The sequence below is a fragment of the Trichosurus vulpecula genome, chromosome 4, assembly GCF_011100635.1.
Source record: "Trichosurus vulpecula isolate mTriVul1 chromosome 4, mTriVul1.pri, whole genome shotgun sequence".
NCBI lineage: Eukaryota > Metazoa > Chordata > Mammalia > Diprotodontia > Phalangeridae > Trichosurus > Trichosurus vulpecula.
In genome coordinates, this window is record NC_050576.1 from 425,236,497 (window position 1) to 425,308,585 (window position 72,089).

At 40.1% G+C, this 72,089-nt stretch overlaps 1 pseudogene; it reads right to left on the reverse strand.

The window, feature by feature from the left end:
* Positions 1–5,156: 5,156 nt before the first annotated feature.
* LOC118847370 lies at positions 5,157–58,672 on the reverse strand (annotated as a pseudogene).
* Positions 58,673–72,089: the final 13,417 nt, after the last annotated feature.

A 72,089-nucleotide genomic window follows, 5' to 3' on the forward strand; every position in this document is an offset into this window, starting at 1 on the left:
AACCTTATGAATATAAGTAGACACACCCTGCATAAAAATAGAGCCTCATTAAAACAACATGGGAGGTATGATGGGGGAGGGGAGGGGGTGGGGCATGATTATCCATATTAAGGGAAAATTTACAATGGGCATATCCGGAAGATTGTAACCCAGAAGGGAGCAGATCAATCTGTTCTCTGAAGGGAGGAGCTGTGCTGGACTAACAGTGTAAAGCTTATCTTGCTTCTGTATCTTGTGCTTCCTCTTCCCACAGAAGAGCAAGTCCCACTTCTGGCCAGGAACATAAGCCTTTGGATTCCTCAATAATAAATTGTCCTTGATACCTCAATCTCAGTGCCAAATGTGTATCTAACAACCTGGTTCCCAAACATGGGGCTAACTCACAGATCTCGGATGGAAGAAGGTAAGCTACCTCAGGAAGAGCACTCCCATTGATTTTGACGATTTTAACCCGACCCCTTCCAAACCTGCAATTTCGAACCACAGGTATCAAGGTGTCCATATTGGTCAGGAGGACTCTAAAGGATTCAGATACCTGTCACTAGGTCAGGCAAGTTGATATAGTGAATAAAAGATCATGAACAGCCTTCTGTTGGTCAGGGAGTCCCATTATTCTGGGAGCCTGCATGGTACAGTTATCAACTGACACAACAACAGGCTCAGATATGGGAGACTGAGAGTCTAGGCCCAAGGAGTGGAGGAATCCCCAGGAAGACATCTCTTCTGAAAGTCCCCTCGGGAAGATGTTAAAATATTGGGAGGAGACTCCCAGGACCAAGGGAAAGGAAGAAGAAAAGGAAAATGATTAAATATTATTGGCAGGAAAAAACTAAGGAGCCTATTTGGCACCCTCAGTGTTTTGGCCAAAATTCGGATCTGATGAATATTGGGTTTGTCAATTAAAAGAGGGAAAGAATTATGCCAACTGCTGGGGTATTGGAACTCAAACAGCAGCAGGAATTTTTCTGAGACACATAAAGGTGGGAAAATTGGTGGTGAAGTACAGCCTTTGTTGATCTGCGGTGGTTATCTCTGGGAGTCAATTGGTCTGGGTTAGCTGAGTCTCAGTTAAGAGATTTGACTTAGACAAGGAAGGGAAAAACTCAAAGGGAAAGGTGCCTAAGGGGGAAAGGGACTTGAGGAGTCCCTTCCAGAAATACCCCAAAGTAGACCACTTGGGAAGGAGGCTAGTGAATTGGGGTAGTCTATATGCCCCAGGAAAAGACAAGAAAAAGCTGATTTGTGCAGGAGATTTCTGACAATCTTCTGTGACCTCACTCTTGGATGTCTGTATCTATGTTTGTGTTTTTGTGTGTCTATGTGTGAATGAGTGAGAGTGTGTAAGCTGAAACCCCATAAGGATGTATCTTGCCAGCAAGGAGCAGCAAGGAGCTCCCAGCAGCAGTTTGAGGAGCAGTTGGTAATCCTGCCCCCTGCCCCACCCCACCTTCCCCTCCCTCATCCACTGGCACTCCAGAGGAGATAGGCTGGAGCAGCAGCAGCAGAAAAGGGTGGCCTTGGGGAGTGGGAGAGTCAAGGAGGATGTGTTTGGTAGTCTAGTTAAAGTCTGCCATTGTGAGGAAAAATACTGACAAATTACTGTTAGTGAAAGCCCAGTTGTGGGGTGTTTGAGATTGATTTATGTCAAAAATGAGAAGGAAAACAGGCTTCAGATGTGTCAGACTCAAATTCTCAGGGCTCAGATGCTTATCATGCCCTCCACTCAAGAGGCAGAGTTATCTGATGAGCCAGAGGAAAACTTTGGATGTGTTGTAGTGAAGGGAAAAGGTGCATGGCAAAAGTTCTTTTTGAATTTCCCTGCGCTAAAGAAGCCTGGAGTACAGGAAAGGGTTACAGTCCCTATAGAGATAAGGAAGAAAGGAGGGAGGATTTTTTTTTTCCCTTGATCAAAGGAAGGCAGGCTAAATGAGCATTTAACCCTTTTCCTGCCTCACCTAAAAGAGAAAAGTTTTGTGTAATGGTGTAGTATGAGGGCAGAGTTTATAATTTCAAAGAGGATCATATATATGTCTGAAGGGTTCAGAACTGCCGGATATAAGGAATTCTCAAAGTAGGAGGCAGAAGAATCAAAGCATATATTGAGGCTCCATAGTAACAAACCCATGAACCAGCATCCCCATTTTGATATTTTGATCAAAAGCTTCCAGGCCCAATAAGTCCGCCTCACAAGAGTAACCAGGAGGCCACAGAGAAGTATGATGGTATAAAGCAAAACCATATACATGCTTCCCCTCTATGGTAAAAAGATTACCCACTGGTCTCAAGTCCTTGTTCAGCACTCCTCAATCCACATGTAGGTCAGCTCTGCTACCGGCAGCTCCTGCTTCAGTTTCAGCTGTAGCTGTAGCTGTAGCTGTAGCTGTCTCTGGCTCTAATGGAAGCTGTTTTTAACCATCTAGCTAGCAGCTTCTTCGGGGGTGTAAGGTACGCTGGGGAAAGCACAGGTTCTTTCAATCTGCTTAAGCAAGGTGAAGGGGTTGACCAGGAAAGCACAGGTTCTTTCAATCTGCTTAATCAAGGGAAGCAAGGTGAAGGGGCCAACAAGCTTACTCCAATCCAACATACAGACAGCATTCAGTTAGTTCAGGAGAAAAAGCCAAACTATTCAAGGGCACTTGTTGACTAAGTGCTAAGGAGCCCATTTTTGGTTACCAACACAAATGGGACCCAACTAGAAGGAAATTGAATGCGTTCTGGTTGTATTTAGAAATGTGAAAAGTGAAAATGTGGCACTCCTAATTTAATGCTTAAGATAAACTAGAGTTTATTTTTCCTATTCAGCACTAAAATCTATGGGAAAAAGGCAGGAAGAGACTGTGATGGAAGTGGAAGATTAGTAAATGAAAATCTTAAGCAGGCAGCTTAGAGTGAAAGCCTGATAGCCTGATTTAAAAATCAATATATCAAGTTAGAAAGAGAGAGAAGGAATCGTGTTCACCTACCTTTTGGGCTAGGTCTGTAGGTGGGTTTTATTAAATCTAATATGAATATTGGCCCTGCACATCATTTGAAACTGACCGGATTATAATATGTGATCCCAAGCTGTTTGTAAATTTTCACAAGGAGAAGAATGTGAATGTAAATGGGGAACTGAAAGATTAAGGGCATATATGAATTTGTGGATAATAGTCTTTTTTTAAGGGCCAATAATGTATATTTATATAATTTTAAAGGTACATATTGTTATTTGGTATTAAGAAATCTATTAACTGCATGGCCCCAAGAAAGTTCTATTTCAGTGTTCAGTGAGGGGATGAAGGTGGAATTCACTTCCAGGGATAATATGGGAATCACCTTGGTAATTAGACAAAAGCCTTGTTTGGGATCTAATTTTCTGAGTGAGAGTCTCATATTTAGGAAATTAATGCTTATATAGGTTTATATAACGTTTGCTGTCAATCAGTAGACTTTTATTAAGCACCTACCAAGTGCCAGCAGGGCAGGTAGGTGGCAAAGTGGATAGCATACCAGGCTTGGAGTCAGGAAGACTGAACTTGCTGAGTTCAAATCTGTCCTGGGACACTTACTAGCTACGTGACCTTGAGCAGATCACTTAAACCTGTTAACCTTAGCTCCTCATATGTAAAATAAGCTGGAGAAGGAAATGGCAAATGACTAGTATCTTTGCCAAGAAAACCCCAAATGGGGTCGCAAAAAGTCAGACAAAACAGAACCACAACCCTGTACCAGGCACAGCGCTAATCACTGGGCATACAAAGAAACACTCTCAGGGATCTCCCAATGTAATGAGAGGGTTGACAGGTGAAAATATTGGGAGTTGGATGTATAACTAAATCAGATTTCTTCCACTCTCAGAGAGTACAGACACGAGGGAGGGAGAGAGGGCTAGAATCTGGAACTCAAAACTTGTTCTGAAAAAAAAAATGTTTAAATTGTTTTAACATGCAATAGGGGGAAAAATAAAATATTTTTTAAAAAGAAAACACTTGGAGTTGGTAAGTGGGAGAAATAGTAAGGAAGCTAATGTCACTGGATCCTAGGGTACAGGGGAAGGGGTATAGACTACAGAGCAGGTGTACACCAGGGGAGTCTGTGCCTTCCACATTCCAGGTATAGAACAGCATTGAACCCCATTGATCAAGTTTGGTCACAGAGGTGCCAGCTTTCCTTTGGCAGTGAAGACATATCATCAAGGACTTCTGCACTCCCCCCTTGGCCCTAATGAATGTTACCAATTGTGAAAACTGGTCCAAATAAAAAGGTTGATCATGCTCCAGTCCCATTTACAAGTTACATGTTAATATGGGTTCAGAGTTCTCTCTAGGAAGTTGGATCACAGCTTCCTACCTGGGATATGAAGGCTTAATTAAAGGCCCAGGGTCACAGCAGAGGAACAAATTCACATGAGGAAGTAGAGTAAGGAAGGGAAGCGATTTTTGCCCAGGCAGATTGCAGGAGTTGGAGGAACTAAAGAATTCATTCTTTGGAGAGACCTAGGAGTATTCACTGGCAAAGGTTGGCTCTCACTCATAGATGACATTCCAGTGTTGTTCTCTTGGAAATGAAGTAACACATTCAATTGAATTGCTGTTGAATTTCCTCACTGAGATCTGGGGAATTGTTTTCCTCATATACTGGAATGTTACAGAGCTATTGTTTTTCTTGTTGTTCGTGTGGTTGCTGTGTATGTGTGTACAAATTCAGTTGTAAATAAGATTTACCTAAGTTAAACCACATTGTACTGGTTCAGAAAAATATTCCAGGCATTGTATTTTTATAAACTTTGGCACGTCTGCATTCTTTTCCACTTTCATTAAGGTGTGAAAAATGCACTATTCTCTTTTTCTCTTTTGATTTTTTTTTGTAAATAAGTTCAAAAACCAAATATTTTACCTTTTGTTCCTCCTCCAATTTTTAGGGCACTGGAGCAGTTTCATAGGATGAATTTCGCTCTTTTGAGGCGTCTATTTGGCTTGTTGCACAGCATCAAGCAACAAGCAACCTTAAATCAGATGACGTCATACAACCTGGGAGTGTACTTTGGTCCTAGTCTTCTTTGGCCACCATCTTCTGCCAATCCTGAGCTGGTGAATAAATTTGCCAGAAAGATACCTTGAGTTTCATTCTTCTTTGAGCATCTAATGACCCTCCCAGTGTTTTAAATATGAGCATCAATTTTTAAAGATTTTGGATGTATAGATATACAGTCCCATAAAAGTTGTAATGTATCCAGATAGAATTGAATCTGGAATATTTTTCATCCCAGCCTTCAACAGGAAGATTATGAAGAAGGTTGAATAGTAAAAGTACTGGGGTCTTTTCTCCCCTTCAAGCTCAGGGGGGTAGAATAGCCCATGAACTGTGGAGAGAAAAGACTCCAATGTTGCCTTTTGCCTTTCCTCAATGTGCTTGGTGCTGTAGATGCCAGGTTTAAAAACAAAGCCATTCTTGTCCTCAAGGAGCATAAATTCTGTAAGAGAAGACATGTATACATAAGTGTATGCAAAATACAGATGTGAGGTCATTTGGAGGAGGGGACAGAGCAACTGGCAGCTGGGGAATCAGGAAAGGTCTCATGCAGAATGTGGCCCTTGAGCTGAGCTTTCAAATGGTATTGTTAACAAACTCATTTGCCATTTCTAAATATTCCCTTATCTATCTTAGCTATGCATAACCTGAGACATAGTCCAAGGGCATACTAAGGAAGCATCATATAGATGTACATACATACATAAATACATATATACATACATATGTACAGTCCACAATGGGGGCCCAAAATAGATACAGTATCTACATATACATACATACAGAGAGAGGAAGAGAGCCCACAATAGGGGCCAAAGCCAGAGACAGATGGACAGACAGAGAGATATACATACATCCAGTTTTATACACATATATCCACATACATATATACATACATACATACAGAGAGAACCCATAATGGGGGCCAGAGCCAGAGATAGATGGGTATACACACATATACATATAAACACACATATATATCTACATACATACATACATACATACATAGACAGACAGCCCATCATGGCGGCCAGAGCCGGGGAGAGATAAAGGTACATAAATAGACCGATAGACAGATATATGCATATATACACACATATATCTACACACACACACACACACATCCCTCTGTGGCCAGGCAGGTAAGCAATATTTTCTCCAATTTTGTCACTCTCCTTCAACTAAACTACAGATGTTTTTCCTTCACAGGCTTGTGATAACCCATTGTCTCTGGTACTAAGGTGAATTAAAATTATTTTGTCTGCTATTTTACAAACTAATAAGAAATTAACTCATTCCTTTCTTCCTAAAGGTCCACTAATGTCATCTTAATTGTGTAAGTGGAGACACTAAGGCATTAAGATGAGATCTTAGGGAAAGTCTATAATTTCAAAGTTTGAAATCTAAGGATTGAAAATAAAAAGTAGTCTTGCATCTTCTTGTCTCTACTTCATAGCAAGCTACTGCTAAGAAACTTGTGAATTTCCTATGTCATCTTTTGTATTTTTGTAAGATTGGGAAGGCTTATATCAAACAAGGTACATAGACTATCAAAAATGCCATCTCCCTCGTGCTTTTTCTGTTATAGGCCCCTCTATTAGTAGAGTTCATTATTGAAAATTCCGGGAAGATATTTGGAGAAGAAGTCACTTCTTCCTTGGTGGACATTTCAGTCAGTTGTAACAGAGACAATGCCTCAGGTATCATGAATCATTGGATTGTTTTTCCCCTTCAAATATACCTTCTTTCTATCTTCCAGCTGCTCTACCATCATGGGGATTGTGAACTGCTGAAAGTGTGGTGGCTCTGAGACTTTAAAAGGGACCAAAGACTAGATTGAAGGGTGAGGGAAACCAGGATGGGATTAGGGGAAGCCTAATGGGGGGTGGGTGTGGGCTGGAGAGTAAGTGGGGCTAAGGGGAATGAAATTTTGGTAAGAATGAAAGTTTTTAAAGATAATAAGAAAGGATTCCAATAAGAAAGGATTCTCTAGACCTTCAGAACTGGGTATGAGTCTGAAATACCTTACAGAACTTCTCTCCCTGCATATCGCACATCAAAGCCTGTTTCACATGGCCCAGATGAAACAACTAGGAAAAACAAAACACCTTTTGGGCCTAAAAGACCATCTAGCTATTGAGCCAAGTAGCCACATACTTTCTCCTGCTGTTTGTCCACTGGTGCTGATTGGTTTGAAATGTGCTAGAAAAAAATCCAGTCATAAAAGAGACTGAAGAAAAACAAGGCATCAAAGGGACATCAGTAAAGGGCAGGGTCACAGAGAGAAGTGGGAGTGGGCAAGGAACAACAGAATAAAGGACAAGGGCAGCAGAACGTAAGACTTGAAAAAGCTGGGGTGGTAGAGGGGAGCCAAGATGGCAGCTGGAAAGCAGGGATTTGTGTGAGCTCCCTCTCAAGTCCCTCCAAAAACCTATAAAAATGGCTCTGAACAAATTCTAGAACTGCAGAACCCACAAAATAGCAGAGGGAAGCAGGGCTCCAGGCCAGGAGAGCCTACATGGTCGCTGAGTAAGGTCTATTGCACGGAACTCGGAGCAGAGTGGAGCAGAGCCCAGCATGAGCCGGACATGGAACTACCAGAAGGGAGACCGGAGGAACAGTCCCTAGTGTCCTGAATCAGTGAGCTTTGGCAGTTACCAGACTTCTCAACCCACAAACACCAAAAACAACAGAGAAGGTTAGAGGGAAAAGCTGTGGGGGACAGAGTGAAAGGAGTTCTCAGTTGGGCCACACCCTGGGGCAGCAGCGGGGTGGTGCAGCTACAGAACTACAGCTGCAGTTGCTTGCACACTAAAAGATGAGGTTTTATTCTCATATTGTTGTATTTGCCTCCTATCTTCCCACCTACCGCAGGAGTTTATTCTTCCTCTAAAAGATGCAATCTAACTATGAGAGTGTTGGGTTTGCCAAATATCCCATCACCTGCCACAGAAGTTCAATTAAACTTCAGCTAAGGCCTGGATCTACAGTCTCCTGAAGGACTCAGATGCTGCTGTAACCTCTACTCACTGTTTCTTGTACTGGCTGTAGCACTGGTCACACACCCAAGCTGGGTTCTCTTTGCTGCCCTCTGCAACCATTTTCTTAGTGGAGCAAGAGCTGCACACCAGCCTGCCACAGTGATGGCAGTGATGACGGCAGTTAAACTAAGAAATAGAGAGGAGGGGAAAGGAAAGGGGAGATGGGCAGATTAATAAATGTTTTTCTCAATAAATTAATAAATGGTTCTATCAATGGAGTCCCCTTCCCTCCCTTCTTTTCTCCAGTTTTTTAATATTATGTACTCAGAGGACATGGTAGTCTTGGTGCTAAAGCAAATACATGCAATCTGACATCCCTGCCCTAGAGGAGCCTCTGTTTCAGCTGAAGGGAGAAACTTCAAAGTTCGTTAAAGATTCTGCAATGTTGGGCTGATCATGAAAACTAGTTCTACCTTCTGGTAGGCACAACACAGTGGGAAAGAAGAGATACCCACACATCTTTTTAACAATGGCTTTCAATTAAACAATGAATCAGCACTTATTAAGTGCTACTACTATGTGCCAGGCACTGTGCCAACCAGATCAATAAAACCAATCAAATAACCTATATTTCTCAATAATAATAGTTTATTAAAGCACTTTTACCTATCTATCACCTTGTTTCATCCCTATGGGCAAAGGGTGAGGTAGATAAGTTTTATCATCCCCATTTTTACAGACAAGGAAGTGCTTGTTAGTGACACACTTGGGACTAGAACATAGGTTCCTTTGTTTTGCGCTGAGGCTGCCTCTCACTTAGTAAGAAATGAAGCAGGCAGCTGCTTACCATGGTGAAACGTTCACTTCTACACATCATACAGGTGATTTCCATCTCATCTGGTACCTACTCCCGCCTAGCTGGTGGTTTTCAGGCGGCACAAATTCCAAGGGATCACTCTGTGGGAAGCTTCTCTCCTTTAAGCTTGGAGATCATGCAAAGGAGACTCCAAAAGAGCAGATGAAAAGTAAGAATTAAAGTTAGAGCTTGAATAGAGCTAAGTGGGCCAGGCCATATCAATATGTCATTAGCCTAGAACTTCTAATTTGGCTGTGTTGGCTATCTTTTTTTTGAGACAAATGTCATGTATTATATGCTAAGAAATGTCATAGTCATTGCTTCGTGGCATGCAAGCAACATTTTTGGTCCTATTCAGAGCAAAGTTTTCTGGGTACTACAGAGGAAAAATAATCTAAGATTCTTAAGACCAGCTCAAAGACAAAAAGCTGGAAATCTACTAAGTACACTGTACCTCTGAATATTGTAACCTTGCTAAGTCGCAATGTGGTAAGGTTTTTGAGTGCTGCTTGACAAAAGCCAGGCCACAAAAGAGAGATCTGAGGTAAGAAGAGCAAGGCAGAGGTTCCTGTTTCTGTTTTCCACAATATACATATACAATTAGAATGACTCAGGAGTACTCTGACTGGAGGTCTAGGAAACCAAGTTAGGCTTGGAATTTCCTCTGGGCTACCATCTCTATGATACTCACCTCTTGATAAAATTGAGAAATCATCTTTGGACAGGGCTTGATTGGAAAATTTAACTCCTTCAGAGTTTTGAGGCATAAAAGATAGTCCATAAGGGGTTTTCTCTTATAAAGGGGATTAAATCCTATTATTTGGATTTGTAACCCAGATTAGGCAAAGGGCTGCGATTAGAGACACTGTTTTTATTCCTGGAAGGCTTTATGTTACAGTGACCAGGCAAAAGCTTGAGAAGAGACTACCAGCTTACTTTTAAGGAATAGGAGTTTAGAATATTTTCCTGATCTTATCTGTTATCTTTATAGAAAAAAAAATGATCGCTCTTGTTTTACAAATGAGAAACCTGAGATTAAACAACAAATTGTACCAGGTCTGAAAGTCAGTGAATGAGAGTCAAGAATTTAGGATTCCTGGTTATAATGGTATCAGAACATTAGAGTAAGTAATCTGCTCAAGGTCACATGGTTACCAAGTGGTAGAGCCAGGTCCAGATAACAGGAATTCACATTTACAAAAGAGTCCTTTACAAATTTCAAAATGTTTTTGGAGACCATCATTCATTCCATAGTTACTGAGTATGTAAAGCATGTTTATTTATCTTCACTTTTGACAGATGAAAAACTGAGGCTTAGAGGGCTTAAGTGATTTACCCGAGGCCACGTGCTGAGTAAGAACTGGGACTAGATAATAATAGCAGCTCATATTTATGTTGCTTCTTGAGGTTTACAAAGTACTTTCTCCATAAAAATCCTGTGAGGCAATAGAGGATTATCCCTATACTTCAGATGAGGAAACTGATGCTTGGAGAGATATTACAGTTCCACAGCTAAGAAGCATCAGAACTGGGGCTAAAACAAAAATCTTTTGATTCTCAACCCAGTGTTCAGATGTCTGTACGTGAAGAGAACTAGTACAGAAAAACAGAGGGGCAATGTTGTGATGAAAACACCCTGGGGCTCTCCACAAGTGTCTGCTGCCTTTATCAGCCATATACACTGAGATATTTATTGAGTACTTGAGCAGTGTATGAAACTCAAACAGAAATGGATCCCTGTGGCTGCGTATTGACTTAGAGAACCACAAACTGACATTTATATTTTACTATATTTTGCTTATTTTGTTGAACACATGCCCATTACATTTTAATCTGCTTGCACTAAGTGTGATACCTCTACACTTGAGGATGCTGTTTTGGGCACCACAGGGGCCCAAAGAAGGATAAAATATGGCCCCTCTCCTTAAGGTGTTGATGATGTAGTTGAGAAGTTGCTGGACAAAGCATAAACACACTTAAAAAGGTGACAATGTAAGGACACATGTAAGGGCTAAATGAGTGTTATAGGAACCTAAAGGAAAGAGAACTGTGGGCCAGGAAGGTTATTTAAAAATCTAGTGAAGAAACAACTGATGAATAGAAGTATGCATAGAATAATTATACACACACACACACACACACATATATATATACACCTATGTATGTCTAACAGTACCCATCTCTAGGGTGGGAGGGGGAGAGGGAAGAAAAAAGAGAAACAGAAAATTATCACATGATAATTTTCTTGTATATTTGAAAGTAACAGCAAGTCGTGCACAATAGATTTGTAGTTTCATATGCAATCGTATTTTTTTACTGAACTATGTTATGGAAATGTTTCTTTTATCCCATAAATTAAAAATAAATAAAAAGAACCATAAAAAAGAAAAAAAATAAAATGCTTGCGTTAATCTTAATATTTATGGCCATTAAAAAATCTAATGGAGGAGGACTGGACTTTAAGACCAACCTTGAAAAACAGGTAGGATTCAGGAATATACAATAGGTGGAGGGGGAAAAGGCATTCCAGACAGGGGTAATTAAAAACCCAGCGGCTGGAACAGAGGGTTTTTCCAGAGAATGGTGGGATTTAAGTTTGGAAAGGTAGGAGCAATGGACTGAAGGGACTTTAGAGATCATAGCCTAACCTCTTAGTTTTACAGATAAAGAAATTAAGTGATTGAAGCCAGAATATAGAAGACCTTAAAATGGTAACAAAGTTTAGAGTTGAACCAAAAGGCCGTGGGAAATCTTGGAAGATTTTTAAATAAGTAAATGACATGGGAATGACATAACAATGACATTTAAATAACATCTGAGGAAACTCATCAGATAATCTCTTCTATGTACACTCCAAGAAGGTGGCTGTTTATGGAGGCTCCCACCCTTCTGGATTCCTGGTAATGGATGGAGAAGAGTTCAGCTTCCTCTGCAAAGACATCTTTTTACCTTAGTTCAATAAATTTGGGAAACAGATGAAGATGAATTTAGTCTAATGCTTCCACTGAGCTTGAAAAATCTGGATAGTGAGAAATAGCTCCCAAAGCATTCACTCAATCCACAACGGCATCATAAATTACCATCTCTGGCATGCAAAGCTAGATCAAACCCAGAAAGAGGAGCTTGAAAGAATGATTTTCAGAAGGTCAGATGCAGAGGTTTTTTTAGAAAGAGGCAAAAAAGGGAATATGGAGATAGCGTTAGAGGAAAAAAACAAAAAAGTAGGGAAAATTTCAGAAATTTTTCTTACCAGGAAAAGAAGCAGCAGACAATTCAAGTGATATTGACCTAGATAAAATCTCAGGCTCTGACACCTGATTAAAATTGTCTTGGAGGTGAATTACAGAATCTAAGGAGGAAAAATTTTAAAAAATTCAGGTAAATTATGGATGACATGCTGTTAAAAGCATGGCTCAAAAAAAATGTATCGCTGTTCACTGTAATGGGAAAAATTAACTCAAAGCCAGTTCAGTTTGGGTGATGAACATTTCTCTGCTTTCTTGAGAATATAGAGAGAGTTAAAAGCCCCCATAACCCAAGAGCATATAGGTTCCTTCCTTCTGCTTTGGTACCTGAGTACAGAAAGAGCTGAACCTTTAGCTAGAGGACAAAAGTGAACACTGAGTTCTCCTAAACCAAGTGCCCAAAGGATGTGTCAAGACTTTGAAAGGATGCTTACACCTAGAGATTAAACCCAAATTGCTTCAAGTACTGGCTTCACTTTACTGCAGCACTCCAACAGGCCGCTTGTATTTCAATAATGAACTGTAATGTAGTGGAGTGATTCCAGAAGTGATAGAACTTAAGGAATGACTGCTCATATGCCAGAAGCAGACATGTCATTTCAGACACACTGGTACCCCAGCAAGCTCTTAATCCAGGGTTTTTCTTGCACAATAATTACCCTCCTATGACCTTTAGCAACTCAGGGAAACAAAGGGGAGGGGAATTAGAAGTGCAGCATGGTATATCGGTCCTCTGCCGTCCCAAGACCAGAGTGTGCTATTGACAATCACCTACCTGATCACTTTTCTTTCAATGAATATGGGAAATCAAGTGCTTTCCCTGCAGATCTGGAAAGTAGTGCATCAATGTCCTCCATGGTAAAGCCAATTTCTTTCCCAGTCAGCAGGTTGTGTAGGGTTTGCACAGCCACAGTAACCCAGTCCACTTTCATGTTCATCAGCAGCTGCTCCAACATGAGTAAGGGGCTGGAAGACAGGTTGAAGTAGCTGGCCTGGTGCATCTCAGGCAAAGTCAGCAGAACCTGTATGAGAGTTTCATCACAGGAAGGATGGTAATATGGGAACTTTAGGGTGATACTGAAGGCCTGTGGAGTGCAATCTAACCCATAAGAACAACCAATTGGTTTCTCTTGGGAGAAGAAAGCCCCAGTTCTGATCTAGACAAATGGAGGCATTAGGATGCATAAAGTCATACAGAAAGTTATGGCCTCTGAGATGGAAACAAGACAGTCTTTTTAGGCCTCTTCCAAGTCTGACACTTGGAGGTCTGTATTTGTTTGAATCATAATGTATTCCATAATTAAGATTTTCAGTATGCAGGGGAAACTATTATACATATAAAATGTCATTTTTGGGGCATTAATTGCATTGTGATGTCTACATTTGCATCACAGAAACTGCCTGCCAAAGTCTGAAACTCCTTCATCCAAGGCAATCAAGTAGTTTTTCCCAGTGGCCAGAGGCATCTAGAGAAGGAAGACAAGTCTAGATGGAGTGGCCTAGTAAGGGCCACAGGCAGTGAAGGGAGGGTTTACAAAGAAGATGAGTGTGCCAGGGCAGGGAGGACAATCCCAGGGTAAGTACCTGGGAGCAGAAGGCTTGATGCCTAAATGGCAGGATATCGCAAAGCCTATTTATGAGTTCTGGATAGGGCTGGCCCTGCTGGAAGTACTCCCTTTACAGGCCTGCAGTTTTTCTTATGTGTATAAACTTAATACAATGCTCTACTTACCTTGGACCCCACGTATAGAGCTTGGATCTCATAGTGTTGAGTAGCTGTCAGTTCCCTGTAGAAGTGAGTGGTGAGGTAGCTGGCTACAAAGTGAGAGGCAGTCAGGCTAGGATGCTGATCAAAGGAACTTTCTGTGACATCAAGGCGCATGGTGGAGTCAGAGATTCTCTGAAGGAGCTATAAGGAAGATGGGTAGAAGAGGAAGGTGAACCCTGGGGCCAACCACAACTATCTAGGCCAAGCCCTCCCAGGGAACTGAATGCTGGCCAGCTGTACCTTATAGATATAGAGAAAGCTAGCTGGGCAATGGCCTCTCAATGTGTCTATGTAACATGTTCTTAATTTCCACACGAAGCAATGATCTGCGACTGCTGATGTAGTACAGCTGCAACCCCCCTTCCCCCCAGTATTTGGTCTGGACTTGTGATTCCCTGCCCATGACAGTGGTGGTGGAGGTGGTGTTAAACTCCTGGTGTGGAAATTCCCTTCACTGAGGCAGATCAACAGCTCAGCTGTAACTTCTGATGATCTGAGAGTTGCCAAGGGGCACTGAGAGTGAAGTGATTTGCCCATGTTTGTTCAGCCAGAATTTATCTTAGGAAAGATTTGAACCCAGGTCTCTTTTGACTCAGCCATCTGTCCAGTGTGCCTTAGCAGAGTTCATTTTTTCTTTTTTTTACATTAATTAATTAATTTTTATTTTTAGTTTACAACATTCAGTTCCTTGAGTTTTTGAGTTTCAAATTTTCTTCTCCCTCTCCTCCCCCCTCCCACCGAAGACAGCATGAAGTCCAATATAGGCTCTACCTACACCTTCACATTAAACATATTTTCACAATAGTCAAGTTACAAAGAAGAACTACAACCAATGGAATGAACCACGAGAAAGAAGAAATAAAACAGAAACAAAAACAAAACAAAAAAGAGAGAGCAAATAGTTGGCTTCAATCTGCATTCAGACTCAGTAATTCTTTATCTGGATGTCAATCACTTTTTCCATCATGAGTCTTTTATTTTTTTGGAGGGGGGAAGGTTAGACAATTGGGGTTAAGTGGCTTGCCCAAGGTCACACAGATAGTGTGTCAAGTGTCTGAGACTGGATTTGAACTCAGCTCCTCCTGACTCCAGGGCCAGTGTTCTACTCACCTAGCTGCCCCTCCATCATGAGTCTTTTGGAGCTGTCTTAGAACCTTGCATTGCTGAGAAGAGCCAAGTCTATCAAAGTTAGTCATCACAGATACCGTGTATCTGTAATCACGTATGATGTTCTCCTGGTTCTGCTACCCTCACACGGAATCAGATCATGTAAGTCTTTCCAGGTTTTTATGAAGTCTGTCTGCTCCTCATTTCTTACAGCACAATAGTATTCCATTACATTCATACAACACAACTTGTTTAGCCATTCCCCAATTAATGGGCATCCCCTTGATTTCTAATTCTTTGCCACCACAAAAAAGCTGCTATAAATATTTTTGAACATATGGGTCCTTTTCCCACTTGTATGATTTCTTTGGGATACAGCCCTAGAAGTGGTATTGCTGGGTCAAAGGGTATGCACATTTTTATAGCCCTTGGGCAAAGTCTCAAATTGCTCTCCAGAATGGTTGGATCAGTTCACAGCTCCACCAACTATGTATTAGTGTTCCAATTTTTCCACATCCTCTCCAGCATTTATGATTTTCCTGTTTTGTCATGTTAGCCAATCTGACAAGTGAGATGTGGTACCTAAGAGTTGTTTTGATTTGCATTTCTCTAATCAATAGTAATTTAGAGCATTTTTTTCATATGACTATAGATATCTTTAATTTCTTCTTCGGAAAACTGCCTCTTCATATCCTTTGACCATTTATCAACTATGACTTGTTTTCTTAAAATTAAACTCAGTTGTCTATGCATTTTAGAAATGAGGCCTTTATCAGAAACACTGGTTGTAAAAATTTTTTCCTAATTTTCTGCTTCCCTCCTAATCTTGGTTGCATTGGCTTTGTTTGTACAAAAACTTTTCAATTTAATGTAATCAAAATTATTCATTTTGCATTTCATAATCCTCTCTATCTCTTGTTTGGCCATAAATTCTTCCTTTCTATATAAATCTGACAGGTAAATGATTCCTTGCTCTACCAGATGGCTTATAGTATCAGCCTTTATATCAAAATCATGAACCCATTTGGACTTTATTTTGGTATATGGTGTGTGATATTGGTCTACGCCCAGTTTCTGCCATACTATTTTCCAGCTGTCCTAGCAGTTTTTGTCAAATGGTTAGTTTTTATCCTAGAAGCTGGAATCTGGGTTTATCAAACAGTAGATCACTACAGTCACTGACTACTGTGTCTTGTATACCTAACCTATTCCACTGACCTACCACTCTATTTCTTAGCCAGTACCAAGTAGTTTTAATGACTACTGCTTTATAATACAGTTTAAGATCTGGTACAGATAGGCCACCTTCCCTAGCATTTCTTTTCATTAATTCCATTGATATTCTGGGACCTTTTGTTCTTCAGATGAATTTGGTTATTATTTTTCCTACCTCTACAAAATAATTTTTGGTAGTTTAATTGGTGTGGAACTAAACAAGTGTAATATTAATCAAGGTGGGACTTTTTTTTTACTGTTTTAGAATGCTAAATTAATTGTCTTTGATTGAGCCTTACTAAGTGCAAAGCCCCAGGCCCAAACCCCTAACTACTAGGTGCTAAGCCTATGTGGGTATGAAGCCCAAAGGGTCATAAGGGGAGTTGCTAAGACCAGAGTCAATAGTACTCGCCTAAGTGCTGGTCACTCAGATGATGTCTGATGATGTCTAAAGACTGTATAAAAAGAGAGAACAGAGCTTTTTGCTTGAGGCTCTGTTTTAACAATCCGGCTAGCAGCTTCTGTGGGGGTATAAGATCCACCCACAGCCAGCACCCAGAAAGCTGCCTGCATGCTGGGAAAGCACAGGTTCTTTTGATCTGCTTAACCAAGGAAAGCAAGGTGAAGGGGTTGACAAGCTTACTTTAATCCAGCATACAGACAGCATTCAGTTAGTTCAGGGGAGCATACAGACAACATTCACTTAGTTCAGGGGTAAAAAGCCAGCACCCTGAACTTCAGAACAAAATACAAACAAATTACAAACATCAACAGACAGACCCAATACAATTCATAGTTACCAACATCTAGGTTCAGCCCGGGAGCTCAGAACAAGGGCTAGCCCAGAGTCATGCTCGCCACCACTGCTGCTCCAACAGAAAAGGGATCTTCAAGCTGTCTTCTCTCCTCTTATAGAGTTTTTGACATCATCAAGCGTCGCCTGAATGACCAGAGCCGATTGGTTCTTGAGTTGGCCCCTCCCCTTAGGACCCTGGGAGGTTTACATCCACGTAGATTAGGTTAACACCCAATAGAGCATGGCTCTGGAGTGAACATCTCCCCTTAGCCAGCCCCATGAATCCTCACAAAGAGGCGGACTTAAACCCACGTGGTCTAGAAGCCTCTGCTGCCCCAGACATGCAAACTAGGCCCTCCCTGGAGTTAGCCCCACCTTGGGCCCCAAGGGCCCAGCACCTAGTAAGGCTTAATGAAATAAACTGAGTTACTCAAAGAAAACAAAGGCCATTTTGCTTACCGACACAGGCTCTCACTCCTAGAGGGGTGTTGGCGGGGGACTCTGGGCAGCCACTCTAAGAGCCTCCCGGCTGTCAACTCACACGTTGATAGTTTCTTGGTAAGTATGAATTGTATTTGGTCTCTTTATAATGTATGTTTGGAACTTGTTTGCATTGGCTCTGAAGTTCAGGGTGCTGGCTTTTTCCCCTGAACTAAGTGAATATTTGTATGTTGGACTGAAATAAGATTGTCAACCCCCTAGCATTACTTTCCTTAGTAAAGCAGATCAAAAGAACCTGTTGGGCTTGTGTTGGTCTTTCACTCCCACAACAGCTGCTAGTCAAATTGTTGTAACTACAAGTAAATTAATTTAGATAAAACTGTCATTTTTATTATATTAGCTTGGCCCAACCATGAGAAACTGATGTTTTTCCAATGATTTACATCTGACTTTCTTTGTGTGAAAAGTGTTTTGTAATTGTGTTCATATAGTTCCTGGGTTCTCCCAAATATTTTATAGTGTCTGCAGTAATTTTAAATGGAATTTTTCTTTCTATCTCTTGCTGTTGGGTTATTAGTGGAGTTTAAAGTGAAACTTGATGTCAGATTTGGCTTACTCTTTTTCAACCAAATGGGGATGAATTTACCTGGAGGGCTTTTTCATGATCTCCACTCTCTAGAAGGTAGAGGAGATGTTTTTGGTTCAAGCTGATTAAATGTTCTCTTGGAATAGGACAGAGGCAGCCCCACTCCTCCACAACTCGTATTCCTGGTGTGGAAAGAGGAAATGAAACACATGTGCTTTTAATCCAATAAAGCTTTATCACACACTTAACTCTTGCCTGGATTTTCCACCATACACTTGGCCTGGGTCTAGGGCACCTCTAAGAAGATTTAGTGAGTGGTAAAGGGGCAGTTATTATAGGACTAAAGCTGGAGAAATCAGGATTGGAGTTGTATGAGGCTAGCATGGTGGTGCCTGTCTGTTGTCCCCATAGCTGGTGGATTGCTTGAGCTCAGGAGTTTTGAGCTGCTGTCAGGATAAAGACAATTGGGTGCCTGTACTAAATCTGGCACTAATATGATGAGCCATAGGGAACAGAAGGCCACCAGGCTGCTGAAGGATAAGCAATCCAGCTCAGGTTGGGAAAAAAAGAGCAAGTTAAAGCTTTTTTTTTTAATTTCTTTTTTTTTTGGCAGGGCAATTGAGGTTAAGTGACTTGCCCAAGGTCACACAGCTAGTAAGTGAGTCAAGTGTCTGAGGCCGCATTTGAACTCAGGTCCTCCTGACTCCAGGGCCGGTGCTCTACTCACTGCGCCACCTAGCTGCCCCTAAGTTAAAGCTTTTGTACTACACAGCATGGTGGCCACTGTACTTCCATCCTGAGCAAGACAGGGAGACTCCCATATCCAAAAATAAAAAAACCCAATGAAATAAAAAAAAATTCATTAAAAAACAAAATATAAGGAATTGGATACATATCATCAAAATACTTTCCCATTTATTTAAAATCTCACCTTATCCTTGCAACTTTTATAGGACAGGAGGTACTATCAGTATCTCACAGAAGCAGAAACAGAGGCGAACAAAGGCTGAGACTTGGCCATAGCCTTTTAGACAGTGATAAAGCTAGGTTTAGAACTCAAACTTCCTGGTGCCTTTCCCAATACTCTCTCTAATCATGAGAACAGTGGCACTTAGTGCAAAGTTTGTCTCCAGCTAGTACACTAGATGGCTTCCCAGAAAGTTGAGAGAAAAGAAGGGGCTCTTTATTTGTGAGCAGCTAGGTGGCGCAGTGGATAGAGTGCTGGGCCTGAAGTCTGAAAGATTCACTCATCTAACTGAGTTCAAATCTGGCCTCACACACTTCCTAGCTCTGGGACCCTGGCCAAGTCACTTACCCCTGTTTGCCTCAGCTCCTCAGCTGTAAAACCCAATGGAAAAGGTGGTGGCAAATCATAATAGTATCTTTGATAAGAAAACCCCAAAGGAGATCTTGAACAGTCAGACTTACTAAAACAACTGAATAACAAGGAACACCTACTACAGCTTGAGAGTACCCTCAGGCTATTGCCTGGAGGAGAAGTCACCTGGTTACAGGCCAAACCAAGCAGATATGTGGGAAAAATGCCAGTTAGAGTTGTGAGACAACCTCTGACCCTCCCTTGCCATCTGAGCTCATTTAGACTCTATGAGCCTTAGTTTCCTCATCTGCAAAATCGGGATCACAGCCCCTCCTCACAGGGCTGCACTGAGGACAAAAGGAGACCATGCAACTTACAAACCCTGAAATTCACAGTCTAGCTACTCTCCTTAGCCATGATACCTTCTGAAGACCTGGATAAGATCAAGGCCGGGGAAGGAAGGCCCTTCAGTCAGACTCACTCTCCCTTTATTTACCATGAGAGAAGTTCACTGGTTGTCATCTCACCTCTCCTCCAAGGCAAACTGACAAAGCTCAAATAAAGGAGTAAAATGAATGGGTCCCTGGGTCCTGGGTCCTCACTATTACTAGGGTTTTTTTTTGGTAGTTGGTAGATGGATTGAAGCTAATGATCAAGGAAATCTCTTGCTTTATATGAGAGCTCCCCAGACCAAGGAAGATGGAGACCCACACTACTTAAACATACTGAAGAGGGACAGCTTTCTGAGGTTGGGAAGAGAGAGGGGATAGTTTGGGAAGACTGAACCTTTGCCTCTAGAATCAGGTCCATGACCACTGGTGGGCTGTCAGCAGAACACCTCTTCAATGTCTGCCAGTCAGACCACACTGGAGTGGACTGCAAATCCAGAATCTAAGGGAAGATAAGGAAAAACACTAAAAAACACATGGCAGGTTTTTGATCCGTAAGTAAGTTCCTTGACTCTTCTGGAAATGAGGTATCAAGAGATCCAGAAACATCTGCCAGCAAAAAGGAGGAGGAATCAGATAGCAAACAGATTGAAAAGTAAAAGCTTTGAGAGATCTGAGAGGACAGTAGATTCAGACTCCTATCTTCTCACCTTCCCTATTTTGGAAGAGGAAAAAGAAAGTAGAAGCTTGGGCACAGGGAGAATGGAGGAGAAAAAGAGGGTGTGTAATTCACTGGTTGTGAGAACTCCTAGAGGCCATGGCTCCATCTGAGAATTGTTATTATTTACAAGCCCCTTAGTTTCAGGGTTGAATTTAGGTCCTTGCTGGCAAGAAACTGGAGAGAAAGGAGAAAAGCCTTTCTGAACCGACATCTTGAGTTCTCCAAGCAGAATTCTGGACTCCATTTTCATTCCAATTAAGGATTTTCCTAAGAGCCCTGTAATTCCATAGATGGGATAAAATGCCATAATAACCTTTTTTTACATGTTACTTATATGTATTCTTTAAAAATCGGCTTTCAGGTGCTTCCCAATCTTGAATATAACATATATCCAAGAGCCACATTTTCTTAAAAATGTCATAATCCTTTCAAACTGGATTTTGAAATTAATCTAAAACAATTTTAATAAGCATATAATCTTCTCTGCGCATAATATAAATGTAACCTAAATGTTCTCTATGTTTGTTTGATGAATACTTAAGCATGAAATTGTAGTTATAAGCGATCCTTGTATAAATAAAACATACACAAAGTATGAAGAGCTTAACAGATAGCAAAGGCAAATCTGCCCCAAAGTCCTTACCATCCTCACTTAAATAGTCAACTCATAGATAGGATAAACAGTCTATTACCTTTTTGATTGATGGTGGTTTTACCTTCTGGTAAACTTGGAGCTCCTTCAGCTTTTTATGTAGCTCTGATAGTAATCCTTTTGGGACAGCTGGTTCAGAAATTCAAAAGGCCAAAATTTCTAGGCAAGGCTCCAGGGGCCCCCACTCCACAGACCAAAGGGCCATTTGGCTTCTCAGAATTGCATCCTTTACAGAAAACAGGTACTGCCAGCCACCTTTATCTAGGAGGAATACAGGAATCCTTGTTAATGAAGTCTAAATCTACACTAACATTCTTGGCTGCCCAATCATCCTGCTGACTCCTAGTGAACCTGCAGATCTTTTCCAGATGGACCATTTCTCCCCTCATCTTATGCTTATGAAATAAATATGACTTTTTTGAATCCAAGTATGAAACTACAATTATCTCTACTACATACCACCCTTTCAGATTCAGCCACATGCTCTGGCCCGGGATGGGAAACCTGCAACCTCAAGGCCACATGTAGCCTTTTAGATCCTTGGGTGTGGCCTTTTGAATGAGTCCAAGTTTTACAGAACAAATCCTTTTATTAAGGGGATTTGTTCTGGGAAGTTTGGATTCAGGCAAAGGGCTGCACTTGAGGGCCTAGAGGGCCACATGTGGCCTTGAGGCTGCAGGTTCCCCACCTCTGCTCTGGCCAGTCAAGATCTTTTTGGATTTTACTCTTTCATCCCACATATTTGCCATTCCTTCCAGCTTTGTGTCATCCACAAATGTGATATAAAAAACTATCTGTGGTCTCTGACTGGAAGGGATGGAAGGTGGAGTAAACAGCTCCCCAAACCTTCATTTAAAGAGAGGTCCCAGCCCAGTTCATCAGCTCTACACTCCCTGGACTAGACTCCACCAAGTCCCTTTGTCAGGTAGGTTCCCCCCCCCGACTTCTATTTTCAGCATCATTTTGTGTGATGTCTTCATTGTTAAACTGTAGGCTATGTGAGGACAGGGAATATTTTCAAAAATGTGTGTGTGTGTGCGCGCGCGCGCGCGTGTGTACACATACACACACACATTTGCGTCCCCAGCACTTAGCACAATGCTTGGAACATAGTAGGCACTTAATAAATGTTTACTGACTGACTGATAAAAACATTGAACAGTATAGGATCAACCACAGATTTCTGGGTTCCTCCACTGGAGACCTCTCCTTACTAGATGACATCAAAACATTAATACCTGCTGTTTTAACCTGGCCATTCAATCAGTTCAGAATTTATCAATTCATATTGTGACCTAGGCCACATCCCTCCATCTCAGCCACGAGAACAGTATGAGAGAGTTTATCAAATGCTTTGCTAAGATCTTGAGAGGTTAGAATAATCGAATGGATTTAGCGAGTGGAAGTTCGTAAAAGAGATAAATGTAATATGTACACTGTTTCAAATATCAAATCTGCAAATAGAGGATGGCAATTAAAAATACCCATTAAAAAAAGGCCTGAGTATTTTAGTGGCCTGCAAAGTCAATGAGGTAACGGGATGATGAAACAGATGAAATAACTAAAGTTATGTCTTAGACTGCATTAGAAGAAGAAGGCCACAGTCAGGTTGCATTTTGCTATCACTGGAGGAAATTGTGAGTTCAGTTCTGAGCATCACATTTTGGAAGGACACTGACAAGATGGACAGCATCCAGATGACAGTTATCAGGGTGTAGAGGAGAGAGGACCATGAGACCATGACATACGATGATCAGCTGTAGGAACTGAAGATGTTTAGCTTGAGGAGAAGACCTAGGGGGACATAATAGCTGTCCTTCAACTATCTGAGGAGTTATCATTCAGCAGAAGGCAAAAATTAAATGAGCTAGTATTTGTAAAAAGTTCCTGGCACACAATAGGTGCTATATAAAAGCTTATTATCTTCCCTTTTTTTCGAGACTCCTTCTTCTTGTCCCCACAGGGCAAAAACAGGAACAAAGGGCAGAAGGAAAAAAGTGATAAATGGGAGGTGAAATTTGCCTTAAACCTGGGCAGTCCAAAAGTGGAATGGGTTCCCATTGACTAGAGTTCTTCATGCAAAGGCAAAGAATGACTACTTGTTGGGGACAGTGTAAAATGCATAATGCCTGTGCGGGTAAGCACAGTTCAGGTTAGACGGTCGCTGCGATCTCTCTCAATGCTGGACTTCTGTGAGTCTTAGGCCTCTGTCCTAAACGCCCAATCTGCCACTCCTCTCTGATTCCCAGCTTTGTTTTTTCTCTACTTGAGCTCTTGTTCTTTCTTTTCTATCTGCAATCTTTAGGAGGTAGAGAAAAGTGTGGCTTACCTGGAAGCTCCGGTGTCTGGACAATCTGCTCTTGCTCCTGGCAGAGGGTGGCTTGGTTTGACACACAGTCCTCTGTCAGGCTTGGGAAGCACATCTGAAGGAGCTAACACTGTACTGAGAGTGACTGCCTATTTTTTCCTCTTCATTGTCTATGGAAAGCAAATGACAGTCAGGTGCAAGAGACAGCCTAATGACAAATTCCTAATGCATCAGTCCCAGAGAGAAAGGAGGAAAAGCAACTGACCATGTTTAGTTTGTCCTGCTGGCACAAAAGGGTAGTTGAGAAGTTTGCCAATTTGCTGAAGAACAACTGGAAAGCCTCTAATGCCATCAGAGCTCAGGAGAACATAGTCACAAGCTTTCGACCTGGAAGCAGATGAAGGGGAGGGAACATGGTGAGGTTAGGTGCTTCTAGAAATCAAAATTTCAATGCTATATCCCTGTTACATTTACTTTTTGATTTTCTCTCCTCCAGGGGAGATGAGGCTATCCATTATTTCCTCTTTCTTTGCTGTGGGACCTCAACTGCTGGTAGCTATAAAAACCCTCCCCATGTGGCCCACAATGACAACAATCCTGGCTTTGTGCCTACAGCCCGGCAATGACAGGCAGCAGTAGACCTGTAAACCTTGTGAATTCCTCTGAATTGTGGCCAACTAGTTACTGTGGTACTGCCATCAGCAGTAATCCTGAGGGGTTTGTTGGGTTTGAATATAAATCCTTATGCTGGTCTGTCTCATTTTTTCTGTATTCCTACCATCACACCTCACACACTTCTACGGATGTAACAGATGCTCAACAAATGACTGACAGATACAAGGCTATTGTTGCTAAAAACTGCTGCAGCCTAGACAGAGCTCACACAATTTTACTTCCCCTTTACAAAATAAAATACCAGTAGCCTAGAAGGGTGGCTGGTGGGGAGAAGTATCCATTTAATGTGGTAGTAATAGTGCTAAAATGAACAATTTTCAACAAAAAAAATGAAATGAAAACCAAACGGTATTTTAACCAAAAGGCCAGAAATGATTCTGTAGACAAGAAGGGATGGTTTTGCTTCTAGGGAGCAGCTGTTCACTTCACAACTCATTTCCATTCCCCTGACTCTACATCTCTGAGGGTGAACAACTTATTTTGAGGAGTCAGGCTTCTAATAACATGTGGAACATATTGATGAAATGGGTTTGGTTGGATTAGGGCTTAGTTTAGTTGTCTTCTATCCTCAAGTTCCTTAATCGTTCATTAGCCCACCTTGGAGCATCATTCCCTCTCAATTTCCTTTCCTTCTAACCTTCAAGTTCAAAGTCTTTTCATTAATAGAAATCTAATAAAATATAAGGCAATGTCTGACCACTATCTTTTCTCTTGGAAAAAAACATTTCTTTCACAAAATCTTTCCTAAGTTAGAGAGGATTCTACAAAGGTGATTAAGAACTCTACTTGTTTAGAATCACATAAATGAATGTGCTTATTTAGACATTAGGTTTTTCAAGGCCATTCGTAACTATATAATTATTTTGGACTACAGAGATTAGCAAGTAGTAAGAAGAGGACTGAGGGGCAATTCTTTTTCCCTCCTGCTTTCAGAGAATCCCACTTTTCTTGCTATACAACAGAGGAGAGGAAATTTACCTCACTAGAAGCCAAAGGGACAAAGTACGAAGCATCCTTACCTCGGCTCTCGAGGCTGCTGTGCAGACATTGCTCAGAAGCTGCTTGCAAGTTTTCCATAGTTGGCACTGGGTGCAGGCTAGGTCAAATGCAGCCATAGCTGGGGGGCTGAGGCCTTCCAGAATGTCCCTCAAGGGAGCAGTGGGTTCAATTTGCACGCTGCTTATCCAGAAGTCCTCCTGAAGGATGGGGATGGGGTCTCTAGAGATGCTAAGCAGTTTGTCAGTCACATCAGAAATAGAGTAAAATATCATACCTAGAAAAGGAGCAGTAAAATAAAAAATATAGGACACTGAAATGAGCATCATTAACCAATTACCATTTGGTAAGCACCTACTATGGGTGAGGCAACATGATAGGGATACAAAGACAAAAAAGGAACAGTCCTTGTCTTTAAATAGCTTACATTCTACTTCAGAGAAACAACATGTACAGATAGAAGAAACATACAGATATTAAGTATAAGGTAGTTTTCTTCTCTGAGGGAAAGGCACTAAGAGTTGGGAAGGGGGAGACAAAGAAGGTAGGAGATCGTGCTTGAGGTGAACCTAGAAAGGAGCTGGGGATTCTAAAACACAGAGGTGAGAAGGGAGAGCACTCCAGGCAGGAGGACATACTCCCACCATAACAAAACCCAGCTGTACAAAGGCAGGGAGACAACTGTAGAAATATTGTGTGGGAGGAACAGCAAGGAGGACATTGTGTGAAGGAGAGAACTGTGGACTAAGGCTGCTAAGGTATGTTAACGTCAGGTTGTGAAGTCAAGGGTAAGAGGTGCCTACTTTCCCAGAAAGCAAGTGACAGGGTCAGACCTGTGGCTTAGTGTGTTGGTAAGTAAAACGGGCTCTTAGCAATTAGTTCAACCAAGTGCCCTTGAATAGTTTGGCTTTTGTTCCCTTTGAGTAATTCATTGAGCCTTACTAGGTGCTAAGCCCCAGGCCCAAACCCCTATTAGGTGTAAAACCTTTGTGGGTGTGGATTGGTAACTAAGGTGGGGCCCAAGGTGGGGCTGACTCGGGTGAGGGCCTAGTTTACACAAGAGTTTGAGTGATAGGTTTGGGACATCAGAGGCTCTTAGATCACATGGGTTTAAGTCGCCTCTTTGTGATGATTTTAGGTCACGTGGTGGGTGAGTCGCATGTGTGACTCACCCCGACCCTGAAAAATATATAAAACCAGGGGTTGGCTTTTTTTTCTTTGGAGCTCTTACCCACAGCAGTGGTGGCGCAAGTGCCTCTGGGCCAGCCCTCCTTATGAGCTCCCGGGCTGAACCTAGATGTTGGTATCTATGAATCTGTATTTGGTCTGTCTGTCGATGTTTGTAATTTGTTTAGGGCTCTCACTTGTGCTGGTGTGCTGATGTGGAGACTCCTGGCAGCTGTAGCTAAGGGCCCTCCAGCTTGTAACCCGGATGTTGGGACTTTGTTAAACTCTGGTAACTATGTATTGGGATTTGAAGCAGACAAGGTCTGTCTGTTGATGTTTGTAATTTGTTTGTATTTGTTCCAAAGTTCTTTTTCCCCTGAACTAAGTGAATTGTATTTGTATACTGAATTAAAGAAAGCTTGTCAACCCCTTAGTTGCTTTCCTTACTAAAGCAGATCAAAAGAACCTATGCTTTTGCAATGTGTTGGCAGCTTTCTGGGTGCTGGTTGTTGGTGGATCTTACACCCCCACAGAAGCCGCTAGCCAGATTGTTGAAACACTTAGGGCTAAGGCTCTGGTGGCTGGGGGAGGGGGTGGCAGCCGGGGGTCGGGGGCAGACTTGAGGCAGGCCGACCAATGAGAAGGCTACTGCAACAGTTCAGGTCAGATGTATCAAACACCTTGCAGTCAGCAACACTCCTGAGTGCAGCCCAACCAAATGGAAAATATTTAACAAAATAAATTAAGGTAAAATAGGACACAGATGTTAATGTGTGACTTTCTAACCCGATGTGTGGACCTCACGTAGGGTTTAGCTGCCTCATTCTACCAATGGTCTAGGTGAGAGACCATAAGGGCCCGAGCTAGGGCGGTGGCCATACATATGAGTGGGAGAGATGTGATGATTACACTGTTGTCATTACTGTTATTAACAAAGTTATCATCAAACTGGCAGGGCATTCTTTGCAGGTTAGTAGATACAACACATCTAGTCCACTGGTGCGAAGAAAAAGCAAGGCACCATGGTTATAGTTAAGGGAGACCAAGAGAAATCCTTAAAAGAGGTCAAGAAGAGCCGTATTTCCATATGGGATCTAAAAAAGAAAATCAATCAATCAGCCAACGAACACATTAGGAGTGTACTATGTGCCAGGAACTGTGCTAAGCTCTGGGGGATACAAAGAAGAGCACAAACTGCCAAAACAGACCCTGCCCTTGAAGAGGGAGAGGCAGTATATAAATAAATAGACACACACATGATACACAGAGCAGGAAGGTGACTTCAGAGGTAATGGCCATGTTGGTAGGCAACAGAGAAAGGACCATTGGATCAGAAGAAATTAAAGATTATTGAGAGAGTGGGGAAGATGTTGTAGGCATCCTGTGCTGGAGAAGGCCAGAGGGATGTATATACAGGGGTTGGCTGATGAAAGGAGAAGGGTAACCCCTCCTTGTCAAGTCAAATAAAGATACTCTTGGAATCCGGGACTGTACTTCTACTAGACCGAACACAGCTATGTGTAAGTAGGTATATAAAAAAAGGAGGTGTGTGAAGAGATAGGGGAACAGGGAACCTGTTCAAGAAGCAATTAAAAGAGAGTCTTTTTTACATTGGAGCCCAGGTTGGAGGAGACAGCTCACTCTCAGTGGGTGGCACTAGCACTTGATAATACTCTCTTCTCTAACAGCTAAACAAAATGATGTTCTTCATAAAGCCTGAACAACTACATTGGGAAGGAAGCAAAACACTCAGGCATATACAGAAGTACTGGGACTTACACCAACAAAATGGAGGAGGATAAAAGGGTTTCTCTTTTAAGTTTAGATACAGGAAATAAGCTTAAGGGAGTGTCTAAAATGGTATGTATTTGAAATATATTATAGGGGAGATGGAAAAGATCTGAATTCCATAGTTTTCCTCTTCCCCAAGAAAGATATTATTCTTGGGCAGGAGTTCTTAATCTAGGGGGTCCATGAATTTGTTTAACATTTTAATAACTATAATTCAACATAATTGGTTTTTTTATAATGCTATGTATCTTATTTATGCATTTAAAAACATTCTTATCCTTTACAACATGACAAATGCGGAAATATGTTTACGTGATTGCGCATGTATAACCTGTATCATATTGCTTCTTGGGGAGGGGAGATGGGAGGGAGAAAAAAATTGGGAACTCAAAATTTTATAAACAGTGAATGATAAAAACTATCTTTATATATAATTGGAAAAAAATAAAATACTATTAAAAAAACCATTCTCCTGAGAAGAGGTTCATAAGCTTCATTAGACTGCCAAAGTGTTTCATGTTCTTGAGGGTTTTTTCTCACTACCAGTGGCATGCAACATTTGCTACTTCACCTCCCCTAAACAGAAAAAGGATATCCTCACCTGCCGCAGCAGCACTGCCAATGGCCTGCAGGGCTGATCAACCACTGCTGGTTCATAGAACAGTGGTACTGCCCCCACCTGAGATCGTGTTTTCAATCTTGTGCTCTACCTGGGCCAACTCTTGGATCATTTCTTGGTAGCGGTCCATAAACATGAGCTCACCATAGCTGGGAGAGGACTTTAGGTCAAACATGAACACCACCTGTCACAGGGGAATAAGAGGATGGATTATTTCTATGGCTGCACTCAGGAAATTCATAAATTTGTATGGAATTTAGATCAATTGTCATGACAATTTCCTGACAGATCAGGTCCTTGAGGTCTGGGCAGCCCTGGATGTAAGAGCAGATCAGAGAGTATTGATGCAGCTCAGTGTCATGGAGGACTCAGAAGAAATAGGCTTGAGTTCTGTCTGATCCTTACCACCTGTTTGACACTAACTTTGGGACCACAGGCAAGTCATTTAAGTTTGAATGAGCTTCAGTTTCTTTATCTGAAAAATGGAGATAAAAATATTTCCACTAATTCACATGGATGCCTTTTTATTAAGAAAAATGCTTTGTAAACTATAAAGTGCGACACAAAAGGGAGCTGTTATGATTGGCATGCAAAGGGAAGGAAGGGTAGCTGAAACATATTCAAGGGAAAAGGGACATGGGACTTCCAGTGGGTGGTGGGGAGGCTATTTGGATTAGGATTATTGTTAATGTCATTAGAGATGGGATACAAAAACAAGAATATAAAGGAGCATAAAGATGGCTCCCATCATCTGGGATTTTTCCCAGTGGTATTACTAATAGATGGATAGTTGGCATTGCTTTATAGCCCCTGAACAACTAAACTGTTGTCTAAACTGAAGGAAGTAAAATGCTCACCCACATGCTAAAGATAAGAAGACAACACTGTGTGTCACTATAGAAGCTACAACTCAACCTGTTTAAGCAAGAGGTTGACTTTGGAAAATAGGTAGACAAGAGTAATCCCTAGACTTTGCTAACATCCACATCCAGAGAAAGAACTATGGAGTCTAAATGCAAAGCAAAGCAGACTATTTTCTTTTCTGTTTTGTTTCTTTTCTATCTCATTGTTCCTCCCATTCATTCTAATTCTTCTATGCAACATGACTAATGTGAAAACATGTTTAATAGGCATGTATATGTAGAGCTATATCAGATTGCATGCTGTCTTGGGGAGAGGGGGGGAAAATTTAAAGCTTATGGAAGTGAATGGTGAAAACTAAAAATAAACTTAAAACACTTGTTGGATGGGATTATTTATCACAGTCAATCATATTTATAATGCCTAGCCTTTGCCATAAGTGTGTATGCAAGGCAACAATAAGTTTTGGCTGAATGAACCGAATCTGATGATCAATGATGCTAGCTCTCTGGTTTCCTTCTTATCCCATCTGAGCTGAATAAGGAGCAAGACACCGTGTGTAGGAGAGTTTTGTGCTTGAGGAGCAATTTGGGATAAATTGAGGAAAATGTGAAGATGAACATACTCTTGGTCCCAGCTTCTGTGAGAGAATGTTGAAAGAAAAGGAACAAGGTCAAGGAGGATGAATGAGGATAAAATTATAAGGAATTGAAGACAGACTCAGGAGAAGGGAAACATGAAGGAAGTTGCAAGGCTGAGTAAGAAAGACAGATGGAACAAACTAAATAATAAAACAAATTGGTAGAGTGGATTGGTTGGTGGGATAAGTTGGCGAAATGGGGAATTGGTGTAATGGAGAAGGGAAGAGTGTGGGGCTATGGAATAGTTGATACTAAAGAAAGGAAGGTTATTAAGAGGTAACAAAACACTATAAAGTCAAGTCCTTAGGGGTACACTATAAATACCCCAAAGTAGTGAAAGAACTCCACAAGTCTAAAAAAAATCACAATTGGGATGGGGAACAGAATAGAATTCTGCAGTGACTTGCACTAATTGTGCAAATGTTTGCATTTCTGTCACAGTCAATTGACTGATGTGCTCCAAGTATAGAATGGTCTTCCTTCTTGAAGAATAGATGAAAGGACCTGGGAAATGCCTCTCTATATTCAAGGCCATTAGGGTCATTTAAGTGTTCCTAAAAGAAGTGAAAGCAGAGCTTCAGTGGGGAAAAAATGGGGGATTTGAGGTAGAGGACAGGAGACTAGACCCTAGCTAAGAAGATGGAAGATGAATGAGTACTACAGATTACAGGAACAAAAGGAAAAAGGGAACTGTAGATTTACAGCTAAATAACAGATTTAAGGCTCTTCCTGAAGAGAAGGAAGTTCCAAAGAGGAAGCAGTTGCTTGTCCTCCAAGGAATCACAGGAGAACCACCAAAACCATCAGAGGAGAAATCCTCCAATTAGAGTCGGAGGAAGAAATGAAGAGCAGGACAGTGACTGATGATTCCCTGTGTAGGGACACTGCGGCAGTTATTTGCTCACATGCTAACAATAATAGAGAAGTCTCTTGTATTACAGTGGCATATATCTAATATTTATCAGAATGGAAGTCTGTAATGCAATTTAGTGTTTCACATAGGCACAAATAATATTGCCAGAAGGTGCCTAAAAAGTATTGTAAAAGATTATGAGGTTTTGAGTAAGAAACTAAAGATAATATAGGCATAGGTTGTTTTTTTTCTCACTGTTGATTACTGATGGCAAATGGTAAAAAAGAAAAAGCAATTTGGGAAGTAAACAGTTGACTAAAATAGTGGTGTCTGAGAATGGGATTTGTACCATGACTGTACCATGACTTAAATCCAATGATTAGATGGGGATGAACTAAACTTAATAAAAGCAGGTAAGAATGAATGGTTAGTTGGGCATATGCAAACTTAATCAAAAGGACTTTTAAAAAGGATGGGAAAGGGAAGAAACTGCCTAGTTTTAGGTGATTTTCTAACCATGGATAGCTAGAATGAAGAAAGAATAGCAGATGAGACACTCAGAAATCACAGGAGATAAAATCCAAGAAAGGAGCCAATAGTAAACTCAATAGCCTCAACAACCTATAAATACTCAAAATTTAAGCAAGAAGCAAGAAGAACTAGTTGTCCTCACATAAGGTAGCAAATTTGACCTGAAGCATCACTGAGATTGATGGAATAAAATCCAATATTGGAATATGGCCCAAGATGGGTGTATCTTATTTACAAGAAACAGGACAGGTAAAGGAGAAGAAGAATGGAGTAGAAAAGCAGTGCATATTAATAAGTTATTCTCATGTGAGGAAATCCAGGAATCGGAATAAATAAGAGTAGTGGAAAACATCTGGACAAAGTTCAATGGAAGAAGAAATACAAGCAATTTTGTATGCCACAGACCACCTAAACAGAAAGAAATAGATGAGTTCAGGAAACAGATCATAGACCTTGCATGGAGAAGTGATCTTTTTGGAACTCTCTCTCTGCCAAAAGGATAACAGCTCATGACATCCTGATTTGCATTAATAATTTTATCCTTAAAAAATTGGAACTAAGAGGAAATTCTATATCAGATCTAATTCTCACTAACTGGGAAGAGCTGGTTGCTGGGGTAGAAATGGCAGGATCTTTGGAGGAAGTAACCACTCCTTCTTAGAGGTTGTGATTGAAGAGAACAAAAGTTGAGTGTAGTTTGACAGGTACCCTAGGTCTCAGGAAGTGTAGGGGAAGGAAAAGTAGGACTCCATTCTGCAGGGGAAGTTAGCCCAAGAAGAATGAAAAATTCTGAAGACCAAGGGAAACGATCCCAATGAGGAAGAAAAACGGAATTGTCTGAAGAGTAAGCTGCAGCTGCACAAGGAACTGACCACCCAACTTATATTTTTTAAAAGATAGAAATTGAAGATGGAAGCACAGGCAGGCAAAAGAAGATGAATAAAAGAGTGGCACAGTCCTATAAAAATAGTGTCAGGAATACTAAAGTCGAGAATACGCTGAGGCTGATAAAGGGATCTATGGACACCTAAAAGGGAGTTCAGGAAGAGATAGGACTGCTGCTGGGGGTGGAGTGAGCATAACTGGTTGTCCAGAATGACCCGTGGACTGGAAATTACAGGCCAATAGCTGATAGAGAGCTGATATAGGGAGCCAATATCCAAAGTAAGTAAGTAAGATGATAAGAAGAGAACCCTCAGTCATCTTTGATAGATTTAAGTCACCTAGTCCAGATAAACTGCATCCTTCGATGCTTAAAGAATGGCTAAATGTGAGAGGCAAGCAAGCCACTGTCAGTAACAGCTGAAAAGCCATTGAAATTAGGAGAGGTAATTCAGATGTGGACAAAAAAGGGAAGAGAATAAAGTCTAAAAATATAGGCCAGTAAGTCTGAATTCTTGGGAAAATTCTAGAATGGGTCATTTTAAAAACCAGTCAGTGAACATATAGAAAAGTAGAGATTACAAAGAGAAAGCATGACTTCATCAAGCAATAAGTCATGCTAGGCCAGGGGTGGGGAACCTGAAGCCTCGAGTCCATACATGGCCTTCTAAATCCTAGTTCTTTTAACTGAGTCCAAGTTTTACAGAACAAATCCTTTTATTGTTCTGTGAAGCCTGGATTCAGTCAAAGAGTTGCATTTGAAGACCTAGAGGGCCATATGTGGCCCTAAGGTCACAGATTCCTACCCCTGTGCTAGATTAACCTTACTTTCTCCCTCCCCCCACAGGATTACTAAATTTGTGGGTGAGAGGAATGCCTAAACATAGTTTGCATAGATTTTTTTAACAAAACATTTGATAAGGTAGTTCAAACTATTCCTGTGGAGAAGATGGAGAAATGTGGACATAACTGCTTAAATGGACAAATTCATAGGGGTCATTCCATTAATGGTTTAATTTCATTATGGCAGGAAATCTCCAGGGCCAGAGTGCCCTAGGGATCTATGTTGCTTAACACTTTTTATCAATGACTTGGATAAAGGCACAGAGGGCATGCTCATCAAACTTAATGACACAAGGCTAGGAGATATTGTAGCTAACAAGCTGGATGACAGAATCAGTATACAAAAATATGGCATCCTTCTTAGGACTCACCAGCAGGGTCATAACTAAGCTTTAGTGGACACCCAAGGACAGCCACCCCAGATTGTTGCTCAGATGCTACTTGAAGAAGCTTCTGTGTGATAGCAGTCCTAGAGCAAGAGCATCGGATCGAATCTAATTAGATGAAATTTCATACTAGCGGAGGACTTATACTTGGGTTCAAAAAACCAACTTTAAAAGTACATATGGGAGAAGATGGTTAGAGAGCAGTTTGTCTCAAAGAGGTCTGAGGGTTTTTTTTGGACTGCAAACTCAATCAATACCAGTCAGCAGTGTGGGGTAGGCTGGGGCAGAGTCTGGATACCAGAGATGATAAAAAGGGGGATTCGTTGGGCATGGGTTGAACCAACAGTGCTAAATTCTGTGATTCTCTATGAATTATAGAGTAACCTGACTTGCCCATACCAGGATCTGCTCCAGAAGGTGTTCGTGGCCACTCAAGCAGTAAAAACAGGCCATCTTCCACGCCTGGGTTGTATTAGGATTGGAGAACAGAGTTAGCATTGCCTTCTCAGGATCCAGATGTTCAGGTGGAACTAGAAATCAACAACACAGCAGGAGTTACACTGAGGAAAAACCAGTATCTCAGCTCCTATGATCAACTCCATTTTTAAATAACTGATGCAAGAGTTTATAACTTCACAACTTTCAATAACTTTCCCATTTCTCTACTCTGAAAAAAACCCCTTCTTTCTTATTGCTAATAACTTATCATGTAGCTTTGGCAAAATAATACCCAAGACTCCCTTATCCCCATTACTACCTAGTTTTTCTTACCAGATTTCCTAGACTACATGGAGGGTGTGGACCCAAAAGAAGTTAACATACCAGAATTTAGCAAAGAGAAGGCTTTGATCCCTGGATACAGACAGGGTGGAGAAGAGAAAAAACTTACCTTTTCCCAACGTTTTAGAGGCCAATGGCTTTTCCTTCACCTGTTCTGCGTAGATATCGCCATATACAGCAACCAGGCTCCAGCTACGTCTCCTTATCATGCACCCCAAGAGTTGCTCCTCTTGCAGGAGACCACCTTCAGTTTCACAAGCTCTAAGGAGCTCATCACACAGGAGATGCTATTCAACCCCAAGTGGTTCTGCAGGGCAGCGTAGCATACGCAGAGTTCCATAGATGGCATCAGCTACCCCAGAGGGGATAGGGCTGGGACCCTTTAGAGACTTCAGTGCTTTCTGAATAAAGTCAATCAATGGTTTGTGCAAAGGCCAGCCACAGGCTCCTATGCCATTGTCCTCTCCAAGCAAGAGATCCAGCAGGGCCTGTGCCTGTGGGGGTGCCTGCCACAGGAGGTCCCAGAGGGTGGAAACAGCTTTTGTGCTGAGCTGGTGAGCCCAATTCTCGCCCTTCCTAATGCTGTCAGTCAAAGGCCCTATATCATCTTGTGGTATGGACTCATACAGCTCCTGTGGGAAGAGTAGTTGGTCAGAAATGCCTAAAAAGCTACCACTTTTGTGCTTTCTTATGTTTCCTTCATGACCAATATAGAATTTGTTACCAAAACCTGTTCTTTCCTTCACAATGGAGTCATCCCTTCCTCTCCATTCGCACAGTCATCAGGGCCTCATCACTTCATTATGCCAACAACCTCCCAGCTGCCTTAACTGCTTCTAGTCTTTTCCCAACCCAACATACCCTACATATTTGAGATAAGGACTGGCCGCACGATTTCATTCCCATAGCACCCCTTCTTTCTATAAACAAAGAGCACTTAAAATTAGTATCATACGGTTTAGCACCTAATTGCTCCATTGTCTTGTCTCTCCAAACCGACTTAGTTCCTTGGGGATAGTGACCATGTTTTCTATTTTTCTTGTATGTTTCATAGTTTAGTATGGTGCAAAGCACACAGTAGGTCAATAATAGCTTTTATAGACTCAGGAATGGCTCACGGGACTGTGGTGCCCCTACTCATATAATGTGACAACCTATTTCCCTTTCTCTTCTAACAACCAGTCTAACCAATCTATAAGCAGTAGAGAAAGTAGGTAAAATAAGCAGCTATAAGCTCTGGAAGGATGCCTAGAATGCTTTGACAGCTATGTCTCAACCTCCAGTAGAACTGAAGGTCCCTGAAGGGCAGAGAATGTTTCCTTCTTGTTCTAGCATCCCCAGGACCTACCAAGGTACCCTGCATGCAACAGGTGATTAATAAATATTTGCTAAATTAAAGGAAACCTAGACTGGCATGGGAGGGTAAAGAATACTGTGTAGCCACTATCTTGAAAGGCAGCCTCTCTTAGAAGCACCTTAGCAAGGGGAACAACTTTAATAACTTAGAATAACCTGGGGAAAGAAACGTGTAATACAAGCTTTCTTCCTAGTCTTTTCCTCAGAGAGGCTCACCTTAAGGATGTCTTCTGGAATGTTATTTTGTAGATCTTCTGATAGCAAAAGAAACTCTGTCCTTCTCCGTAAAGTAGACAGGGGAAACTTCTGGAAGAATTGGAAAGAAGAACCACAGAGGCTAAAGTCCAAGTTGAGGGCAAACAAATTATAGGCACATTTCTCACCTGGGCTAGCCTATGACTTGAGGTTGTCCTGAAATAAAGTACACTTAATGCAGTGAAATCAGAACTGTAGGCACACCAATTACAATGATATTAAGAAAAAAATGGGAAAAGAAAGGAAAACAGGGCTAAAAGTGACAGAACTGTGGACAGACCTGGAAGGAGACAAATAACAAAAGCAACTTGTGTGCTTATTTGTTAATTATTTAAGTTCTGTATATTCCAAAAGTCAACTAAATTCTACGCACCACACGACCCAATAATGCCACTACTCAGCCTATACTCGGAAAATATCAAAGACAAAGGAAAAAGATCCATGTTGTTGTAGTAACAATCTTGCTAGCAGCTGCTGTGGGTGTGTAAGATCCACCAACAACCAGCGCCCAGAAAGCTGCCCACATAGGTTCTTTGATCTGCTTTACTAAAGAAAGTAACTTTAAGGGGTTAACAATCTCAGTTTAATCAAACATACAAATATCATTCACAGTTCAGGGGGAAAAGATCAGCGCCCGAACTTCAGAGCAAATACAAACAAATTACAAACATCAACAGACAGACCTTATCTGATTCAAATCACAATACATAGCTACCAGTACCAACATCTGGGTTGCAAAGCTGGAGGGCAGTTTGCAGCTTGCCCAGAGTCTCAACACTCCTTCCCTGAATGTGGGCCCAAAATCAAATGCCAAGCTATTCTCAATCATACCCAGTTTGGAGCCCTGAGGGCTCTGACTTCACCCAGGCTGGGTCTGGGAAAGTTCTCCATCCCCAGTATCACATCATATACAAATCAAAGACTCCCAGTTGTCTCTGTGCTAAGAAATAACCAAGACAAAAAGATCCCACTTTATCTGCCCCATTCAAACAAAGGCCAGAATCATTAAAGGCACTTAAGAAAAGCAAAAAGTCCCACCTTAATTACTATTACAGTTGTACAAAAATATTAATATCATAACTTTTCAGGATACTATAGCTGCAGCACAAAACTTGAAAATAAAGACATACCCATTACCTGAAAAACAGCTAAACAGGTTGTGGCAGGGCAGATGGGCATAGCCAGATCTCATGGTAACTCAGCAGAGGTCCAGTAAAGTTAGACCATCCCCATACCATAAAGGTGAGGCCCAATACAATTGTGAATTCTCTGCCTGGAGTCTTCCCACATGGTTAATAAATCCCCGCTTCCCTCTTACTCTCTCAGTCCCAGTGATACTGAATTTCTCTCTGAAAGAAAATTACACCATTCCCTCTCCTTCTGTCTTCATCTCAAAGCCCCTTGACATCCTCCCCCCATTCTCTCCTCCTTCATCCCAATCTCTTCTTGCCCTTGTCAAGGCTCTCCCCGCTATGTGTACTCCTGATAGAAAGCAGAGAATGTTTTGTCTTTATATTAATATCCCCAGACCCTAGCATAGTGCCTGGCATGTAGTAGATACTTAAAAAATGCTTGTTGATTAACTCATCTCACCCCCTAATGTCCTCTCCATCATATCGTGCTATCATTCCTTCTCTTTCTCTAATATTCCTTCTCTATGTGATACTCATTCCTTCCTCGCTGCTTTCAAACATACCTATCAAACACCCCATCCTTTCTCATCTCTACCTCCTGGCTTCCTCAAAGTCCTAACTAAAATTTTGCCTTCAACAGGAAGCCTTTTTAAGCCCTTCTTCATTCTAGGGCCTTCCCTCTTTTATTTTTATTTATCCTGTGCATAGCTTGTTAGTAGGTATTTGTTTGCTTGTTATCTCCCTTATTAGAGTATGAGGTCATCGAGGGCGAGAACTGTCTTTTGCCCCTTTTTGTATCCCCAGCATTAGCACAGCGCCTGGCACATGGTAGGTCCTTAATAAATGGTTATGGATTTCCTGGATTCCTGTAGTAGCTTCCTATTTGGTCTCCCTGCCTTGAGTCTCTCCCCTCTTCAGTCCACTCTCCACACAGCTGTCAAATTGGTCTTCCCTAAGTGCTGCCATTGTTACCCTTCTCAAACTCCAGCGGCTTTGTGTTGCTTCCAGGCTCAAATATAAACTCCTTTGTTTGGCATTTAAAGTCCTTTATAATCTGACCCCAACCTACAGTTCCTGTCCTTCTAGGAACACCGCAGCCCTTCCAGACTGGCCTTCTTAATGTTCTTCCTATATAACCGTGCATCTCTCACCTTGGCACTGGCTATCTCCCATGCCTGGAATAGTTTTCCCTCCTCTTCACCTTCATTTTGGGGAGTCTCTAGTTTCCTACAGGGCTTAAGTGAAGTGCTATTGTCTATATGAAGGCTTTTCTGAATGTGGTATCTCCTAGCTAGACTGTAAGGCACATGGCGGGGTGGGGGGCAAAAAAAGTTTCGACTTCAGTCAGTGTATACTGAGATACCAGCACAGTGCCTGGCATAGAGAGACGCATAACAAATGTTTGTTAATTGATTCACAATAAAAGGGCAGCCAATCTTATGCCCAAGTCCCCACTTTACCTCTAACTTGAGCAGATGAGACAAAAGGTCATAGTAATCAGCTTTAAACATTTCAGATGGCCCCTTTTATGCTGGAATTTCTGTGCTGATCATGATGAGAAGTGGATATGTGAATTATTCTCCAAGAACATAGAAGGCTTAAGGCAGTGCTGTATACTCATTTTTTAGTATTCTAGAATGGGTGATTTTATATTAAGTTGTGAGAGGCAATGTGAAATAGCATCAGAATCATCTGAGTTCAAGTTCTAAATCTGACATACTAGCTCTATAGCCCCAGCTAAGTTCCTTCATTTCTCAGTACCTCAGGAAATTCTCTGAATGTACAAGTTATCAAGAAGTTATTAAGGTCTTCCACCTTGGCAGAAGTTCCTCACTACCTACTGTCTCCTTCAGTGAAACCAGAGGTCCAGTTAAAAAAATAAAAAAAGAGTCTCATCTTCTCATTTCACAATTACATTTAGCTTAGAGGCATAGTTCCTAAACCTTTAAATTCACAACCTTTTTCAGTTCAAAAATTAATCTCCTTATCCCCATGGACCAACTGGAACAATCTATGGTCTGAGGTGGCCCGTGGAACCATAAAAAACAATGCTATATCTCAAAACCCTGAGGACATCTATCATAGTTCTTTTAAATAACAAACAAGGTGAAGGGAATCCCAACCTAAAGTAGGAAGCACCTGCCAACATCAGGATGGATGCTAGATTTACCTACTTTCCATTCAAAATACATAATCCTGTTTCTTTGTTGTTGTTGTTAAATATATCATTTAAAACTTAATACTGAACATGACTAAAACCAATTGTACTTGGTTAGCAATTAAAGTATTCAGGCACTGTCAAAAATGCCCACCAAAATTCTTTGTATATTCATTTTCATTTACTTAGCTTACTTGATCATAGTTAATGCATAGCCTTTCTTCTAGTTTAAAGTTTTTTCTATTTGCATTATTTCATAAGGGTTTTGCCAGATTTATTTGGCTTTAAAATTCTGATCTTAATGCCAAATAAGTTGACCATTTGCATATGCAAATAACAAAAAATAGCACAAGAAGCTGTAAGTCTGTATTATGACCAACTTACTTCAGTTTTCAAGTGTATAATTCATTCAACATATTTTCAAAACTGTCTTGCTAATCTGTTTCCTACTGAAATTTTATTCTCTCCTATGCATCTTTTAAAAATACTACAAGGACCTTCTTTTATTACTTTTGTTTTTCTTTCATTCTGGTAACCCCATCACTGTCCCCCTTTTTGGCATCACTCCACCCCTCCCCCAAGAAAGAAAGGAAAAAAAAACTTTAATTAGATATGCATAGTCAAGCAAACCAAATCTCCACATTGGACACATCTGAAAATGAACATTTAATTCTGTACTAGGTTTATCATCTGTCTGCCAAGAGGTAGGTAGAATGTCATCACTGGTCATTTGGAATCTTGGTTTTTGTCACTGCATCAATCAGAGTTCTTAATCTTGATGATTTTCAAAGTTGTTTTTCTTTATGGTGTTGTTACTATACACATTACTCTCTAAATTCTGCTCACTTCACCCTGTATTAGCTGCTTCAAGTCTTCCTAGATGTGTCTGAAACCATCCTTTTCATTATTGTTTATGGCGCAGTAATATTCCACTACATTCATTACCACAATTTGTCCAACTATTCCCCATATGACTCTTTTTGAACGTGTGGGTTCCTTTCCTCTTTCTTTGATGTCTTTGGGGTATAGGCTTAATAGGGGTTATCACTGAATGAAGGGATATATGCACAGCTTAAGTCATACTGGGGAATGATTCTAAATTGCTTTCCAGAATGGATGAACCAACTTACAACTCTACCCATAATGCACAGGGTGCCCGTATTCTTGGCCATCCCTTCAACAAATGTTATTTTTCTTTTTTGTCAACTTTGCCAATCTGAAAGGTACGAGGTGGAACTTCAGAGTTGTTTTAATTTGTATTTTTATTATTAATTGGGAGCATTTTTTCACAAGGATTTTGATAGCTTGAATTTATTCCTTTGAGAATTGCCTGCTCATATTCTTTTACCATTTCTCTACTGGGGAATGACTCTTAAATATTTGAATCAGTTTCTTATATATGTTGGATATTAGATCTTGTCCAGAAAAATTTGTTGCAAAGCAATTTTCTTTATATCCTTCTTTATATACTTGTCAGTCTCAATGACATTAAATTTAAATGTCTGTTGAATAAATGGCATTCCATCCTGTTAATTTAATACAAATTATTTAATCAGCTTCCTATTTAAGGACAGTTAGGTTACTTCAGGTTTATTACAACTGCATTACAAACTTCTATGATAATCTTGGAATGGGTAATTTTTTAAATTTCAATACCTCCAGAGTATATTTCCAGAAATGAACTTGCTTGGTCAAAGGGGATGAATATTGCTGTAGCTTTTACTGTATACTGCTCAATTATGGCCTTTTCCTCCACAGCCCTGCCAATACTAAGCTCCACCGCCTTTCATTATTTTCACAAGTCTGATGGGTATGAAGGGGTACTTCAAAGTTATTTTAATACACATCTCTTTGATTATTAGGGAAGTTGAAGGTTTTTGAAGTGATTATTAACAATTTTTTTTCTTTGAAAATGATCTTATTCTTATCCCTTGGTCATTTACCTGCTGTGGAATTAAAGTTACCACAGCACATTATGAACAGCTCCCTAGATATTTAAAATGTCAAGTTTTTTATCCATCCCATTTGCTATAAATATTTCCCCTAATGTATTATCTTTCACTATTTTAATGTAGTCAAGCATATAGATTTGTCCCTAATGATCCCTTCTATTTGTGGCACAGAAAAATATTTACTCTCTTTTTACAAAAGAGATAACTATTCCAGTTTTTCAAACTTTTTATATGGGCAATTTGTAATTTTTACTATATTAATTTGGCCTATTTTATTAATACCAAATGTCTCTCCAATTATTTAGGTCCTCCTCTATTTTGGTCACTCTAGTTTTATAGCCCTTATACAGGGATCTTAAGTATTCTAGGTAGGTCAATTCCTACATATTTGATGGGCTTCCTTTCATCATAAATGAGATTTCTGCTTTATCCCTTCTTGATCTTTATAACTAGTGAATAAGAATGCAGATGATATTGGCAGACTGATTTTATGTCCTGCAAATCTGCTAAACTTATGTATTGTTTCCATTAATATTTTTGATGAGATAATTCCTTATATTGTTATGACATTTTCATTAATTTGTGTGTCAAGGTCTTTTCAGGAGGGAGTAAAGCGGGAAAGGACTATGATAGTTGAAGGAAGAGGATTCATGTAGGAAGATAGAGGCTTGTATAGCTGCCTGGGTCTGTGAGAAATAATTAAGTTACCCAGACAGCATATTCTTAATTGAAAGGAACAGGTTAGGGCTTCCATTTAGAATTCTAAAGCCAAGCTGACTAACATTGATTTTATTCATTATGTGACAATCATTATCCACAGATTCATAAGCAGATTTCATATTCATATTTTTCTTCAACTGTCAAGAATTTATGTACTTTATCTAAAACACAGATGCCAACCATCTTAAGTACAAGATCCACCCTGAAAATAATACCTAGAAAAATCACAACAAAATGAAAGGGAGAAAAGCAAAAATGGAATAAAGAAAAAGAGAAGAAGGTTACACACTAATCTGAAAATCAAAAAGGAAACTTTTAGCAGAAGTTAGGAGGTTTAGAAAGGGAACCACAGCAAGCAGTTTAAAAGATAGCAAGACTTTTTTGTCTGGTTTTGAAGCACCTTGAGAAGGAAAGTCAGAGGTTAATGCTGCAGGTTCCATGTGGGTTTTAGGGTAAGTTTAATCAGCTCCCAGAGGACTCATCACATCTTTGAAGCTGTTTTAAAAAACAGAGTTACTGTGGTTTTAAGGGGCAAAAGTATTTACTTTAATCTTGGAAAAACCAAGACAAAAGTTATGCTTAGCCTGTGCGGTGAAAATGAAGGAAAAGGACCAGGCAGGGTGACTGGATAATGAAATCCCCTGGTGCAAGAAAATTCCTGATCCAGTTGAGCAAGCGTTCGTAAAGCAAGCAAATGAGAGGTGAAAGTTCACCTGGTTCAAGAAATTCAATGTTTAAGACAGAAAGATCCCTAAGTGGGAACAATAAACTTTTCCTCTTCAGAAACTGTTAAACATTTTATTTCAAACTCCTTCCATAAGTCTAAAAATAAACTATAATCCCTGTTCATGCAGGCACTCTGCTTCTCATGTCTCCCTTTTCTTGCTTGATTTTGGTCATTATGTTGTGCATTAGTGCTTTCCCCAGAAAGATGGCAAAGAGTAAGAGGTCAATTTAAGTTGACCATCTTGGTTGCTTTTTGGCATCTCTGCTGAAAAGATTTGGTCTCTGGTGACAATAAAAACAGAATAAAAAGCAATTTGGAATGAAGAAAGGAACGGTCTGATGAGAAGACTTGGTACATAAATGTAGGCTTACAAAAAACTTTTAATGTACACCGTAATTTAAGTAAAAGCCAACAAATATTAATCAATATTGCCTCAGAGTAATGCTAAGAAATGTTTTGACTGATTTAGTATGCAAACTTTCTAAAGGGAAGGAAAAAAAATGTTCTAATAATTAAATTTTTAAAAGCCCTATTTGTACCCTTAATAGGATTAATATTCTTTTAATTATGCATGCCTGTGCGTGCCTGTGCATGTGCATGCGTGTGAGAAAAGTTGCATCCTAACCCATATGTATTACAACGAGGTTTTAAAAATATTTCTGAACTTCAATTATTTACATATTTGCCCACTACCATGACATAATCAACAACTGATTGTAGTTTAACTGTATTATTAATATTATGACCTTTTTTCTCTCGTCTTCTTCATATCCATAGTGGTGTTCAACAGTTGTCCACACTCACACAGCCTGTAAGAAGCTCTATTCAAAGAAGCACTGTTACGTAAGTTTTGGTAAATCTCAGATGAAAAGAAATCACCAACATAGAAAACATAGGATCCACCAAGAGGATTCCACTACTAACAGTTCATTCTCAATCTCCATCTCAGAGGCTCGTTTCAATTGTAAAGAAGATCCTTACCAGGTTCCATTCTAGCCATTTTTCTAGTACCAGAAGCCAAATCCAGGCCAATCTTTGGGGACTGTTGTACTGCCCACACCTGAAAAGGCAAGAAGAAATAGAGCTGTTCAGGGTTTCACAACAGTTTATTTTGACTTCTCTGTGACTCCATTTCTGTCGAACCTGAAAAGGCAAGATGATTTCAACAAGCAACAAGCAGCCAAAAGTCTAGAAATTTTTACTTAGGAACAGCATGGTGATAAGATTTAAGGTGATAAGCTTATCCTGGTGGTATGAAGAAGTCCAAAATGAGAATAGCCTTGAGGGAAATTCAGGTAATGTCTGAACATCTAAAGATTAGGACTCAAAGTACTGCATGAGCAGTAAATTGCTAGAACCCCAGCCCCCTATACATGCAACACCCAAGATTTATCTTTTTTTCCTTTCTGCAGCATGACCTTGGGATCTAAATTTCTTGTAACTTGGGAGTCATAAGACTTCGTTTTAAGTGCTAGCATTGACATATTAGCCAAATGTTTCACAATTTAGTGAATCTAAGTTTCCTCATTTTAAAAATGAAAAGAACCTACTTTACATGGTTAAGTAAATTCAACAAATGTTTATTATGTACAGGATATTGCACAAGCCAGGAGAGTGGATAAAACATTTAGATAAGACATCATCCCTGCCTTCGTAGTGTAGGTCCTATGGAGTCTAGGGATAAGATATACATACATGTAATACAAAATATTACATGGTTAAGTGCATCAAAGTGGTTCAAAGTGCTATGTGACAGGAAGAGGGATGGGCAGCAACAAATACTTCATGGAGGTAGAAGAATATGAGTTAGGTTTTTAAAGAATGGGAAGAAATTCAAAAGATGAGAAAGGCTAGGGAGGACATTCCAGGAACAGAGGAAAACATGAACAAGGTGACAGTAGGAGGGAAATGGGTATATTCTGGAGAGGGAAAGTTTGCCTGAGGCCTAGAGTATACAGAAGGTCATAATATGAGACAATGCAGGGATACACCTCAGCACCCACCTTATTCTGGTAGGCCTTGAATGCCAGCGAAGGCGGTAAGAACTCTAGTTGATGGGCAGTAAGAAGCTGTTAAAGATTTCTGAGCAGAGAAGTGACCTAACCAGACCTAGGTTTGGTAATGAAGGATGGGTTGGAAAGAGGAGTGGGAAGTTAAGTTAATGTGATAGTCCAGGGGAGGTGATGATGAGGTCCTATACTAGCAGGTGAAGAGGTGAAAGGTTGAAAGGTGCTCAACACCCCAAAATATTGACGCACCAGGTCCTGCCGAAAGAATTCGACTCAAGCCTTCTTAGCCAAAGAAAAAGACAAAGTTTATTAGGGACCAGCTACACTGGCCAGATCCTCCAGCAGCCCCGCCATAGGCTAGACTCCTAAAGAATCTGAGTGCCTTGTTGAAGCCAGATGGGATTTAAATACATAAAAGATTGTGGGAAAGATTGAGGGGTTGTCTGGGGTGACTGGTGGGGGGCTGTTGGGATGGTTCTGAGGGGAAGTCCAAGAAAGATAAGGTGGAGTCAGAGTCCAGGATCCAAGAGAATGGGATCAAGGGCAGGAAGTTCCTGAAGGAATATCAAGGTTGGGAAATAACTGAAGGCATGCATGTCTAAAGTAACAATAGAGGGAGAGATTTGGGCCTAATAAGAATGCCAGGCTATAGCCTCAGGCTAAAACCGAATCAAGCAGGGAAGAGTCAAGGAGAATTCCTAAAGACAAATGGGCTTTTTTGGGGTTAGGAAGAAAAGGTCTCTGGGCCTGTACCCCATCAAGAGGGCTACATGCAAAAGATAATCTGAGGTAAAACTACTGGGACTTGGTAAATGATTTGAAATGAGAAGTGATGGAGAAGTAACAGTCAAAGATAAGAGGAAGGTTTTGCTGGGTGGCTGGTGCTACCATTGAGTAGAGGTGGTCACTCACGCAGCATCAATAAAATGATTGCAGTAAGACAGGGGATCATCAAGCCTTACAATCTGCCCTGCTGCTAAGCCCTAGGAACTTGTGGGCTTTGCTATTGTGTGGGATGGATTTTACGAATCCAAAAATTAACAACAGAGGCTCAAGGTGAAAGTAGAAAGGAAAATTTATTACGATCCCGGGAAAGGGCCACTCGGACACCGAAGGTCTCTCAGTGTCAGAGCGCACTGGACACAGAAAATTGGGGTGTTTATATAGGCCCCTAACCGCAATTCCCCCTCCCAACCTCCTTCCTCTCAGCTTGCAGACATAAGCTTTGAGGGTACAATCTAGACGCGATAAATCTACCCAGGGGCAAACAGTATAGTTATTTTTACAAGCAGGCCACAGTCATAAACTTCCCACCATTCTTGCTTCATTCTACTATCAGTCTCAAGGTAGTAAATCTGTCTTAAATGACAATGACGATTAAACAAACAGTTCGGTTATCGGTGACAGGCAGGAATTAGTTGTTAGTTACCTAATCTTGCACATCTATATTGCACCTGGCTTTTCGGCTTTCCATCCATTCTTCCCCAAACAGAGGTTCTCTTATCTTGGGGTCAATGTACAGGGGTGAGTATCCTGTGTCTTATGCTTATCCTCAGAGAATTTTATGGTTGCTGACTTATTCACCTCAACCCTTCTTTCTTCCAGGCCTCTTGCCATTAGGTAAATACACAGGACCTGTTCTTAACCTCGGGGGGGGGGGGGGGGGGGGGGGGCCTTACGGTCACTAGCTAAGCTTGTGGAAAGGAAAATATCTAAGTCTATTCTACTTATTTTATTTTATTTAATTCTTTCCCCTTTTATGAGAGGTCTTCACTCGTCCCACACACTATCTACCACAGAACTAAATTTATTCCTATAAATGTAATCTTCCCCAATGAGAAATGTAATTCTGTGAGCAGAGGACAACCTTGATTTTGTCTCCGTACCCCCAATGCTTAGCACAGCTCTTAGCACATAGTAACTACTTATAGATATTTTTTTCATTTTCATTCTTTCATTTACCGTATGATTGAAAAAAACAACTTGGTGAATTTTGCAATTAGGAAGTCAGAGGTGACCTTGGAACAGCAGTTTTAGAAGTGTTTTGGAGGTAAAAGTTCAAATGATCAAGGCTGAGGATAGAATATGTGGTGACAAAGTGAAGGCACCTGGCATCAACAACTCTTTTCGAGAATTTTAGCAGCAAAGGAGAGGAAAGCGATATAACAGATGGGGCAGAGTGGTCAAAAGAACAATTCTTTAGAACTGAAGAGACTAAAGTATGTTTGTTGGCAGACAGGAAGGAACCAGTAGGGAGAAAACTGAAGATACATCAGAGGGAATGACTGCAGAAGTGAGGTCCTAGAAAGAGCGGGAGCAGGAGGCAATGGGATGGAGTAGGAGGATTAACAAAATCTCCTCTTCCAAGGTCAGAAGAAAGAAAGAGATGGTAGGTGACGATGCTGAGAAGTTCTGAGGAATGAAGGAGGGCTGAGTTGTAATACAAGGAAAATTAGGAACCCCTGAGTAACCCCTAGCTACTGACAAGCCCCCCCAGAAAGAATGGACTCAGATATCTTTAGTATTTAGCAAACCCCCTGGGACTCCATGGCTCCTTCCTGGAATGTCAATAGATAGGACCATCCCCACTGAGAGATAACCTGGCAGATCCTGTCTAGCAGATATCCCTGAGACTCCTTGGTTCCTTCCTGGAATGTCAATAGATAGGCCCATCCCACTGAGAGATAACTTGATAGACCCTTCCTGGGAGATATCCCTGGGACTCTGTGACTCCACCAAGGAATGTAAATGAGATTATCCCACTAGTATGATAACCTGACTGAATCTTTTGATCAACCAGGACCTTTGTTCCTCTTCCCCCTTACTCTGTACCCCCATATCCTATATAAGCCAAGCCATCACCCCAACACATTTGCCATTGATTTGTGGTGCCGTACCCCGATGGCCGCCGGCTAATAAATTCTCTACTTAAAACTTATACTCTGTGGTGTGTCTCGCTCGCTTCTGGTACAACATTTTGGAGGCCCCAGCGAGATGAGGCAGTATTTCGTGTTATCGCCCTGGAGACACACACAGAATTCCGGACCTCAACAGGGAGTCTCTGCCCCCGATCCACCTTCTCTCACTTCAGAGGGCCGGCTCCTGGGGATTTCTTTTCCTAGGACTCTGATATGGAGTGATGGTCTCGGAGAATGGGCTCTTTGCTGACCTGTCCCTTTTCGGCCTACGGAGAATTCTGGTTTGTAGACCTCTAGAGGTAAGGTTTTTCTGGTTTGGGGCTAGCCATTTGGATCTCTGATACCATGCTAAACCCTGACGAGGCTGTGGTACAGAGCTAGGAAGCTGGCACGCCACCCTTCCTATTGGGGTGTGGGAAGATTGGGGGTCGTATCCTTGAGGAGGAAATCTTTCCCCTGAGAGGACTTGTTTAGCCTTCAATCAGCTCATGCCATTTGGTTTTCTGTTTTGTGTTTTGGGTGTGGAGAGATTGGGGGTCGTATCCTTGAGGAGGAAATCTTTCCTCTGAGAGGACTTGTTTAGCCTTCGATTTCACCCACACTGTGTGGTTCTCTGTTTCGTGCTGAGGTGTGAGAAAGATTGGGGGTCGTATCTTTGAGGAGGAAATCTTTCCTCTGAGGGGACCTGTTTAGCCTTCAATTCGATCCACACCGTGAACTTTGTTGTGTTTTGAGTTCGTCTCTGTTCGCGTGTCTGTGTTAATTGTGAAATGTCTATGTTTTGTTGAAAAAAAAAAAGAAAAAAATCTGAAACATAGGCAGCCAGAGATATCAGGCTGTCACTAGGGAAACAGACTCCCTTCCTTGTGGGTCCCGTTTGGCCAGCGTGGAACTATGGGGAATGGGTTAAAATTTGGCAAATTCTGGGTTTTAAATTGTTAAAAGTTTGGAAATTGGTTAGTTGAATTTGGGAAGAAAGAACTCCTGAAATTGTAAATCCATTCTAGAAGCTCACTCTTGCTGAAAAACACCTCCTCCCAATGAATGCCTTCTGGCTAAAACCTCCGTTAAAGTCTTCAGCGGGACTCTCGCATTTGTCTTAGTCCCGGATTCCCTTAGATTCAAGTACAAAAGAGGTTTTTGGGAGTGAGCAAGGGGTGAAGTTTACCTGAATTACAATCATTGAGATCTTTTCACTAGGGCTGCAGTAAAAGTTAGAGCACTTAAATCAAACTCCTCTCCTCCCAGATCGGATTAGAAGAGAATGCAGGAGAACTGTAGGGAAAAACTTAAATCGCCCTCCCCACCGGGCAATGAGGAGAGGGACAGAAATTCACAGACTGACAGTCAGTCCTGTGCCCCTGAGTACCTTTGTAGCCCGTCCTTGTGGTAAAATTTAAAAAGTAAAATTTGTGAAAGAGAGAAATAGAAAACCTGTATAAGGAATTTAGGGGGTGGTAGAGTAGCAGCTTGAGATTACCTGTCTAGTCAGGAGTCCATGTGCTCCTCTTGGCTGCCATGTGCTGCTCCTGGCCTCACCCTTCCCCCACCCTCCACATTGAAAGGTTATCAGAGCTGAGCTAAAAGGAAACTTGTAAAGAAATAGGGCTGGTTAGTTAGTGCTTGGAAGGGTAGGCTCCTTGCCCTCAAGGGGCTGCCAGGCCCCACCTAGGGAGGAGCCCTTTAGAAAACTAAAAGGGATTTTTTTCCTGCTCTTATCTTCCTTGGGAGTCTGAAAAAAATTCTTTTAGGCATTTTTGTATAAGATGAAGCTTGGAAAAAGTGGGTGCAAAATTAAGTTTCTCTTTCTTTCATAAGTTCATTCACGGCCAGGCAAAAGTTCCTATACCTGGGCCAGAGGTAGTGGTGCTGAAGAATATACAGCTAAATAAAGTGTATTTGGGATGTTAATGTATTAATATATGTGATACATGTATTTATATATTAATACATTAATATATAATACCAAAAGTAACAAGCTGAATAATTTCTACATGTGTATCTGGAAATGCAATAGATGTCATCTGAAAATTATTGTTTGTGTATTTCTAAACTTGCATTGTGTTCCCAAAATTCTCTTAGATTGTGAAATTTGAGAAGACCATTGTGTGGTTAGAAATGATATTATAGCAATTTTAATCTGATTTTGATATATGTGAATTGGGTTTTTAAAGGGATGTGATAAAATTTGGAACTGTCATATGTGGTTATAACAAGTAAATAATTAATAATACTGATATTTAACCATGAGAACAGACTTTCTGTGTGAAAAAGTTTTCTATTATGAGAATATATCTGGTGATTTAAAGCTATAGTTTCAAATAATGATATGAAAGATTCTCTGTGCAAGGAGATTTAGAAATGTGATCACCTAAATTGATGAAAGGGTTGTTTCAAGTTTTAAAATGCATAATTATGTTTAGGGCACTGGTACATTTCTAAATTGTGTAATTTGACAAACAGATGTATCAGCAATATTGAAAAAATGTGGTAATCTTTTATAATGCAGAGAGTATTGGGCCTTAGAAGTTAAAATGTTACCACTAGTGGTTATGAATCAGATTTGATTTGCTTATCCAACTCAGTTATGATCACTAGATTGGTAATTAATTGGAATCTGTTTCAGGTCTTAGATACATGATAATTGCTTGTGGTATACTTATTTCTAAGTTAGTTATTATATACAAATTGGTTAACATCGCATTACCTGTGCTGTTAGAGAATAATTTCTCTTATAATCTGGATGTTGTTAGATTAAGAATCGTAGTTAATTAAGAAATTGAGGTTATTTCCTGAAACAAGAACTTTTGAAACCATCTAGTCATGAATTCTTATCAATCTTGTGTGGTTTTCTGTGTAGAGGAATTCTTATGAAAAAAGCTTTTTTAAGTCCTGGTAAACCTTATTATTGTGATAAGGCTAATTAATTGAGTATGTAATTTATAGAAATTAAGTGTCCTCCCATTATAACACTTTTTGATTAAGGAACTTTGTAATGTCTAGGAATTCTGTGCAATATTGAGAATGAGGACATTTGGCACCAACTTAGTTAATGAATTCCAGCATTTAAAGGTTATTTTGCTTTAAGAAGGGAAAATACTTTTGAAAAAAAAAGTTCTGTAAAATCTTTTTGTATAATTTTAGAAGGCCTGCTGAATTTCCACCTGTAAGCCAATTGGTTGCAGTTCAAACCTATTGTGAGTTCTCAGAGTTTCTGGGTGAGAACCTTATTAGAATTATTAGAATTAATGCTTATCTATAGAAGCCTTGAGAGGGAGGTTGAAGGCCCATTTGATGCCTTATTCAAGTTTTTTTTGAGTAAGGAGGTTCCAAAGGACAGTCTAAATTCCTTACTCCTCCCTGCCCTTAGTTTAGATAAGAAGAAAAGAATTTCACCTTAGCCCACCTGTCAGAAGGGAAGGAAAAGAGAGGATGGTAGGGGTCAAGAAGCCTCCAACCTGGCTTCTTTTAAAAAAACTGATAAGATTAGACTAAGACTTGAGATGGGTTTGGCCTGGTAGTTTAATTAGTGAAGTCTGCCAACTGATGGAGAAGAACCCACCCTTAGGGGGAGATGAGATGGCAGATCTTTTTAATAAGTGTTCCCTTTTTTTTAGAATGAGTTATCACGAAAAACAAATCCCCTTTTTTTTGTGTCTTTGTGTGTTTAAGAAGCTGGAATGGGATTCCAGTATACACAGTTATGACAATGAAAGTACTAACTTATGAGTTGTTTTGTCTTATGGTTGAAATGTAAAGAAGTCTTAGTACTAGGTTTGAAAGATTTGGAAAGGTGAATTAAGGTTGAGGGAAAATAGGAAAGGGAGATAAGAAAGTTTGGGGACAAATGGGAGCTAGCTAAGCCTCTCCTGTCCCGAGAATGATAGTTTCAGATGGTCAAAGTAAGTTGGAGATGAGTGTGAGGAAGTTTTTAGAAGATGGAAAAGTTATGTAGCTTGATTTGATAATTATTAGCTCAATAAAATTTGGGCAGTCTTATCTGAAGGATATTTATTTGCTATTTAAGATTTTATGGGACTACAATTTAATATTGTCTTAAGCTCTGATTACAGGACTAGGTCACATGAAGCCAGTAAATGGCATGGCAGGCATTACAAGCTGAGAATATTTTAGGTGGGTCTGCCTGGGAGCAGTCGTGAAGACGACCTTGGACACAGCCTAGGTAGGATCTTCCTGACTTTATTTCCCAACTCTGCTATTTCCTTTCTGAAAAGGAAAGTCCCCACCTGGTTACTCCTAAGCCCTGCTTTCAGCACCTGGTGACTATAAGATTGGCTATCAGATATGACTCGTGCCTGGAATCAAACAGAGCTAAGGAAGTAAGTTCTTTCCTTCTGTTAAGATATATGACATAGTCCCTCATTTCTTTCATAGCAAATTTTTATTAACAAGAAGTTTTGTAAGCACTATGCTAAATCTGTTAGGTAATAGATAGATGAATATTGAAATATCTCTTGAGTTATTATAATAGGATATAGGTATGAATAGCTTACAATTTTAACCTATGTTCATGACCAAATAAAACATTGAAATAATATAGGGATAACATCCTCCAAAAAGGGAAAATGATTAGGCAAAGCAAATAAGGCAAAGATGTAATGTGATCAATGTCTAATAAAAGGAAGGGATAGCGAATTTTGGAAAAGGCAATTGATTGATTCCCCTAAGAATTATGTACAGATGTGTATGATTGGCTCAAAAAATTTATCAATTCTGGAAATTTGAGCTGTTAAGTGTGTTTTGGTAATAAGATCTTAAATTTGGATGCTAATACAAGAAAATTGTATAAGATAGTGGTACAAGTGAAAATATATCCCCTTTGTAAAGTATCTGTAAGTTATAGTAAGTTAAAATTGTCTGAGAATTTCTAGATCTGAACCAGAGAAGCAGAACTCTCTTTTACTATCAAGGGACCCGATAACTACAATCAGGCATCTGGGATTTTAAAATACTGCTTTAAATGAACATTGTGAGGAGTGGACATCTGGGCCTATAGAAGACCTCGTCCTGCGGTTCCAAGAGCCTGAGAGGGACAGCACCAGACGCGGATGGCTTTCTCATAGGATCCGGAACCAGAACCTGAGCAAAGACCTGCTTTTTTTTCCATTCTGCATCCTTGTGTTCCCAAGACTGTTTTTCCTGAACTTTTATTATGTTTCCTCTGCTTACTTACAATTAGTTTACAATTTCTGCCCATCCCTGGGGATGTCCAAATACAGAAAAGGGAAAACCTGACTCCACCTAGACAGGGATTTTAAAACTTCACCCTGTGGAAAATAGAGTCTTTTCTATACCTTTAATTGGTCTTTAGGCAAAACTTTCAGTTTGCCTTTGACCAAAAAGGGGGAAATGTGGGATGTTTTATACCATTTTTTTAAATTTCTGGAGTGCAGTACCTGGGGAGGCTCCTTGGACTCTCCTTGAGTCTTCCAACTAGGTCTGGCCTTCCCCTGGGGCCAACAACCTAGCGTTCCTTTTATTGTCACCCCTGCTTTGCGTTTTTGGTTGGCCTCCTAATTTTATTGCTGTGCCCCATCAGGTCGTTCCTTTTTTCAAGGATTTGAAATTCCCATGAAGAAAAAAAGTGGGGAATGTAATACAAGGAAAATTAGGAACCCCTGAGTAACCCCTAGCTACTGACAAGCCCCCCCAGAAAGAATGGACTCAGATATCTTTAGTATTTAGCAAACCCCCTGGGACTCCATGGCTCCTTCCTGGAATGTCAATAGATAGGACCATTCCCACTGAGAGATAACCTGGCAGATCCTGTCTAGCAGATATCCCTGAGACTCCTTGGTTCCTTCCTGGAATGTCAATAGATAGGCCCATCCCACTGAGAGATAACTTGATAGACCCTTCCTGGGAGATATCCCTGGGACTCTGTGACTCCACCAAGGAATGTAAATGAGATTATCCCACTAGTATGATAACCTGACTGAATCTTTTGATCAACCAGGATCCTTTGTTCAACCTTTGTTCCTCTTCCCCCCTACTCTGTACCCCCATATCCTATATAAGCCAAGCCATCACCCCAACACATTTGCCATTGATTTGTGGTGCCGTACCCCAATGGCTGCCGGCTAATAAATTCTCTACTTAAAACTTATACTCTGTGGTGTGTCTCGCTCGCTTCTGGTACAATAGAGTGACAAGAAGATGGCCTGGATCTTCTTGGCGAAGGCTAAACCTTTCTCTCTTTTGCTGATGAAAGCGTTCAGCTGCACCCCACAAGTTATAATAAGTTGTCTCCTTGTTGTCATTAGGTCAAATCCATCTGCTGTGAGAGAGTAGTGTATGACTATGTCCTTGAGTAGAATGAGCTTGGAAGTCAATAATAGAACAGAGGGAATTGAGAGTGGTGATGAATTGTGTGAAGAGGTCAGGTCCTTCAACACGTACACCAGTCTTCATGGATGATGACAAAGGATGGCACATAAAAGAGGATGAACCACCAACTTCAGCAAAATAACTGAGGAAGTTAGCAATGACCGTGTTGTTGTTCAGTTACATCCAACTCTTTGTGACCCTGTTTAGGGTTTTCTTGGCAAAGACACAAAGATACCAGGGTGGTTTACCATTTCCTTTTCCAGCTCATTTTACAGATGAGGAAACTGAGGTAAATGGGGTTAGGTGACTTTCCCAGGGTCACACAGCTACTAAGTATCTGAAACCAGCTTTGAACGCAGGAAGATGTCTCCCTGACTCTAGGCCTCACACTTCCCAAGGTGCCACCTAGGAAACACCTAGAGATCAGTAAAGGACAGCAATGAGAATGAGGATAGGCAGGTATAGATGGACTGCATAGGCTTCTAAAGGGAAAAAGGGAGGGAACATACTTAGAGAAAATACCCTGACGCAATGAGGAAGAAAGAATGTGGCCTCCAAGGGATGTGGTTTCAAAGAACACAGTAATTTCAGGGACAGGCCAGGCTGAATTTAAGGGAGAAGGGGGAAAAGTGTTAATTTTAAAATTTTGAGGAAGTAGGGGAGTTTGTTGAGAATGGTGAGGTCTAAGCTGTGGTTGAATGGGAGGTCAAGAAACCAAGATGAGCAAGTTAAAGTTAGGATGGATAGATAAGGGAAGAATTTAGGATAAAGAAGACTTGAATCTGTAGGTACTTAGCAAGGAACCATTAGAGGTGGTTTGCTATAGAAATCTCCAGAAGAAATTAAATTTGCTAAGTAGAACTGTGCTAAATAAAGTGCTTGGAGTACCTATTAAATTCAAGCTATTATTGTTACTCAATCAGTTCAGGAGTACTGAACTAATGGCCCTTTAATCTCCCCTTTCATCTGCAAATCCCCCAAGCCAAGCCTTTAGTAAGGTGCAAATTTCTTAAGGAGAGGAACTGTCTTTGTTTTCCTAGCACCTAGCCCAGTGTTTCCAAAAGTGGGAACTTAGGGCTTGTGGAACTTTTGCTTCCTTAAATCATGCATTTATTTTGAGGTATATTGTTTCTTCAGATCATTTTCCTCCTTTTCTTTACATAAAAAGAAAAAGATATGGGAGTCTGACTTTTTCTTTTGGTAGCTGGCAACCCAAATCCAACAGCCCGCAGCTTAGAACAAAAACTGTAAGAAAAGCACTTATCTAAAACCCAAGGAAGAAAGGAATCCATTAAGTTTTGCTTCTCTGTTAAGCTGAGGTACAAAAGGTGGAATATAAAAAACAAAAGACTGAATAATATATCCAGCATCTTTAGCAACAGCTGGAATTCTCTTTCATTATTTTGCTTAAGATGCAACAAAATCTTCAACCCCATATGGATACAGGATTTATATTTTTGAAGGAATGAAAGAAAATACAGTCTAGCATGTTGTTATCTATCCCCTCTCAAAGAGACTAATTGTAAAGAAGATAAAGATTGTCTCAGGGGTACTTCCCTGGACAGGCTCTGTACCAAGTTTTATATGATGTCATAAGCTATTGCTTATAAATTAATATTTACCTGATAAAAAGAGTCTTGGAAAGAATTTGGACTTACGATTTTTCAGTGATACAAGGCAGGCAGCAGATCTCAAACTTTTTTGTCTTGGTACTTCTTTATACTCTTAAAAATTATTGAGGACTCCCTAAAAAGTTTTTGTTCATGTAGTTTATATCTACGTGTTGAGGTTTAGGGGTGCTCAGGCCCCCAAAATACCTACATGTTGGGTCCTGTCCAAATTAATTCAACCCAAGCCTTCTTTCAGCCAAAGTAAAACTAAGTTTATTAAAGATTCGCCCTATGTGGACTCTTAAGGAGCCTGAGCATAGGTATCAGTAATGCCAGCTGGGCATACTGAATCTGGGGTAGATTGAATCTGAACACCTTCATGGAGGCAAGATGGATCTTCTATACAGAAAGACTGTGGGAGGGATCCAGGATGGCCAAGAAGTCTGGGGTGATCGGAGGAGGATGTTGATCAGACTGGGGCGACTAGAGGTCAGACTCCAGGAACCAAGAGAATGGGATTAAGAGTGGGAAGTAACTGAAGGCTACCTGCAGATAACAGACAATGGAAGGCTAGGCTAGTTTATTAAGGGTAATTTATTTGGATTTAGATATTTGAATAGAAACAAAGGTGGGAAGAGGCAATCAGGAGGTAACTGACAATTGAGGGCCAGGCTAGGTTAAGGGTCAAAAAGAGTCGGGCTTAGTGATAATGCAAGGTTTATGGCCTCAGGCTAACCCAGATCAAGTGGGAAGATTGAAGGAGAGTTCCAGGGGGTTTCCACCCCCTATACCCCATCATATAATGTCTCAGTAATACAATGAAAATAGTTTTAACTTTGTGGACCCCCCCCCTGTTGCCAAGGACTATCCATTTTACTTTGGAAATATCTCTTGTATATGCCCTCTTTTCTCCACTGACAGTATCTTGCTACAAGTGCCTCACTCTTTCACTTTTGTCAGAGTCCTCTGGTTGGTCTCTTTGACACGAGTCTCTCCCAACTCTAGTCTATCTTCTACTACACTGTCACAGTGGTCTTTGTAAAACACAGGTATGACCATATTACCCCTGCAGGATCAAATATAAAATCCTGTTTTGCATCCAAAGCCCTTCATAAGTTGGTCTCCACTTATGTTTACAGTCTTCGTACACCTTACACACTTCTTCCTTCTACATGCTCTGTGATCCAGTGACACTGGCCTGCTTGTTGTCCTTATACATGACTTTCCACCTCCTGACTGGGCATTTTTACTGGCTGTCTCCCATGCCTGGCTTCTCTGACTTCCTTTAAGTCTCAGCTAAAAATCTCACCTTCTACAGGAAGCCTTTTCCTATCTCCCTCAATTCTCTTACCTTCCTTCTGTTGATTATTTCAAATTTATCCTGAATATAGTATAGCTTTTTTGCACATAAGTGTTTGTGTGCTATCACCACCATTATATTGTAAGCTCTTTAAAGACAAGATTATCTTTAACCTCAAGATGTATCCCTAGCACTTAGCACACAATGCCTGGAACATAACAGGCACTTCATAAATATTTACTGATTGATCTAAAAAGGTCTAGAAGACTCCAAGTGGTCCCTGGATCATACTTTGAGAACCATTAACAGGAATTCCCTCTACCAATGCAGGTGAGCACCTTCTCTGCAACTTACGAATGTAAGAGACTTTGCCTAGACCACTGAGAAATTAAGTCATGTCAAATTAATAAGCATTTATTAGATTCCTACCATATGCCAGGCATTGCGCTAAGTACTATAGATACAAAGAACGGCAAAAGCTGTTTCTGTCTTCAAGGGGCTCACAATGTAATGGAAAAAGCAACATTCAACTAACTAAATACAAACAGGATCTGTGCGAGATAAATTGGAGACAATCTAAGGAGTAAGGCATTAGTGCTAGTACGAAGGAAGACCATGAAAAGCTTCTTGCACAAGGCAGGATTCGAGGTGAGAACCTGAAAGATGCCAGGAGGTAAAAATGAGGAAGGAAAGAATTCCAGGCATGGGGTACATTTAGTAAAATGCAAGAGAGTCAGGAGACGGGGTTTCTCATGTAAAGAAGAGGAAGGAGGCTAGTTACACAGATCAAAAAGTACTTGGAGGGGAAGAAAGGTGTAGGAAAAGTGGAAAGCTAGGAAAAGGCTCTTTAAAAGTCCAACCAGATTTTGTATTTGATCCTGGAGATGACAGGGTGCCAATAGAATTTTCGGTATAGGGGTTTGATATGGTCAGACCTGCACTTTAGGAAGATCACTTTGACAGCTGAGTCAAAGAAAAGACTGGAGTGAAGGCCTATACTATGGTGGAGCCAGTGTCAGAGGAGAAAAAGAGTTGTACATGACAGATGTTATGAGGGTAGAAATGACAGCACCTGATCATTGATTGAATATGATGGGAGGGAGCTGGTAAGAGTGAGAAGTTGAAGATGACACCAAGGTTTTTGAGCCTTTGAGACTTGGGATGATGGTGCTTGCCTTGACAACAATAATACGGTTAAGAAGAGGGGAGAGTTTTCTGAGAAAGATGTTAAGTTCAGTTTTGGATATTTAATTTAAAATGTCTATGTAACATATAGTTTGAGATGTCCAAGTTAAGTGACTTGCCCGGGGACACATAGCCAAGTGTGTATCAGAGGTAGGACTAGAACTCAGGTGTTTCTGGGTTCCAAGTTAGCTCTCTATTCATTATTAAAGGAAATTTCTCCTCTAGTTACTGAATGTGGGAAAATATCTAAACAAAACCTGAAATTTCACTCTACTAAATTATCTTAAACTTAAGTGGCATCTATATGCAAAGATTGATACACTAATTAAGTTGTGAATGGGCAGTGCTGGTGATGGAACACTTAGAGTAGTTACCTCATCAGGCTTGGACAAGCCACCAGAGCCTGCAGGATCTCTTCCACCTTCTTGGGGATATCCCCATGTCCTCTGTGTAGCTGAGGGACACTGGCCTGTGCCAGTTCCCATTCTCCACGTTTCAGGCACTCACAAAAAAATCCAAATTGCTGCGACACCGAGGCAGCTTCCTCTTTTCCAAATGGATGCATTTTCCCAGCACGGAGTGCAGGGGATAGAGGAAAGTGAGCTACACTGCACAAACTGCTCTCAATCTTTCCATTCTTGGAGCCCTCCTAGAAATGGAAAATCAAAGAGGGAGAGTCAGAAAAGCAACAGAAGGAGTTGGACTTAGAATAATGAGCAGTTGCGAGTTCCATCAAAGAAAGGTGGCATTTGAAATCAAGGTTCTCAAATATAACTTCCCAGTTTGTACATGGCATCGTGTTACCTGCCAGGGAAGCAATACATAAAGAATCTACCGAAGGATATCCAAATATACACAAATTAAGTAAACACACTGTAATTGAGGGGAGTCAGGTGAGCTAAAGCTTAGAGTGGTGGGACTGCGGGAAGGCTGCGCAGAGAAGGCAGCATCGGAGACTGGCGCTGCAGGAAGAGGAACATTCTAAAAAGGCATGTGGTCAGCCTGTACAAAGGCACGGAGACAGGAGACTAACTCCATGGCAGGGACCATCCATTATCATTGCCCAAGGCGGATTCACAAACTCCTCTCTCCACCCCTTCCGAAAATGACTACTCCTTCCAGGCTCCAAATCTCCCAAGGAAAAATCACTCCCCTCCCACTCCCCTGGGGGGAAACGGCTGAGACAGGCAGCCCCTGTGATCTGGACTGTTCGGTCAAGACAGCGAATGTGGAGCCTGGGTCTGTGACAGGGCCGGAGGGATCCTGTCTGAGCCGGGAGCGGGAGTTCGGGGACCGCCCCTCTTCGGGGGGTCGAGGAGGGTGCCACCTACTCCCGTGGAGCGCACGGCACTCACCTACTTACTCCGGGCACAGAGAACGGTGCTCAAGCCAGAGCCGCCATGTTTAGAGTTGTCAGCTGACAGGTCTCTCCCCGGAAATATGCAAATGAGACTCCATACTTTTGGGGGGCATTGGAAGCCACAGAATGGAACCTGGAAAACTCAATAGGAAGTTTGGGATCGTACTATTCCATAGACTTCCGGCCCAGCGCCAGGCTGAGCTTCTTACCCGTGACAGGACAGCGCATACTAGGGAGTAAACTAGAGATGTGCTGGCAAATGTTTAACCACATGTCTCTTCCTCCCAAAACACAGACACAGACACACACACACGCACTCTAGTGTTCAATCTGCATTATTAACACTTTCTACAGTCAACAAAACGATAAATCAAACCGTGTTTGGCAGTGTTTGCTGATTTTTGAGGTGTAAAAGCACGCACTGAAAATTTAACTGTACACTCCCAAGAACCAGTCAAGAGTTGGTATCAAACCCTGCTCCCTGTAGTCCAGCCCTGTTTTCAGCCCCAGCAGGAGACAGCACCCCAATTCTCCTTCCCTTGTCTCCTCTCCTGCCACACTGCCTCCCCTACTGATTCCTTGATTTTCTTTCCCTACCCAAAAAACTTACATTTTCTTAACTTCGAGTTCATGAGTTTTTTTTAAATTGATCACTTGCGATATAATTGTCACTTTTTATAATTTTATATTTTGTTTCATGAGTTCAAAAATATTTTAAGGGATCCATTGATTTCATCAGAATGCCAAACTCCCAAAGTGAAGAACCTCTGACTTAGAATTTGCATTTATGTTCTTTATTGCCAACCTACCCTGTCCTTTTCTTTCACCGACATTGCATGCTTCTTCATCAAACCTTCTTTAACACCTTTTCATGTATATTTCCTCTTCTAATCAGAATAACCTTTGATTCTACATTTTTCAATCTAACTCTTGAACAGTATTCTGAAAAGAAAAAACGTTTTTATACAATAGACACTTCCCAAAAAACACCCAAACAGTTCTGTTAACCATCCTTAAAAGAAAGGCCTGGGATGCAACAAGGCAGCTTTTCTCAATAAACACTGGAAACAAGGCTGCCCATGCTTCCTACTCCTCCCTTCATTATTTAACATAGTTTTAGGAATGCTAGCAATACCAAAAAGACAAAAGAAATCAAAGACATATAAAAAGGCAAAGAGGAGACAAAACTACCTCTATTTCCAAGTAACAAGATGGTTTGCCTAGAAAATCTTAAAGGAGTCAGCAAAGAAACTAATTGAAAAGAGCTTCAGCAAAATTGCAGGCTATAAAATAAGCCAAGAAAATCAATGACATTTATAAATAATAATAATCCAATATAAGAAACAAAAATAGAAAGGTGAAGTCCAACACAAAATAAATACAAAATGCATAAAATATTTGAGTCAATTTTCCAAAAGTCCACTCAATGTTTGCACATTTGTATGTACACACACACACACACACACACACACACACACACACACACACACTAACTTACAGAATGATCCATAAGGAAAAAGATGGACAATTTAAATAGCAGGAGGAATATTCAGGGTTCATAAATAAGCTGGATAATAAAAATGACCACATTACCAAAGTTAATTTACACATTTAGGGCTAATTTATAGATTTTATAAACTAAAAAAGAGATACTTTATAGAGAGATAAAATAATTACAAAATTAATCTGTAGAAAAAAAGATCTAGAATATTATAGAAATAATTTAAAACATAAGAATGAATGAGGGGGAGGGAAGTTTCAGACCTCAAATTATGTTATAAAGCAACAATTACCAAAAACATTTGGTAATCAGTTAAAAAATAGAAAAAAGTATTTCACTTGCTCTGTAGAACAGGCCAGAAAAGGAAGAATCAAAATAAATCAAACTCAATAACCTAGTATTCAATAAAGCTGAAAATAAATTACCTAGGAAAGAACTCCCTATTTGATACAAACTCCTGGGAAAACTGGAAAGTAGCCTGGCAGAAATTAGTCTTATACTCACATCTTACACCATATTCCACAATAAATTCAAACTGGACATATGACCTGAATATTAAAGATTATGCCATAAACAAATTAGCAGAGAAGCAGATCATATATATTTTACAGTAATGTGTAAGAGATGAATATCTTAACCTAGCAAGAGGATAGAGACAATTACAAGAGATAAAATAAATGAGTTTGATTACATGAAATTGAAAAACTTTTGTATAATAAAATTACCCCATCTAGGATAAGAAGAAAAAGTCACCTGGGGAAAATCTTTGTTTCAAATACTCTGATAAAAGTTTGATATACAAGATATACAGTCAACCAAAAGAAATATTTAAGACCAGAAGCCTCTAAATAAAACAAAGGTCAAAATCGCTTAAGAGAAATGCATATCAAAACAATAGTCAATGCTGGAAAGATTTTGGAAAGACAGATACTCTAAGGCTTTGTTGGTGGAGCTAAGAATGGGCCCCACAATCTTGGAAAGTAATGAGTTATGCATAAAATAAAATGTCCTTACCTTTTGACCCAAAGATTCTACTGCTAGCAAATGCCCCAAGGAGGTCAATGACAAAAAGAAAGATTCCATATGCATCAAAATATTTATAGCAGCCAGCATTTTTGTGCCATAAAAGAACTAGAAACAAAGTGGATGCCTATTAATAGGGAAATATTGTTATCTCTATGCAGATGATATATAGTTCTTGACACATAACAGGTGCTTAATAAATGTTTATTGACTGAGTTTTATGTATTATGGAAATATATAATAATTAAATAGAAATAAAACAATTTAAAAGAATAGTAAAATCTAGATGCTAGATGTCAGTCCTTTTGGAAAGAAAGGGAGGGAGAGGAAAGACAAAGTAAAACCTGCCTTTTCCTCAACATTTTTTTCTTCTTCAGTTTCTAAAACTACCATATCTGATAAACTTAGTGTGAATTCTTTGTTTTCCAAAGTAGAGCCATAGCTTTGTGGCTACTTCCCCACACTTAGCGCATTGTCTCTTTTCAGTTCCTAAAGAGGTTCCCAAAGAGGGCAATACTACCCTCAGGGGGACGCTAGAACAATGGGGGTAGGGTGTGGCAGGACTGGCAGTTTCGGGTGCAATTGGGGGTATTGAATAATAATAAACAGGCAGTGGTAGTACACGCAAGAACCTAAGAAAATTTTGAAAAACCATACAGGTTTCATCTGTTGTGTAACTGAGTTAAAGTCGTAATGATTACATTATTTTCCAACTAGACAAATAAAATGTAAGTCATAACCCAACAGTGGTCAAGCCTGCCCAGAGATCTTAAGACGCAAGTGTTGGCGGGTGAATATGTTGTACATTGTCAGGAAGTCCAGCATGCAGGGGCAGGAATCTGTGTGTGATTAGATTTGTTTACAATATTATACTATCTGGTTACATGACACAATACTGGATCATTAAAATTTCAATACAGAAAACTTCCACAAATTTACAATAAATTGTGAAATTTAAGGCGCATCTTTTTAAAAAAGATATGTACTTTTTTTTGTAATGACGCAGATTGTAAAAAAGAAAAAAAGTTGTTAAAGGGTTAAAGAAATTAGATTTCCAGGGGAGCGCTGCGTAATTTTTTTTAAAGGGTGCAGTGTGGCAAATAAGTTTGGGAACCTCTGCCTTAGGTGCTAGGGGTCTTGCTTATCCTCACCACTGCTGTTGGTGCTCAGTTAATTAACTTCCTTGGCAAGGGTGAAGGATGCTGTCATACTGCTGCCACCACTCAGCTCGTCTCCAAACTGAAACTAAATCTCATGTCTAGCCACCTCAGCTCAGAGCCTTTCCTCAAAGTTCTGCTGTTCTTTGGCATACAGGTGGAAAAAGCCTCTTGAATTTGCATCATGCATTTCTCCATGTCCTTCGGACATTCCTACTACAGCTAAGAAAAACAAGTTTGTTCCTCCTCACTCAAGTCTCTACTTTTTCCTATCCATTATCCAAATTCAGTTTGCCATTTAACGCTCTTTAAAACCTGCCCCCTTCCTACCTTTCCCTCACCTTATTCAACATTCTAGTCATACTGGCCTACTTGTTTGTCTTCAGATATACACCTGTGTCTCCTGTCTTTTCCTTTGCAATTGCTATCCCGGTGCCTGAAATGCACCTCACCTCCTCATCAGATTTAACCTCCAACTGTTGGAAATACTGGTTTCCTTTAAGACCCAACTCAACTGTCACCTTCTACAAGAAGTCTCTGATGGGCCAGAGACTAGCACTGTTCCCCTCCCCCTCACTTTTGTGTATTTATTTTGAATAATTTCCCATGATATATATATATATATATACATACATATATAAAATATACATACATATATATGTATATATATATATATATATATAAAACATACATACAATATCTCTCTTATTTGAATGTAAGGTCCTGGAGGGCAGGGGCTAACTTGTTTTATATTCATTTTTTCCAGTCACTAATTTACAAATTATGGTTAAGTGATTTTGAAAAAAATTCTCATTCTCCATGAACTTAGTCCCAAATCTGACACAGGGGATAGAGCACTGAGCTTGGAATCAGGAAGATTCATCTTCATGAATTCAAATTCAGCCTCAGATATTGCCTAGTGGGACCCTGGACAAGACACTTAACTCTGTTTACCTCAGTTTCCCTATTTGTAAAATGAGCTGGAGAAGGTAATGGCAAACTGCTCCAACAATTTGTGATAAGGAAACCCCAAGTGGGGTCATGAGCAGTCAGATGTTCCTGAAAACGACTGGAAGGCAATCAAAACTGGAATCAAAGAACTCCAGAGTTGGAAGGCCCCAGAAATACACAGCAAATCATTTAAATGCAATTCATCACATATTTATTACACATCTACTTAAAAAAAATGGTACTTCTCCCTTTCCCCTATTTATTCAGTGTCGTCTCTACGTTAAGTACTTTATAGACGCACAACACCTTAGAGGTTAGGAGCTATTACTTTTCTCATTTTGCAGTTGAGAAACCTTAAGCCAGCAGAGGCTAAGTGACCTGACCAAGATGGTTTGGGGCCAGAATTAAACTAAGGTTAAGCCCGGTAGAATAATCTTGATGGGAGCCAATTTCAGAGATTTACCTCTTCTCTGTCCCTATCCTGTTACATTTAGAAGGTTCAAGTCCATCAAAAGAGATAATTCTGTTATTTGAAATTCAGCTTTGTTTTCACGGTGTGTATGTGGAAAACCTTGACTAAATTGCACTGTTTTTCTTCCATAAATTTTATCGTGTATTTTCTCAACCCAGCCCCACCCCTTTTCTCAACCCAACCCCACCCCTCTTCTTGCCTTTTCCATGGGAAGGCCGCCTCTCCCCGTGCCCCAGGGCCAATCGGGACTGGTGCGGACTCTGATTGGCTGGCACTCACCCCTCTTCTCCTCCCTTTCCCCATTAAAGCGGCTTCTGGGACCTTCCTCTTCCATTTGGGGTGCGTCGAGGTTTGGTACGGAACAGTTGCAGCGGAGGCCGGATCTTGGGAGGTGCCACGTGCGGACCCGAAGGTAGCGGCGCTGTGCATGCAGGAGTGGGGTTCGTACACTACTTGGGGCCCATTTTTTTCTTTGCTTTTTTTAACCACCTCGCAGGGGGGTGGCTGTGAGTGGGATCAAGAGATCTTTCTTGCCCCTCCCCGCAACCAGTGGCTGTTCATCCTCCTTGGGATATGGGCGAAGCTTCCCTGCGTAGACTGCCTCTCCTCAATGGGTGGGAAGGAAGGACCCTTACTCTAATGGGTTTGTGATTGATCAGTGTCTGGTCGTTGAGGTCCCGGGACTATTGCATTTGAGCTTAGCGCCCCAGGACCCTAGCGCACTATGTAATAATAGTCTTTCAATAGATTCTTGTGGAAAGGGCGCTATAGCATAGGTGGCATTGATGAGGGCACAGCATCATAACTTTAGCAGAAGGGACTTTCACCCGGGGACCATGAAAAATTGTTTTTGGAAAAAGTTTATATTTTTTCTTAGAAAATAAAATACAACTTATTTTTCTTTCTAATCCTGTGCATTTTGTTTATTCGTTCTAAATATTATCCATTGTGACCGAATCAGTGATCTAGGAGAATTCCAAAAGACGTATAGTGAATGAACTTCGAGGGCAGATTGAAATATATTTCGCTCCATGCCTGCCTTTCTGTTCGCATTTTCTATAGAAATCCCTACAGGAAGATCAAGGCTTAAAAATCTGTTCTCCTACGAATTAGAAAATCATTACTGAATATGAATATTGCTATATTACAAAGAAAGCCAGGAAGATACAATCGTATACAAAACTGAATCGGTTACAAATAGCTTGTTTTTTAAAAGAACATATTCATTTTAAACTTGTCTAACTCTTTTCGATCGTCTGTTTATATTTTTAGTGTTTTCATTGGTGCTCTTTTCTTGTTCTTTTGCTTCACTAGTCTATCTCCCACATATTCCTCACTCATGCTCCTCCATAAAATTCTGCCCTTTATAACAAAATTACATGTTTAGTTTCAGTTGTATTTCACTCTTTCTGACCCCCTGTGGGGTTTGCTTGGAAAAGGTCTTGGAGTGGTTTGCCATTTTCCTCAGTTCATTTTAAAGATAAGAAAACTGAGACAACCAGGGTTAAATGACTTGCCCAGTGTCATACAGTTAGTATCTGAGACTAGATTTGAACTTGGGAAGATGAGTCTTCTGACTTCAGCCCCAACAGTTTACCCACTAGATAACCTAGGAGCCCTAACAAATTAACGTAATCAAGCAAAGAAAAATTTTATATTTTTGTTTATGCCTGAAAGTGTATCACTCGTTATGTTACAGTATGCTTCATTGCCAGGTTTTCGGAATTGTTAAAAGTTATGGCATTGACCAGAATTGTTAAGTCTTAGGCACTCACTTACAATGTTACGGTATAAATAGTTCTGATTCTGCTTTATTAACTATAAGTTACTGCAATGCTTTCCAGGTTTCTCCTGAATTAAGGGTCTTTATTAATTTTTCAGAGTGCCATAATATTATGTTCCATTGCGCTTAGAGACCATCATTTGTTCAGCAATTCCTCACATTATAGGCATCTGTTTAGTTTTTAGGTCTTTTGAAAGAACAAAGTACTATAAATATATAAAGTGCTATAAATATCTTCTGAGATGTTCTTTCCTCATTTTTTTTATCTCTTTGGAGTATATGCCTAGTACAGGTATTGTTGGGTCAAAGAATAAACATTCTTTGTTTAATGACTATCGAAGAAGAGTTCCAAATTGGTTTCCACGTTGGCTCTGGCAAATATTTTTGACTTATTGTTTTTGTTAAGCAGTTAGACATAAGATGGAACATGAGTTATTTTAATTTGCGTATCCCTTTAGTGATTTGAAGTGGTTTTTTCTTTAATATGGTTTTTGATAGTTTAGATTTCAATTGTGAACTGCTTTTTAACATCCTTGGACCATTTATTTACCTATTGGGAAATGGCTCTTATTACTATATATTTGTAAGAGTTCCCTATAAAGCTTCAATATCAAACCTTTATCAGAAAAATTTGCTCAATTTTTTTCTAATTACCTGCTTTCCTTCTAATTTTTAAATGCATTAGATAACCAAAAGACAAGAATCAGGCACCATGTTTTTTTGTTACATCGGAATATTTGTTCATAAAGTTAATACTGCTGTGAAGGATAAATCTGGAATGTTATCATGTCAAGTCAACAAAGAATGTTTATAGGCACACTCAAAGTAATGCTTTCCATAAAATCCAGCCTCCATTGTAATAAATCATGTTGATTTAAACTGTTTCTCTGCATATTACAGGATTTCTTGACTTGGTTCACAGATTTGTTATTTTAATAATTGCTGTGCTATTTATTTTAATTACTATAAGATGTCTTCCAATTGTATTTTAATAACTTGCACACAACAATGATGTGAAATGCTTCATAAAATGATTACCGTTTAAGAGGTATTAGCACTCTTCATTTTTACTTTGAAAATTCAATGCCCAAAGCCTTGTTTTCATGTTAAACAATGGGAATAGAGAGCTCTTTGATCCTCATTCCAATTTATTTTTAAACAGAACCGATTGCTCAGTGTTATGGTATGATATGGTGGGATCACATGGCATTTTTAGCCAGCTTCTTTTTGTGTTGTACTTGTGATTTTAAAAATCTACCATTTGTGAAATACTCATTTCACCTCATTGATGCTCTCCCCTAATATATCCAGCAAATGGCCACAGATAAACTTTTCTTTTTCGTAGTTGTAAATAGATTTATTATTTTTTTATTTTACATTGTATGGAAATCTGGGATTCTTTTTAATTAGAATTAAATCTCTAATTCTAAAATGTTTCCTGTGCTGATGAAATACAGTAACATAAATTACCGACCTGAGTTCAAACCCAGCCTCAGACACTTGACACATGTACTAGCTGTGTGACCTTGGGCATGTCACTTAACCCCAATTGTCCAGCAAAAAAAATTCACTCCCATTCTTGAATAAAGTTTATATAGTGTCCTAAAAATCTTAGTGTAAGTTTAAGGTATAGTGTTTTTAAAAACAAAAATTTTCAACTTTTGAGCCATCATTTTTTTTTTAACAGCAGATCAAGTTGGATTATATTTTTGAATTCTCTTTCCAATTTCTGTAGCCCTTAAAAGATGATGGATTTAAGAGTGGGAAAGTTGAAGGATGAGCTGGGAGAGACAGACGGGGTTATTGAGAAGAAGCAGGCAGTGAACAGGGCAGACTCTGACCTATGTCCTTTGTCTAAATCCTCCTGGCTTCATTTCATGTAGCATTTTTCATGAATGCAAAGACTGAATATTCTTAGAAATAAAGCTATCTTTTTAATATGTCTAAATGGTCACGAAATAAGTCTCTTCCGAGCAAATCTGAATACTGATTTCCATGGAAACTCCTCAAAGTAATTGGACTACGGATTGAAAGATAACCTAACCAACTTTATCTCAAACAAAATTTTGAGTTTGGAAGAGTGCACAAAAGTTAGTGCAGCGTTGTTGATTAAGCATTTATAGCCAGTTCTCAGTTACCTTTTTTCAGAGAATTCTGGGACTGCATGACTATGATCTGCCAGCCTCAGTACATCTTCCCTATGGCCTTGTACTTCTTTCTGTTCCAGACCCTTCTTACCTCTTCGTAGTTTGTCTTTCTGGGTTATTTTGACCAGTTAGTGCAGAATCAGAAGGATTTCAAAAAGCAATAGGAAAGAATTTTTTCCCAATTTACATCTTTCTGTCATATTACTGGCAATTTTTGACCAGTTAGCTGATGTGCTGGCAAATTCTTCTCCCTCCAGTGCCACCTTAACTGAGGATAGGAGTAGACCTACTAGTGAAAAACCATGTTTCTTAAGTGTTGCTTTAAGAGATTATCAGGTGAGACTTGTCATCCTAACGAACATAGACTCCGCAGGGTCATAATACTGTAGTTGGAAGTCATACCTGAATTCAAGGCCTGTTCCACAAGATTTATCGTGTAAACTGTAAGATGGGAATTGTTGTTAATTAGATAGTCCATCATCTACTTAGATGAAAGGGAAGGGAAAAAGATAAAGCATTTATGTAGCACCTACCATGTGTGCTGAACTGCTTTTTTTAAAAAACAATAAACTTTATCATTTGATCTTCACAACAACCATATGAGGTAGATAATATTATCCCCATTTTACACATGAGGAAACTGAGGTAAGCAAAGGTTAGGTGACTTGTCCAGGATCATACACAGCTAGAAAGTGTCTGAGGTTCTATATGAACTTTCTGACTCTGGGCCCGGCACTCTGTCCACTATGGCTCCAGCTACTTAATGTGGCAGGTGAAGAGGAATATTGGCAGCTTTGTGAGCTTTTAGAGCAGAGTGTTGTACTTTGAGCTGTGTTACATGGTTTTTAAAAATTCAATTTTGTTTAATTTTCAGCTCTGAATTTTCTATGATTTATTTACATCTCTGCCCCAGCAAGAAATCAAGAAAATTGAAATTGGTCATTAACGTGTATAAGCAAGCAAAACAAATTCCCACCATGTTAATGTTCAGAAAAAATGTCCGAATAAGACAAATTCCATTAGCCTTAATCTTTACTTCCTTATCTGGAGGTGGATAGCATTTCTTCACGAGGCCTCTGTAATTGTGCTTCTTGGTGATTAGATTTCCTAAGTCATTCAAAGATTATAGTCTTTACAGTGTTGTATTGTTATAAATTGTCCTGCTTCTGCTCATTTCACTTTTGCATATCGTTTTTATGGTATAAGTTTCTTACTTCTACCACACAGTAATAGTTGAATGTTAACAAGAACAAATGGTAAATGGTATGATGGTTTCAGGGAGACTTTTGATTTTGTAATGAAACAGCCACTTGTTCAAACAAAAAAATTAGGTTGTATTTTTATAGGAAAAGGCGTTTTTCCAATTCTTTTTCAAGAAACCCTATATATAAAAAGTGGATTATTTTTTCATCCTTGAACAAACCTTTAACATCCCAACAATCAGAAGGTAACCTTAGAATAATTATTCCCCAAAGTGTTAACATCATGTACTATAGAAACATCACAAAACAAGAAAGGCAAAAGTGCCCTAGTTTCATTGAAAAGTAGCAGAAAAATTTTATTTGTGTTGTGTAATGTAGGGGCATTCAGACTTGGCATCTTATAAAAACGATGTAGAATAATTTGCTTCACTTTGAGGGCCAAAATGAAAGTCTGGAGCAAATGGTTTTCATTAACCAGTTGAATCTGAGCTCTCTTAATTATTTTAGTTAATTTAGGCTTTCTTAGTGACAACCCTTAGCAGCTTAGGTGAAGCCCTACATGGAGGTGTGCCTCGAGCCTCACTCAGAGGTAAGGGAAAAGATTTTTTTCTCTATACTTTGTAGTAGTCAATCGGTAAACATTAATTACATGGATAAAGCTAAGATAAAAATGGGTTAGTAAAATCTGATATTTCACAAGAATTTTTTTTATCTCCTGAATTAGACTGATTACTTTTGAAGACAGGATTCATCTTCCCATTTTTTTTAGCCCCTTATACAGTTTACCTTTTGGTTGGTGCTCTAAATCCCATAACTCATATCTCCTGGGACCTTTTTTGATTTGTCAGTCACTCTTTAATCCCTCCTTGGTTTGTCTCCCTTCCCCTCCCTAAAAATATCCTAAGGTTATTTCTATCCTAACAAGGAAAAAAACCTAGCAGAGACAGATACGAGGAGGGTCATCTCATCATCTGATAACATAGGCATGCAGGAGTATTCCAGTTGTTGAGAGGGGCAAGATGGAAAATTTACTGGTAGTTCCTGATACTAAAGTTTGTGAGCAGATGACCCTATTTGTGCTATAGAAATCAATCACCTTATAATTTTGCATGCCTGATGTCTCTTAGCTGACCACTTAACTGGATACTTTATGAAGAAGTTTGAGAGTTTGAGATCACCTTAATGCAAACTCCTTTCATTTGTACCTTGTCTTTTCTCCTGGATATGATTTTTGTCAATGGAAATGACACTAAAGAACACACTACCGGCTACTTTGCTCTTGAATATTAAGCTCTACTGGGTCTTTGTATTCAAACTTTAGCTGAAACCTGTTTGGGAAACCCTCTTGGAATAGGAGCTTCTTAAGTGCTTGAATTGTATTGCTTTTTTAGTTTGTTTCCCCGGTATTTAGTATAATGCTTTATACCAGAGGTGTTGCACATGGCCAACTAGGCTACATATGGCTTGTAAAACTCCTTAGTGTGGCCCAAACCAGATTGAAATGTAATTGGGAGTAATGTAGCAAGATAAATGAAAATACAGTAAAACATAGATAATATGTTAATTTGTAGTTTCGTAAATCAATATTATGGGCAGCTATGTGGGACAGTGGATAGAGCAGTGATCTTGGAGTTTGGAGGATTCAGGTTCATAACTGGCCTGAGACACTTCCTAGCTGTGTGATGGGTTTAGTTTCCTCACCTGTAAAAAGAGCTGGAGAAAGAAATGGCAAATCAACTTCAGTAGCTCTGCCAAGAATGCAGCAAATGGGTCATAATCAGACAAAGTGATCCGGTTACGTTTGAGTTTTGATACTGAATTTTTACACATGCTTTTTCATTCATTCAGAGGGTGGATTAGCTTTTCTCTTTTCAAGGCTAATGCTTTCCCTTGTGCTCTAATGCTATGCCTTTACATATTTTTAGTGAGCTTGCCACTGTTTCTCTAAGGTTTAGGTTTTCTCTCTGCTGTGTCCTTCTTTGATGTCTATAAATAGTCAACATTTACATAGTGCTTTAATATTTCAAAGCGCTTTATATATATTAGCTGATTTGATCTTCACATCATCAACAGTATTCATATGCCACCCACCATGTGCCAGGCACAGTTCTAAATGCTTTACATTTATCATGCTTTATTCTTATAATAACCCTAGGAAGAAGGTGCTATTGCTATCCCTGTTCTGTAGGCTGAGTCCCTTAGAAGCTAGGTGGCTTGCCTAGGAATGCATAGCTATTGAGGAATCTGAAGTAGAATTCAAAAGGAAGTCTTTATCCCTTTGTTATTGTCTCAGTTATATATGAAAAACAACCAAAAAACCAGAAACCTCTTTGACCATCAGACTGTCATTCAGTTACTCTCCTATTTTAGTGCCAGTTTTCTTGGAAGGGATAGCCTACATTTG